Source organism: Durio zibethinus, chromosome 5 (genome assembly GCF_047325235.1).
Source record: "Durio zibethinus cultivar Kanyao isolate XHJ-2024 chromosome 5, ASM4732523v1, whole genome shotgun sequence".
NCBI classification, from domain to species: domain Eukaryota; kingdom Viridiplantae; phylum Streptophyta; class Magnoliopsida; order Malvales; family Malvaceae; genus Durio; species Durio zibethinus.
In genome coordinates this window covers 31595909-31666306 of record NC_143166.1, presented here as the reverse complement: position 1 = coordinate 31666306, position 70398 = coordinate 31595909, and the positions used below count along the sequence as shown (strand labels likewise).

General features: G+C 32.3%; 6 protein-coding genes, 1 long non-coding RNA gene and 5 pseudogenes across 11 annotated transcripts; 6 read left to right on the top strand and 6 right to left on the bottom strand.

Annotated features, from left to right (window-relative positions):
• Window positions 1-5867: 5867 nt before the first annotated feature.
• On the bottom strand, window positions 5868-6721 carry LOC111281651 (uncharacterized; annotated as a pseudogene).
• A 4649-nt stretch (window positions 6722-11370) lies between these two features.
• LOC111282544 (transcription factor bHLH113-like) lies at window positions 11371-15922 on the bottom strand. Its single transcript, XM_022870659.2, has 5 exons — window positions 12845-15922; window positions 12588-12716; window positions 12398-12463; window positions 12177-12275; window positions 11371-12077 (listed from the first exon to the last, which is right to left on the bottom strand). The coding sequence occupies exons 1-5, from the start codon at window positions 13184-13186 to the stop codon at window positions 11925-11927; spliced, it is 789 nt and encodes a 262-aa protein (XP_022726394.2). The 5' UTR covers window positions 13187-15922; the 3' UTR covers window positions 11371-11924.
• Window positions 15923-16009: 87 nt separating this feature from the next.
• LOC111282260 (complex 1 protein, LYR family protein) lies at window positions 16010-16735 on the bottom strand. Its single transcript, XM_022870267.2, has 2 exons — window positions 16454-16735; window positions 16010-16359 (listed from the first exon to the last, which is right to left on the bottom strand). The coding sequence occupies exons 1-2, from the start codon at window positions 16646-16648 to the stop codon at window positions 16303-16305; spliced, it is 252 nt and encodes an 83-aa protein (XP_022726002.1). The 5' UTR covers window positions 16649-16735; the 3' UTR covers window positions 16010-16302.
• A 1434-nt stretch (window positions 16736-18169) lies between these two features.
• LOC149518911 (uncharacterized) lies at window positions 18170-19816 on the top strand (annotated as a pseudogene).
• A 2018-nt stretch (window positions 19817-21834) lies between these two features.
• On the top strand, window positions 21835-27314 carry LOC111281787 (alpha-L-fucosidase 2-like). Of its 3 annotated transcripts, none has more exons than XM_022869458.2 (10): window positions 21835-22406; window positions 22680-22825; window positions 23008-23861; window positions 24034-24166; window positions 24573-24731; window positions 25051-25275; window positions 25359-25460; window positions 25588-25723; window positions 26280-26475; window positions 26849-27314. In XM_022869458.2, exons 1-10 carry the CDS (start codon window positions 22184-22186, stop codon window positions 27153-27155), a joined length of 2481 nt encoding a protein of 826 aa, XP_022725193.2. In that variant the 5' UTR covers window positions 21835-22183; the 3' UTR covers window positions 27156-27314. The 3 variants fall into 3 exon arrangements, with proteins under 3 accessions (XP_022725193.2, XP_089617251.1, XP_089617250.1); XM_089761125.1 differs by having other exon boundaries at window positions 26844-27314; XM_089761124.1 differs by lacking the exon at window positions 21835-22406 and having other exon boundaries at window positions 22707-22825; window positions 22910-23861.
• A 55-nt stretch (window positions 27315-27369) lies between these two features.
• Window positions 27370-27976, bottom strand: LOC111281790 (uncharacterized). The gene is made up of 2 exons (XR_016342328.1): window positions 27845-27976; window positions 27370-27739 (listed from the first exon to the last, which is right to left on the bottom strand). It is a non-coding gene; the product is annotated as an uncharacterized LOC111281790 (long non-coding RNA).
• A 6000-nt stretch (window positions 27977-33976) lies between these two features.
• On the top strand, window positions 33977-36249 carry LOC111281650 (uncharacterized; annotated as a pseudogene).
• Window positions 36250-37187: 938 nt separating this feature from the next.
• Window positions 37188-45139, top strand: LOC111281788 (alpha-L-fucosidase 2-like). 2 transcript variants are annotated; one of them, XM_022869459.2, is made up of 11 exons: window positions 37188-37506; window positions 37780-37925; window positions 38107-38960; window positions 39135-39267; window positions 39676-39834; window positions 40150-40374; window positions 40458-40559; window positions 40687-40822; window positions 41377-41572; window positions 41948-42157; window positions 44862-45139. In XM_022869459.2, the coding sequence occupies exons 1-11, from the start codon at window positions 37284-37286 to the stop codon at window positions 44908-44910; spliced, it is 2433 nt and encodes an 810-aa protein (XP_022725194.2). In that variant the 5' UTR covers window positions 37188-37283; the 3' UTR covers window positions 44911-45139. The 2 variants fall into 2 exon arrangements, with proteins under 2 accessions (XP_022725194.2, XP_089617249.1); XM_089761123.1 differs by lacking the exon at window positions 44862-45139 and having other exon boundaries at window positions 41948-42417.
• Window positions 42641-45139, top strand: LOC111282477 (uncharacterized). The gene is made up of 3 exons (XM_022870570.2): window positions 42641-42809; window positions 43271-43431; window positions 44862-45139. The coding sequence occupies exons 1-2, from the start codon at window positions 42661-42663 to the stop codon at window positions 43419-43421; spliced, it is 300 nt and encodes a 99-aa protein (XP_022726305.2). The 5' UTR covers window positions 42641-42660; the 3' UTR covers window positions 43422-43431; window positions 44862-45139.
• A 2518-nt stretch (window positions 45140-47657) lies between these two features.
• Window positions 47658-49288, top strand: LOC111283085 (zinc finger protein 7-like). The gene has a single exon (XM_022871479.2). It carries the CDS (start codon window positions 48380-48382, stop codon window positions 48959-48961), a length of 582 nt encoding a protein of 193 aa, XP_022727214.1. The 5' UTR covers window positions 47658-48379; the 3' UTR covers window positions 48962-49288.
• Window positions 49289-50478: 1190 nt separating this feature from the next.
• Window positions 50479-52833, bottom strand: LOC111282082 (TIP41-like protein; annotated as a pseudogene). Its single transcript, XR_016342327.1, has 7 exons — window positions 52453-52833; window positions 52225-52315; window positions 51887-51997; window positions 51715-51774; window positions 51567-51608; window positions 51194-51322; window positions 50479-50748 (listed from the first exon to the last, which is right to left on the bottom strand). The product of XR_016342327.1 is annotated as a TIP41-like protein (transcript).
• Window positions 52834-53689: 856 nt separating this feature from the next.
• Window positions 53690-57604, bottom strand: LOC111281649 (uncharacterized; annotated as a pseudogene).
• Window positions 57605-70398: the final 12794 nt, after the last annotated feature.

Here is a 70398-nt window from a genome sequence, read left to right as displayed (position 1 = left end):
AGATCGATTAATATGTAAAAATAAATTCGATTTTTATATTCGATAAAATTTTGATTATTTATATTCGAATTCAAATTTGAATTTAAGATATTTTATTAATTAAATAATAAAATTATATTTAAATATAAAAATTAGATTAAATTTGTAAGTTATTCGAATCGAATATAAAAATATTCAAATTTGATTAAATCGATGAGTAAAATTATTCGAGTTTAAACATAAATTTAATTTGATAATAATCGAATTAAATTTAAATTTTATTCGAATCGAACTCGAATAATTTATAAATATTAATATATCATTTACATATTTAATTAAATATATTAAAATAATCGATGATGTTTATAAAAAATTAAAAAAAATAAAAAATAATTGGTGATGACCTGACAGCTGTTTTTATGGACTTATAGAAACAAAAATCTTTTAGCAAAATACAATTCGGTCACCCTTTTATCTTTTTAAATACATGTTGAAAAAAATTTTTTAACTCTGTGACGGTGGGAAGTCTACTTTCTAAAATGCAAACTAGTCAAAATTGGAGGGGAATAAAGAAAAGAAGAGAGATGGCCAAGTATAATTAAAACCTGTCTGATGTAAACAAGAATACAAAATCCTGAAATATTGACTTTGACTGTCACCAAAACCGACATAATATGTTACAAATTCTGTGCCGAAATAAAGAGGCCTCCCCCCCATATGTCCTTCTAGAATAAAGGTTACCTCAACGAAGAAAAATCCCTAGTTAACTCTATTGCCAAATTAACAAAGACAAAAGAAAAGAAAATTAAGATCAGAAATACTAACTTAGATCAAGGAACAAAGCCCCCGTAGTAATCCAATAGGCTACATCTTTTGTGACAGTTTGTAATTTCACATTGAAAAAATGTATGAATATAATATGATATATAAAGATATTTAAATTTAAATTTATAAAATATTTTTTATATGATAAAATTATAAAGTTTTTAAATTACAATTGATAAAATTTTATAAATTGAGTATAAGTTTTTATAAATAATATTAAAATGATAATCAATCAACGAAAACTTACGAGTCTTTATAAATGATATTAGAATGATCATCAATCAATGAGAATTAAATGTTACATAATAAAAACATACTTCTTATGTGATAAAATTATAAAAATTTTAAGTCAAAATAAATAATATTTCATAAATTAAAAATAAATTTTTATAAATATATTATATTATATCTACATATTCTCTTAATATAAAATTTGGAGCATCACTCCTTTAGCAATAAAATTAAGTTAATGGTTAAGTTTGGATCAAATTAATGCGTATAGCTTAAGTTGTTTTGCATAGAAATTAAATTTACTAATTGATTATTTTCAATCTTTGTAAAAAGTATTTTAAAAATAAAATTTTAAATATATAAAAAAACATGTCTTTAAAATTATTCGAAAAGAGCTTAAACTTAAACGAAACTTAAAAATACTATGCTATTATTATAAAAAATATATATAAATTGGTTATTTTATTTTAATTGTTGAAAAGTAAAATGAGCAACAAAGAGAACAACAAGGGGAAACAAACAGCAATTCACCAAACCAATTGAGATTAGAAAAATCTACGACCAAGACAAAGCATCACATAACATTATAGTCCAAGTAATTTCATAGGCGCAAATTAAGGGGCCTAACTCTTTGTCATGTATGTTTATTTTTAGAGAACCTGCCAAATAACTACACAACGGAAAAACCAACCAGCCACGCTAGCTACTATATTATCTAGAAGCGGACTTTGTGGGAGAGTCTCAGCTGCCCATATTTAATAAATTCTCTTTTATGCCCTTTTTTTTTTTTTTTTTGGAGTTACACGAACTTCATTGTTGCTAACATATGGGATCGCAAGCCAGTTCAGGATCAGCACGTTCTTTTTATTTTTGATAGTGCGAGATCATAGTATCGAGCGCAAAAAATATATAAATATTAATATTTAAAATTTAAACTTGTTAAATAATTTTTTTACAAAATAATTATACAAATTAATTAAATTAAAGTTTAAGTTAATTTTTGATAATATTTTAATTTGTGAAAAAATCTAACTCGTAGTTAATAAAAATGTATTAGAGGTAATTTTAGATCCAAATGACATTTTGATCATTTTTATTCATTGGAGATTTTTAATAAATAATTAGAGATATTTTAAATTTTTATGTTGATTTAACATGTTAAATCGATCTACTATATTAGTGTCACGTTAATTCGATTTCATCATCACTCATGCCTTAAATCAATTATTTTTTATCTATAAATAAAATCCTTCAAATACTATAAGATATCTTACTTTTATTTTATTTTATTTTTAATTTTTTTTAGTTTGATCTCCGATATTGCAACGTACAATTACAACTTCTTTTTTTAACTTAACTTTTTTTATTTTGACTTTCATCTTTTAGCTTAGTGATTAAGATATCAATTAAAAATTATATAAAACGTGAATTCTACTTGTCATCCTCTTTCTCCCCTTGTAAGGATATTAACTGTTTTTTATAATAAAAAAAAAACTTTTTTATTTTGATTTTTGATCTTGCAATGTACAATCACAATTTTTTTTTCTTTAACTGTTCACTTATTTTCTCTATTTATTTGAAAATTTTATCTCTCAATTCAAAATTCGATATAAACATTACGTCGTAAGGCCCAGGCTCGGACCCGAAGATTTATATTTTATGTTCAATGTGCATTTTTTAGGTTTCTAATCTTAATTGAAAATGGAGTAATTGATCAATCCGATGGAGGAATGATTAATAAATTGTGAAAAGTCAATCAAACTCGGTTGAAAATCATCGCCAATAAGCTCTGACGGACGTCGGCATCACCGTGGATTGACTTTGACTTGGGCAACTGGGCTCTTTGTCTTTTTCCTAGTTGTTGCCAGACGGATATTGACGCATTCACTCTGACTGTTGCATTCTTCGGTATTGTATGGTTGAACGGATCACATGCGGGGGTCTAGCCAGGAAAAATTTTTAAGTGATCATATTTTAATTTCTATTATATAAATATGGTATTATATATTATATTATTTAAAAATATGTTAAATCTGAAAGTTTTAAGCTTATAAAATTATAAAGTAAACTTTTTTAATTAAAAAGTTATTTTTTGTCTCAAATTAATTGACTTATTGATTTTTAAAATTTAAGAAATTTTTTTTATTTTAATGTATTAATATTAAAATTTTAAATTATTTGTCAAATCAAATTTTCATAATTTTTAATATCAAAAAAGAAAAAAATCATAAAAATAATTTTAAAATATAAAAGAAAGATTTTTAAATATTAAATAAAATATGATTTTAGGACATTCCAAAAGAAAATAAATAAATAAATAAAATGTGACAAAAAAAAGTAATATAAAGACAATGATATATTATTTCAAGTTTATGATTGGATCATTTTTGAACTTAACAAATTAAGTTGGATTTCATTTCATTTTTATTCTGTTATTACTTATCTTTTTTTTTTCTTAAAAAGACAAATGATGGCTTTAGATATAAGACTAAATAATTCTTTATGAAATTATATGTATTTAAAGAAATTAAAATCATAATTAAATATTTTTTAATATACCTCAAGAAGAAAAACCAATAAATTAACCAAATTAATAACCAATAAATCAATTTTTTTTAAGAAACCAACAAATCAATAATTAATTTTGAACAAAACTCACATTTGATGAAATTTAAGCTTGGAAACTTGAAGGTTTAAAGATTTTCATTAGCATGTAAATAATATATTCCAATAAATAAAATTTAAAAATTAATTTATTTTATAATATATTTAAAAATATATCACATTTCATATTTTAATAAATTATTTTTATTAGAGATCAAATTGTATAAAATAAAAAATTTATAATCATATATATAATATAATATAAATATTTTAAGAAAAATTTTATCTTTTTTAATTTTTTAAATTTTAGTGGTTCAATATAAGTAAATTACAAAAAAAATTTATTAGAACATCTATACTAAATTAAAATTTTTAAGAATTGAATGGGACGATTGACTTACATGTCTCGTAAATGTTGACTAATATAAATTAATAAGTCGTTGCTTTTAAAATGCTTACATTTTATATAATAATGAAAATATTTTTGTTAATTTAATTGTTTATGATAGTTGATGTCAAGTCAATATCATATCATAAACTATTCGTGATCATAAATTGTTTTAATGGCAAGGAGATCTTGATATCTTTCAAGTCCCAATTACGTTATCGAGATAAGACTTTCCATGATCCAATCAGCGAAACTAGTTTACATATTCAATCTTAATAGTTAAAAAAAAAAATCACAAGAAATATTCGTCCACCTAAAAAAGTCGCCACCCAAATTGTTAATGGGAAAATCTAAGTATGCATCTTTTTTTTCTCTAAATTTTTTTTTTCAAATTTTTTATAAGTGAAATCATTTTAATACTTTTTTCACAATTATTCAAGTATTCATATTCGATAGATTTTATGAATTTTTAAAAATAAAAATTATAACATTTCTCTAAAATACATACATAAAAATAAAAATATTAAAAATTTGTGAGAACTTACAAAAAAGATATAATTTTATTAAAATTTTTATGAATTAGTGGAATGAAAAGAGTTATTATTAAAAATAATAAAATTTAAAATTAATAAAAAATTATTTTTATTACTTTGATCTTAAAAAAATAAAATCTTATAAGATCTTAATTAAATATTTCATTCTTTGATGTCATGAAAGATGATGAAAAAACTGTCAGGTCTGATAAATATACGAAAACTAAAATGCTTCAAATTGTATAAGTAATATTATTGAATATTATATAATTTTGTTAAAATTTAATATGCTAATTGAAAAAACCCATCATGATGAGCAGATAAAAAGATTTTTCCATGGAGTTTAGTTTAGTCAGATCTATTATAAAATTTTAATAATTAATAACAAATATTTATCAAAAAATAATAAATCTTAAATTTATACAAAATTATATTTACTATTTTATCTTTAATTTAATTAATGTTTCATAATATTTTATTCTTTCTCTAAAATCAAAATAAAAAAATAAATTTTTTATTATTTGAAATTTTATGTTTTTTTTTAATAATAACTTTTTTCCTTATACTAATTCATAAAAATTTTAACAAAATTTTTTTAATAATTTTTAATAAAATGTTATAACTTTTAAGACACATATTTTCAAAAAGTATTATAGCTTCCCAAAATGAATTTTGAAAAAGTTATAATATTTTTCAAAAATTTATTTTCGAAAAATCAAAATTTAACAAATATAAATATCCAAACATTTGTAAAAAAAATATTTAAATAATTTTACTTCTAAAAAATTTACCAAAAATTGGATATAGAGAGAAAAAAATTAAGGTATATTTAGTTGCTCTCTTTATTAACAAGACTGAGAACTTTAAAAGAACGATAGAACCAACCCATTGGATTCAAGACACATATAGCCAATTACTATTAGTAGTCAGACTAATAAATTCCAATTTTTTCTGGGTTATTTCTGATAATGTAGATCTACCAAGGCATGATTGACACAAATAGTAACGAGAATGTGTTTTTTTTTTGTTGTTTGAGTTCATTATAAAATCATAAAATAAATTCGTTAAAATTTGATATAAATAAATTTATTTATATTATCTAAGAAACAGATATATAGGATGAAATTTAAAAATCCATTACCACTTTAAAAAAATTAACGGAAATCTGAAACAGTGAAGAGAATTAAGGGAGATAAAGAAAGCTAGCCAGAAAAACACTGCTGCAGTGCATTCCTGCCAAAGAAGTCATTTGAAGTAATATTATTAATTCCTTAATAATATGAATTACAATATGATAATGATTCATTTTAATTGCCATATTTAGTCTTGTAATCACTCCAGAGCTGATCAAAAGTTTTTCCCAACAGCTCAACTAAATAATCATCACTGTAACTAGTTTTCATTTTTTTGTTTAGCTCTGCGACAAATCCATTTCTGAGACTATTGCAATAGTCCAAAAACCTTGCTGTAACATCATAGCCTTGGTCCCACCTTTTGCCCTGCCCTGGCTGCACCCGGTGACTAGGAATATAATTAGCCTTTAGCCTCACAAATCAGCTATTCCTTCAATTAATCCTCCAGGAGTGTGGAAGTTCCCGTGCCATTGCCAGTTATGAGTCGTCTCATGATAAAGCACCTCAGTGAATTCCCATTTTACATCACCTGAATAGTTTCCTAGATAATTTGCGTCAACATGAATTTCATTATTATCAGGCTCAGCGAAGGCAACCCGTCCCCGTTTTCAATGAACAAGGTTACTTTTTGCACATATTTTCTGTCAGCTGGGTTTTTTGTTGGAAGATTTTCCAGATAAAATCTATGGCGCTACTCAGAGTTCGTAGGCTGTAATCGACCCCGATCTTGTTTCTGAAACGAACACCGCCACCACTGTTCCAGTGGTGTCATTGACAGCATACTCGACGGCATGGGTGCGTTGCATGGCTGCAAGAGATAATATTAGCAGAGAGAAGAAAAACAAGGTGACAGCCATGGTAGCTTAACTTAATTATAAATTGCTTCTCTGTTTCCTTTTAGGAGTTTTTTTTTTTTTTTTGGCAAGAAATATCTTCTTCTCTATTGTTTATACAAGAGTTTGATGGCAGTGGCTAGGACTTTGGGTTTCTAAATTAATGATATCGTTTCAAAAGTTTTGGTCTATCCAATTAACCATAATACAAGAGAAAAGACAATACTTCATACACATAAATTGTTCACATATACATTTTTCTTAATTTAATCTATATGTTATCAAATTTTTACGTATATGCACGAAACTTTGTTATATGCATATAACATTAACGTTAAGAGAAATATAGATTAGTTCCTAACCTTGTTTTTGTACATCCAAAGTAATGGTGATAAAGCTGCTGATTTCATGAATTTTTTAGTTTTAACACAATCATTTTAGACGTTAAGGAATACAAAGGATAACAAAGGGAAACAAACAACAATTCACACCAAACCAATTGGGACGAGAAATTAAAATATACGACCAAGACAAGGATACTATAGTTGGAGCAAATTAAGGGGCCTAATGTTTTTGTACGTTTGTTTAATTAATTCAGTAGGTAGATAATATATTGTAGATTAAAAGAAATCATAAGCAGAAAAAGGAAAGAGTAAGAGGAAAACAAATGGGAACCTGCCAAATAAATCCATACAACGAAAACCAACCACCCAAGCTAACATATTCAAAGACATATTTAAACATGGTATATTTGAAGCATGGGTGAAAGAGATAATATTAACAGAGAGAGGAAATACAAGGTGTGAGCCATGGTAGTAAACCTGACCATGGGCTGGATGGATCAGGCTCTGAAATCCATGATGCAGATTAAAGCAATCAAAGATTGAATTCCTGCCAGAGATCCACTAATATATACATGCACATGAATAATAGTTAAATAGAGAGGGCATGAACTTGCAAAGCTAAGTACAATGGCATTCCTGAAAGGCTTGTTTTCAAAGGCTTCAGTGCATGGCATGTGAGAACCAAGAAAACTGCAACAGCTCATAAGAATCATCAAACCAAATCACTCATGATCTAGGTGCAAACTAATCAGTCAGAATCTGTTGTTACCTCAATAATCACTAGAAGCTTATAAGAAAATCATAAAAAATTTAGGAAAGTTCAGATCAAACAAGTTACCTTTTGTGGCACTTTTTGTATATAATCAAAATGGCTCCGAGGAAAAATTCTGCAGTCCATTATCTCACCAAGTTCAAAAGATGGTGCTCAGTTTCAACTGCCCAACTCACACAAAAGGAATAGTGGGGAAAAAAATGGGAAAGCTACTATTTAATTGCATACAGACAGTATAAGAACAGATATAGTATAAGAGCAGAGATAGTTTAAGTTATTATGGTTAGACCATGTGTATCAAAGGTATCATAAGCCAATGCGTAGAGATGAGATAATGAAAAACGATAAGGAAATGCTTATGATTTAGCAGAATATATGTTCTTGGCACAGACGAATAACAGAATGGTTCTACGTTGAGGATCAAGCACAAGATAATTTGATGAGGCTTTACCAAACGTAGTTTTATAACACGAACAAAGCATGCGAAGAAAACCAGAAAACGGTCAATGAAGAAACTAGAGAAGACTGCAGGTCAATGACACATCACGTTGATAGGTTATCTATAAGAGAAAAATCACCTGTAGATATGGATGAGACTGGCTGAATGAATGGAAAAGCCACTGGAATGATGTTCAATCAGCTCAAACCTATTGAACAAGACATTTATATCAACAAGGCTAGCCAGACAGAAAATACTAGAGTGAAAATGTGATATGGATGCAAAATGCAAGGACTGTTAGAAAGCTATGTATTTTTAAGTTACTGATAACAGAATATAACCTTCTGGCCCCAAAAAAATCGGAATTTTAGCTTACCTATAAATCATGGAATCACAATCCACTATAGCAATGCAGTGATTAATTTCTTTCATGATTTGCTAAATGTGCAACAGCTGAATGAAGGATCCATGTTGACATCTAAAGAATCCCATGGACAGTGGCATTACTTGCTTAGAGGAATATGTTTTCATCAAACGATGCCTAGAAAAAAAGATTTGAGGATACAAAAGCAAATAAAACATCAATTAGGAAACACCTTGAAAGTCAGTTTATAATACATGAAAAATATGAAATTGGGTAAAAACAAGAATGGTTTTATGTAAAGAAGTTAGAATTGAAAACTCCGGTGCTAAAAGTATATTTAATTTACCAAAGCACAAATCCTGGAAATGAAGAAGTTAGAAGTTAAGACAAGGGCTCATACAGAGCCAATGAAAAAATTAAGAAGCTGGAGATTTAGCATATATGGGAGAATTGCGCAGCATTCCAACTTGCCAAGCAAATGAGCTCAAATTTCTCCTGTCACCAAAGGGAATAAATCATTTAAATGACGTTGAAATGTACATGCCCAATCAGTTAATGTGTCAGAAACTTGTATCAACATCAGAATAAAACATTTCTCAGGTAGACAGGTATGTGTAACTCTGTAGAACAGACGTATGTTTATTTATTGCTTGTGTTGAGCTTTGAATATGCTATATAAGTTGAGATAACATGCGCACTTACGTAAAAGAAGTGAATGGTAAAAGGTGGAACCAAATTCTCTTTTGAAATTTGAATCCAAATGTGGATGCTGGCCAATGGCTAAACACTTGGGGACTAGCAAACAATGGCTGTTAAAGATCCAATTCAAGATTTTGGGCCTTTTGGCTAATAATATTTGATTAAATTTAGACTTATCCTCCCCTAATTATTATTAACTTTTTTTAAACCCCAAATTATTATTAACTTAACCAACCATTAAGCACTCACTAATTTTTTCCATTACTAAAAGAAAATTGTCAATCTCCGTAAATAAGGTCACCAATCATAGCCACCAGCCACTAACTAAAACCTGAGAACTGTGGTTTCTTCATGAAAAATATAAAAATTTTATGGAAAAAATATTTTTTGAATTTTTTAAAATAAAATTTTAACATAAGAATAGATTTTTTCTTAAAATTTTAACAATATTAAAATAAAAATTTATGGATTTTCCTCTTTTTAACAATATTAAAATATAAAATTTTATGAAAAATTAAAATTTTTTTCTAAAATAATATTTTAACATAAAAATAGATTTTTTATATTAAAAAATTTTATTTTACTTTTTTTTGAAAAAAAATCAGCAAAAAATTTGTTTTTTAATACAAATACTTTTAGCTTTTTATCTTCAAATTTTAAGAAAGAATATTTCTTTATTTTTTCAAAAAATTTTAAAATTTTAGATTTTTTAATTTATGAAAAGAATTAATCTCTTTCAAGATTTTGTTTTCTTTTTGTTATGATTTTTTTAATTTTTAATTTTTTAAAAAATAAAAAAATTTGTTAAAAACTTAAAAAATGTAATAAAAAGTTAAAGACTTATATAAAATAGTTATGTTTAATCTTTTTTCAGTTAAAATAAACATGTCATCAATCATCATGGACATCATTTTATATATCATCTTATATGTAAAACATCATCTTTGCAATACAAACTATCGTTTATCTCATTTAATGAAATTAGAATTTTTACATAATTTTAAAACTTTATGATTTTATTTACATGTAAAAAATCAAGAGTTTATATATCCATATTATACAAAAAAATTAAAAATATTGGATATTACCCAATGAATTTTATCAATGATAAATTAAAAAATATGGTGCTTAGTCTTCAAACGAGGGTTCAAAGTTCAAACTCTCGCTATTCGTTATGTCCAATTGCCTACTTCAGTGAGGATGTAAATGGAGAGGGTATAAAAAAGTAAAGTATTTTTTTATCTTTATATTTAGATTTTTATATTATAGTCATCTCTGTATACATATTCAAGAGATATTTTAAATTTATCTATATTTTAATTCCTGTAAATATTTAATGGATATTACTAATTCTTATACGCATAATTTAAAAAATAATAATAAATAAAATTTATTTGTTTAATTTTTTATATTTTTATCTTGTATATTTAAATTTTTTTTATAAATATATATTAATATATGTTTTTTAATAAAATTATATTAATTTTAATTAATCTAAAATAAAAATTTATATTATGTTATAAAAATTTTATTCACTAAATAAATATATATATATATATATATACACACACACATATATAAGAGGTATGAGTACAAAATGGATACTATATTGTTTATCATCATTCTTGTATCAAATAAAAATTTAAAATTATACCCATCTCTAACCCTATACCCACAATATAATACCTATCCTCATATCCATTATGATAAAAAAAATCCAGTTCTTCATTGAATATAAATAAAATTGACATATTTAATTGAGAATTTTGATAAACTCTCATTTTATTTAAAAAAATTAAAATTAAAAATGAAAAAAATCGAAAGTATTTATAATTTGATTTTAATCGAATTAATCATTTGATCCGATTAATCGATCAATCACTAAATTAATTTAAATCAGTTAATAAAAATGATTTTTTTAAAAAATTTATTTTTAATTAATTCAATTCAAAAATTGAATTAACCAAAATTTTAAGTAAAATATAATATAATTCAAATATAAAATAAAAATAAATAAAAATAATTATTTTTTATAAATTATTAAATTTTTTAATATAATACTTTAATATTTAAATATTTTGTTGAATAATTGTATTTAATTTGTTTAAAATATAAAAAATTAAAAATTAAAAACATAATATAATTTAAATGTATTTATTATTCAATTAACTGAAAAATTAATTAAAAATAATCAATTAAAATATAAAATTAATATATTCAATTCAATTAATAAAAATAATTTAATTTTACATAATTTAATTTAAAATTAATCGAATAATGAATACTTTAAAAACTACCCTAAAGAAAACCGCTGGGAACAAAAAGCCCTTTTCTCAAATTTGCATTGGTAATTGATTAAAAGCCTTGAAGATTTTACAAGTTGAACCCATGCCAATGCCAACCCAAGCCCTAGAACCCACATGGTGCTTCCAAAAAGCAAAAAGAAAAAGAAACCCTTTGCTTTTGCCCATTCTCTTTCTCCATCCCATTTTTTTCTACTATTCCATTCGTTCAGTCAATTCTATAAAACCAAAAAAGGACTCACTTTTTTATAATAGTTATATAATATACATCCATGAATCCCCGTATCTCTGACTCAGGAGTTGCCTTTCCCATGTTCCTGTTTTTTCAACTCCTTTTTACCCCTTTGATGATTCTTTTCAAGATGAGCTGTCAAAATCTCTTCAGACAACAATTTGAGAAGGCACTGCTTAGCTCCTAGGCCTTAGCAAAGTAGCAACCATGTGCAAAAGTATACTTCGAAACTAGCTGGAAATGATTTACTGCTTTATTACATTGTTTCCCATAGCTGGCGACCAGAAATCAGCACCGTTGGTATTCGCCACATGTGCAGTGCAGGCAACTGGGACCAGGCATAGCCCCCTGCTCTTCAGGTCCTTCCTTGATTCTTCACCTCCGCTCTCTCCACCGTTCTAACAACACAGTGAAAAAAGACCCTTAAGTCCTTTTTTTAACCTTTCGTAAAAAAAACTAGACTAACATACTTTAAAGAACTGGGGTCTTTTACTTACCGGTAGGTGTTGCAGGTAAGGAGAGCACAGGACTTGAACCTGGTCGTGCAGGAACCTGATATAACCCATCGCTTCATGGAGCACTGATGCCGTATCTGTCTGCAAAAGTGTCACACACCATTCATTTTCGAGTCAAATCAAATTTCATTACGGTTGATTACTTTCTCCAAAGTCATTGAATCAAATTAATCATAAGTTAAACTCTGAACGTAATTTCGCACCTTGCCAAAAGGTGAAACTAGCTGCTGCAATGCTGTGATTCTATCCCCTAGCTTCTCTTTCCTCACCTGTCATTAATTAGAGAAGGACATCATCTGGTGAACTGATCTTTATAAGCTGGAAGTTTCAAAACAGACCAACATGTAAAACATACAATTATTAGTTAAGCTAGAAATGCAAGTTATATGCAACCTTTGCATGGCCGGTCGAAGAGGCGGGGTTCTCGACCTTGGACCTTTTATTGGCTCTTTGGCTTGCCGGTTGAGCTGTATCAATGGCACCCGTGCCCTGCATCTTTTCTCGATCGCCATTCCTCTTTCTCTTCCAAAGAGTAAACAAAAGTGGTCTTAAAATAGTCAGCTTTCTTTGCACTTTCTAAAAAAGAAAAAACAAAAACCAAAAGCCAAAGGTTAACACAGGCTATGCACTTAATAACTTATCACACTCACAGTAGATTTGGCCGGAGCCTTGACAGATTTGCTGTTGTTACCGGAAGAAGCTGAGGAAGAATCACTGCACGTGACCCCGGATCTTTGAGGAGTGGTAGCAATTTTTGTAGTATTAATGCAAGATTCGGAAAACACTATTTCAGCATGAGTATGATGGCCCCCGAAGCAAAGCATTTTGGGAGTCTTCTCATGAGCAGGAAAAGAAGAGAAAGTGTAGTTAAAACTCTGGTCCAGATCAAGACCCACAAAATCATCATCACCACCAAATAATAACTGAGAAAAACTAGTAGTTGTTGCAGTCCCCCGGTCCCCCTCAAAACCCTGATCAGTCTCAGCCATCATAAAAACACTTTTTAAAAAAGTAAAAACCCAAAAAACCAAACCCCAAAAGATTAAATTGCTTAACTTTCAATCTCTTTTTCTATCTCTTTATTCTTTTGTTTGTATAGTTGGAGAGCAGCAGCCATAACAATAGAGAGAGGATTAGTAGACTAGTGCAAGTGAAAATGGGTGGTCTAAAGTGGTGGGCTGTTTCCAAGATTGGCTTTGGTTTTCGGCCAGTGGCAGTCAAACCCACCTAGCCCGAGAAAACCGTGGTTTATTTGCCCAAAGCATTGGTTTGTAAATTTTGCCTTGGCTGAGCTTATATATGACCCGTTTTCTGCTAATCTCTTTTATTTTCGGCCTTGAAACTCAGAAAAACCTGATCAGTGTTCTGTCACCACCGACTCACTGAGTTGACTTGACGTACAAAAATGAGAAAATGCACCCCTAAGCAAACCTTAAGAGGCTTTGACCCACCCAATGATCACTCTTTCATTTTTGTAAAATATTAAGCTTAACAAAAAACAAAGGTTGGCGAGTAAAAGGACAAGGTTGAACAGTTGAACCTTTGTTTGAGGATATACGTATATTTGCTAAAAGTTTTCACTTTGAATTTCAGTTTCACAAAACAAACGTATACAGCAAGTACCTGCTGTGAATGATATGGTTGGCCCCCTCTAAGACTACCTACAGACAGAGATCAAATAAGCTGAAAACTGCGGGTCCCAAACCCCATGTAGATAGCTCCATCTGACCATATGACCAAATCTGAGTTTCCAATCAGGTGCACAGCCCTCAATTTAAATCTTTCTGACCCGAAATGCCTCTCAGGGACTGCCTTTGCCCATCCAAACCATCACCCCATCACCATTTTTCATTTTTCAACTTAAGTTTATTCAATTTGCCCATTGTAATTAATGAGATCATTAAATAAAAAATGAGTTCAATTCGAAAGCTTTTTATGTCCCATAAATCCAAGCCACAAGTGTCATTATTTTAATTACCTACCTTTACAATGGTACTACTAGAATAGAAGTAGAAGTAGAAAAATTGAATGCAGTGTCTGCATGTTGGCGGACGCCGCGAGATTTGAAAAGGAAACCGAGACACGTGGTGAAACAGCAAACCACGGATGAGTTCGGTGAGAAGGCACGGCAGTCAAGATCGACCCGACATTTGCTTCATCGCATGCTGCGTTTTCCCACACCTCGTTGGTCGTTGGCTTCGTTCCTGTGCATGTCTCTCTCCCTTCGCTTTGTTCGATGTTTCATTAACAAGGTCCATTTATTAACAAAACTGCCCCCCTTGCACTTACAAAAGCTAGCTTTACTTCACCAGTCATCAGTTAAAATACTTTGTCTTGAATTCGAAGGCTTAAACATGATCACAGGTTCACAAGTTTTGAAACTATGGGCTTAAACATGATGATAAGTTCGGAAATAAAACGTGGTGGGTAGAGGTAGAGCCTAAAAGGAGACAAGTAAAACAGTCACATTATACCAACTCGATTCATCTCGTGGTTATGGACCTTAAAAATACTGAAAAAAAGAAAAAGCATTCTGGGAATAAAGCAACACCGGAGTGCAAGTGTCAAACACCAGATCAAACTCTAATAAACACGAGAAAGATATGCAGGTCTGAAGATTTTCTTACAAGACGTGGAGCAGCGAAAGCCATCATTGATGACTTCCTCCATTTCCTGTATGGTGGAATGAAAATACTAGTTTTGGTCAGACTTGATCAACTATAAGTCTCTAACGAAGATTCAATTCATAATGAGATTCTATTCAAGAAAACTATGTAAAGAGATTTATCACAATCACATACCAGAAAAGCTTCACTAGTATCATACTTATGTTGTTCAAGTTTAGTTCAAGCTATATATTTCATCTATATGAAGGTCATTTACTAAAAGGGAAACTACCAAAATCTAGACATACCAGCCTGTTAAACATTGTCACAAACATGCATGTAGTTCGTATGATGTAAGAATCAGTTACAATCACTGGTTCAATCAAACCAATGCAGTGATGAAGACAGTGCCATGTTCTGAACTAGATTGGGTGAAAGCTCAGCCTAAAAGAACATTTTTAAATTGATTTTGACGTAACCTTCGGGTCATAATCCAAAAATATAGAACCTTGAATTACATTGGGTCTTTTTTTTTCTGTCTGGACCTTCCGGTAGTCACTTTGGGGTAGTCACTTTGGGCACCGACTAATCAAGAATCGTGTTAGATCGGATCTCATAAGGGGGGCAAGTTCTCCCAAATCTTTTTTTTTTCATTCACAAGACTCGAAACCGAAACCTTGTTTAAGGAAAACTGAACTCCTTGTCACTTAGACCAACCAACAGGCATTGATACATTAGGTCTTCTATAACATGGAAAATTCCTCCCTTAGCAATTTTCAGAGTAATGTCCCTGGTCAAGGTTCCAATGAACCAGATAAAAAAGCAGCCATTTTCATTCTATACCCAGCAATTTTCACATATAAAAGTTCCATTCACCACGATTTTGGTGTCCTAATCTAGGTTCAGTACAGCATTTGTTTTGTAGGAAGTGCTCAGTTGTGCAAAAGCCACCACAGAGAAGTAGCCCTTCAGTTCAAAGACATGAAACATCATAAGGATTTAACAGTGAACTGCCACTGCACCCAAACTGTGTGCATTGTGCTTGTCAAAAAGAAGATGACAACTCAGCCAACAACTATATCACTCATCCATACAGCAAAATTCTGTGAACAATTTCCAAAGCATATGCAACTATGCAAGTGATAAGTAAAATGATACGGCTGCCTATACATGTTGACCAAATCTGAATTATTACTAGAAACTAGAAAAGAAGGAAGTAAAGAAAAGCAAACCCGTTAATAAATAATTAGTCTCCGAATATTCAACATCAAAACTGAAATCTAAGAGATTACATAGGATAGAAAACAGATTTTATAACCAAAATTGCTGTATATATTCAACACTATCTCGAGACGGGCAATGATATTGATATCAAAGAAACATTGCCTAGATTACACAAAGGAAACTAGAATTTGCATTTAAAATGATTAATAAAAAAAAAAAAAAGCCCACCCGAATCCCATTTTGAGCATTATAACAAACACCTAGTTGACATTACGCGTTCATCCATCGAAGCAAATCTCCTTCAGCTTCTGGGCCGCTAATTCATCCACCGAGTACTGCAATCACGAGAAGACTCAGTGAATTCAACATTTTTATATGAAAAATATATGCACAAAGGTTAATATACGTGAATTTAGAGTTTAGAAGCACCTTGTTAAGGACCCAAAGAGAGTGGTTATAGGCGCGGTGGAAGAGCTCGTCGAGGGCTTGGGAGTCGGAGGCGTCGAAGTCCCTATAATTAACGAAGTTCTCGCGGGCGTATTTAGCGTAGTAAGGCCTCGAGTCTTTTGGTAAGCGCCTCACCAACCGTAGCATCTGAGCGTAAACTCTCAACGCTTTCTTCATCTTCTCTTTGAAAAACTACTGCCGCTTCGATGCTCCACTTCTGAGGCGTTCTTGCTTCCTTGAACTACTAATCGGCCCATTAGGACACGACTAAAACTGATTTTTTTTTATTACAAAATGACTCCAGTTTGTGTCAGGCCGGCCTGTAAATATTTACTCAATGGGCCAGATTTGTGGGTTTAGGCTGGCCAGTCAGCCCATAAACTGACTACAAATTTTATTTTACTTTCTCACATATTAACTTTCACCAATTTAAAAAAATATATTATTTTAATGCATTTACTATTAAATTTAAAATTTTTTTTAATAAAATTAAAGTTTCAAAATATAAAAAATAAAAATTTAGATGTTCAAACATAAGTTTGAGACATTAAAAAAAAATAGACAAAAAGATTATTGTTTTAATCAATTTTTTCAGATCGAATGAGATTTTTAGAAAAGAAAAAAAAAACAGTAGGTTACTGTTATTGAAAATTTGATGTTGCACTATATTTGATTTTTTTTTTACAACCATCCCAGCCCACTAGTCCAAAAGATATTAGCAATAGTATTTTACAAGTAAAATTATTAGTATTAAACAATTTTAGTTTTTACGAGTAAAATTTTAATGATAAAAATTTAAATTTTAAGTATTAAAAAAAAATTCTAATCCTACGTTTGTGATTATATAAAAAGCATAATTTATCTAAAAAGAAGTATAACATATCTTGCATGTGATAATTGCCAGTAATTAAGCATATTAGTAAAATATATGATCCATACAAATTCTTAAGCTAATAATCTCCATCCCTATCTCAGTTTATGTAAATACAAAAAATTATATATTTATATCATATTTTATATAAAATTTATATATATTATAATTTTTATTAATATATAAATATAAAATATATATTTTTTATTTTATTAGATTTATATATAATAATTATTATAATTTTAAATCATATTATATTTTTACATTATATTGCTATATTTAAGTACGTCTTCAAACAATGGACTAATTGAAATTTACAAAACTTGGGATTTCCAAGATACTCACAAGGAGGCATTGAGAGCAGAGATTAAAGGACTCGGGTTTTTTTTTTTTTAACATGATTCAAATTCAGACATGTAAATTGTCCTGTTTAGCATCTTTATTCTGACGTGACACGTGTAGGCCGCTACCTCCATAAAGCGTCAAACTAACACGTCTCGGCTTTGCGACATAGTCCATGGAAAATACCATCGCTTTCGTTATCAGGTAATGAAACCAGAAAATGAAAGAATTTGCTGCAGTAAATAAATATAGATTAATAAATAATTAAACCACTTAGCACCACTAGTTCAATTCCAGGCAGTTCTTCCAGGCAGTTCTTTCATTCGTTCATGGCTTATGTTACTTGCAAGTTGGCGAATCTACCATCACTCGTTCTTTCCTTAAATTACTAACTACGGCAAGAATCTTTCTCTCCGCAGTCCACTGAACTTTTTCCATCTCCCTAGTACTCCAAACTACACATCCCTGCCATCCACCAAGCAAAAATGATGGACATTTGGTCTTTGGATATGTGAGCTTCCTGACTCTGAAGAGTGGGCCGAATCTGACTCACCACTAATAATTACACTCGCGAGTGCTGGAAAGAAGCAAGGCGACTCGAGTCGTTCAATCCAACCCAGAGCTGAGCGTAACTCCGAGTCTAATTCAGAGGCGTTTCTGACCTTCAAATTTTGCTTCGAAGGTTTTCAACTTTCCGACAATGAAAAGCCTATTTGGCTTTCTGACGCGTGTCCTCTGTCTTCAGAGCAACCTTTCCTCCCTCTGGTACTCCAGCTTCTCCATGAAACCGTCAACCGTTCACCTGCGGTGCCTGACAGCACCTGCCCAAGGTCCCAGCTCCAGAAACTCAAACCCGAACCAATTTCTTGGATCATGGAGTCTCACTCACCTGACTCATTTTCAAGTTTCTTTAATTTGGTCTTTCTCACGCGCTTTGTTTTGGTTGTGTGCTTGTGATGCTCCTAGCGAATTTGGGTCTTTGTATTTTCAATCTTTGCTAGGTCCAAACATCGAAACCTTAACATGTAAACAAGCGCCAGTGCTGCGGACCTTTCCGGTTCCGTTTGGTGTAGACACTGGGCTATGTTTCATGCGAACCCTGGGGTACATTTTGGCAAAATGGATGATTTTAAGGGAAGTTAGCGTTGGATTACAAACTCTAACGCCTTTGCCAAGGCAGCACTTTGTAATTTCATATGCAACTGAGGCTTATGGATTTTGGACCTTGAAGGGATATGCGCCGGTTAACGCCATGAAACTGATGCATTCCAGTGATCAAAGAAGTAAATTTCCTGCCATTGGAGCCAAGGAGTCACTGTTAAGATATGCCCTTGCACACCAACAGCTTAAGGCAGTCATTCACTTGAAATACTCGGTTCGAATTTACGACGGTCACATTCAGGAAGTGCACGTGTTGACAATTTACGCCTCCACGTGGCTAAACTAAGATTTAGGAAACAAGAGGTTGCCATGCGTTATTATTTCGATGAAAGACACTTTCAATCGAGGATCCGAGTTTGGATTGGGCCTGAAGTTGGGTCAAGTTATGTGTCCCGGTTAAGCCTGGGTCGCTCCACAAACAATGGAGAAAGAGAAATAGAAACGCAAAGAATCGTTAAAGAGGGTTTCGGAAAATCAAGGACTCCAGGAATTAAAGCCAAAGCAAGAGTGTCCATGAGGAACAAGACGAAGAACTGGAGGTGGGATCAAGACGCAGAAGGGAATACCGCGGTGTTTAATGCAGTTTTAAGTGACAATGTGACAGGCCATGAAATTGCCACATGGAAGTCGTTCGATAATGGTAACAGTAGCAACGGCAACAATAGTTTTCACAATAGGTATTATGGGGTTAACAGGCCATTTACGAAAGCTGGTGGGTTGGTTTTTGCTGGAGATGATTATGGGGAACGAGTGGGGTGGAGATTAAGCAAAGAAATGGAAGGACATGTTTTGAAGTGGAGAATTGGAGGGGAAGTCCGGTTAAGTTATTGGCCTAACAACATCAGAAATTCTTATGTCTAGACAAGGTGTGTCGAATGGTGTGATGAAGTTGATTTGCCATTGATTCCTGCAAAATAGAATATTAGAGATTTTGAGCTTGTAGACAACCAATACATAGTGCAAACCATTTTATAGTAGAGGACCTCCTAGGCCTTACTTTGAACAATCGCATTGGATTATAGTCCTTTTGTAGATAAAATTTTTTTAAAATCAATAGTATTAATAAAATCTGGCTTTTTGCTAGTCTTTATGTTCTTGTAACTGAATATTTTCTCCTAACTGACAGATATAAATGGATGCTAATTGTTATGGTTTTTTAGAATGTGTAAGTACTATTTTGATTAAGTATATTTCTTTTTATCCATTGTCTTGTACCACAAGTTTATGATCCATCTCAACAGACTCACATCTCAAATGAAATATATTATTTACACTCCAACTTCTTATCAATACATTCAAAAAATTTAATTTTTGATGAAATTATTAAAATATTCATTAATTAATTAATTTTTTATTTTTTACACTTTTTTTTTTTTGAAATTTATGTCTGAAAACTTTTAAAAATTTTTGAAAATTTATTTTTAAAAATTTTTTAATTGCACTCAAATATTTCGACATAAAATCTTAATCTTATGAAACTAAATACGAAATTAAACAAAAAAGTAAAAAGAATAAACAATGTCTTTAATTTTATGTTTTTTAACTTCAATGGTTGAAATTTTCTTCGAATTTGGTTAGATTGGAGTTTAAAATCCTTTATATTTTAGGTTGGGAACAGAGTAAAAATGGATTGTGAGTGGATGGGTTGTTTGGATTTTTTATAAATTTGTATTTTAAATTGGGATTATATTGAGTGAAAAATTAAGTATTAACAATAGTGAGGTATGAAGAGAGGAAATTGGAATGCAATCAATATCATTAAAAAAAAAAAACAATCTTATCTTGGGTTCCATCATTACGCAAAAAACAAAAGAAAAAAACGAAAAGAAGTAACCCACATTGGTAACAATTTAAAGGAATGACGTTGAGCAATGACTAAAAAAAGGAGTGTTGTGATTTGCACTCAACATTTTTATTAATATAGTGAAAAAATTTAATCGTTAATGAAATTATTTAAATATTCATTAATTAATTATCTTTTTATTTTTTACATTTTTTTTTTAAAATTCATGTCCAAAAATTTTTAAAAATTTATGAAAATCTATTTTAAAAATTTTTTAATTACACCCAAATATTTGGACATAAAATATTAATCTTATGAAATTAAACACAAAGTCAAACAAAAAAATAAAAAAGAATAAATAATTTATCTTTAATTTTATGTTTTTTTAACTTAAATGGTTAAAATTTCTTTGAATTTGATTAGATTGAGGTTTAAAATCCTTTAGATTTTAGGTTGGGAATAGGGAAAAGATGAAATGTGGGGAGATGGATTGTTTGAAATTTGGTAAATTTGTATTTTAAATTGGGATTATGTCGAGCAAAAAATTAAATATTAACAGTAATAAGGTACGAAGAGAGGAACTTGGAATGCAATCACTATCGTTAAAAACAAAAACAATCGTTTTCTTGGTACCATCATTATGCAAAAAAACAAAAGAAAAAAAACGAAAAGAAGGAACCCACACTAGTGAAAATTTGAAGGAATGACGCTGAGCAATGATTAAAAAAAAAGTATTGTTATTTTCACTTCAACCTCTTATCAATACATTCAAAAAATTTAATTTTTAATAAAATTATTTAAATACTTATTAATTAATTAATTTATTATTTTTTATATTTTCTTTTAAAAATTCTTGTTAAAAAATTTTTAAGAACGTTTGAAAATTTATTTTAAAAAGTTTTTAATTACATCTAAATATTTTGATATGAAATTTTAATATTATAAAATTAAATACGAAATCAAATAAAAAAATAAAAAAAAGATTTATCTTTAATTTTATGTTTTTTAACTTAAATGGTTGAAATTTTCTTTGAATTTGACTAGATTGGGGTTTAAAATCCATTAGGTTTTATGTTGGAAATAGAGAAAAGATGGATCGTAAGGAGGTGAGTTATTTAGATTTTTAATAAATTTGTATTTTAAATTAGAATTATATTAAGTAAAAAATTAAATATTAATAATAACGAGGTATGAAGAGAGGAAACTGAAATGCAATTAGTATTATTAAAAAAAAAAAAAACAATCTTTTCTTGGGTACCATCCATCATTATGCAAGAAAAAAAAAAAAGGGGGAAAGAAGGAACCCACATTCTGCGCTACTTCTTTTATGACAAAGTCAAAAGCGATCCAAATCCCCATATAGAGACCTCAAATCACCAGCCGCGACTATCAAACTAGAAAACACCAAGGCCAAATAAAAATATATATATTTGATTCCTAAGAAACCAAACAAAAAATTATAATATAAAAAAAACCTTCCGACAAAAGCCAGAAAGAAAGTATTGAAAGTGGATTAGTTGGTATTCTTACAATTTCTAGTTCTAATTTTCCGATAATGGGAGATGAAGAGTGGATTATGGTGCGGCGATCCACAGTGTCAGACCTCTGGAATCCAAGCTCAATGGGCTGCTCCCACTCCCACTGTTCAACTTCAAGGCCACTGAAAGTCATTTTCAAGGAACCCGCCAAGTACTGGACCGACGCCCTTCCCATTGGCAATGGTCGTCTTGGTGCCATGGTTTGGGGTGGCGTCGCTTCCGAACTTATCCAGCTCAACGGTAAACTAAAATTACAATTTTCCTTTTCCTTTTCCTGTTTTAGAAATTTTATCAAATTATGTTTAAGCACTTTTTTATGTTTCTGAATTTCCTTTCCCCTCATGTTTAAGTCATTTCCTATTCCTAGCTTCAACCATGAAAACGAAGAAGAGAATGAAAAGACAATTACAAAAAGTATACATTACATTACATGTGGGAATAATACTTGTTTCTGTCTACAAATTATGGGTAAAATTATTTGAAAATGACCGTATATTATGAATTATGCTGTAGAGGACACACTTTGGACTGGGGTTCCTGGAAATTACACAAACCCCAATGCGCCAAATGCACTATCAGAGGTCAGAAAGCTTGTTGATAGTGGTGAATATGCTGAAGCTACTTCAGCAGCAGCCAAGTTGGTTGGAAATCCTGCAGATGTATGTTGCTTCATATCCTTAATGTATGTTTTTAACTTAAAAAAAGGCATGTAAACATATAGAATTTCCAAACTCTTCCTGTAGTTCAAGTCATGGATGACATGTCAGTTGCAGTGATTCTACGGGGAAAATTGAAATTGTTTTATGAAGTTTATCCGGGTGGTTGTCTTTTTATGATGAAGGTTTATCAACTACTTGGTGATATCAAGCTGGAATTTGATGATTCTCATCTGAATTATGCTAAAGAAACGTATCAAAGAGAGCTGGACTTGGATACTGCAACTGTTCAAATAAAATATACTGTGGGTGACGTAGAATTTTCCAGAGAGCATTTCACCTCTAATCCCAACCAAGTTATGGTAACAAAGATTTCTGGAAGCAAACCTGGGTCTCTATCCTTTACTGTATCTCTGGACAGCAAGTTAGATCACCATTGCCAGATAAATGGCAAAAGTCAGATTATAATGGAAGGCCATTGCCCTGAAAAAAGAATCCCACCACAAGTGTATGCAAATGACAATCCAAAGGGTATTCAGTTTTCTGCTGTTCTTGACTTACAGATTAGTAAGGGAAATGGCATGACATCTACTCTAGATGACAACAAGTTGAGGGTTGAAGGTTCAGATTGGGCAATTTTGCTTCTGGTGGCATCATCTTCATTCGATGGGCCATTCACTAAGCCTTCAGATTCTAAAAGGGATCCTACTTCAAATTCTCTCACTGTGTTGAAATCAATCATAAATCTCTCATATGCTGATCTTTATGCACATCATATAGATGACTATCAGAATCTTTTTCACCGCGTCTCACTTCAGCTTTCAAAAAGCTCTACATGTAATTTGTGTCTCAAGCAAAATCAAGATGATAGAGTTCCAACGGCAGAGAGAATTAAATCTTTTCAAATGGATGAAGATCCGTATTTGGTGGAGCTTCTGTTCCAATTTGGTCGATATTTGCTTATTTCTTCTTCACGACCTGGAACTCAAGTGGCAAACTTGCAAGGAATATGGAACAAAGATCTTGAGCCGAAATGGGAGTATGTCTATATTCTGTTTCTCTTATTTTCTCATTTTCTTTCTTACTCTCTTCAATTTGAGCACATGCATGTGTGATTTTGTCATGTCAAACCTTGTAATTATATCTATTGGTTTCATTTCTATCAAGGTATCATCTGGACTGTGACTGACTCTGTAATCTCTGTTCCTCAGTTCTGCGCCTCATTTGAACATCAATCTTGAAATGAATTATTGGCCTTCCTTGCCTTGCAACCTTAGTGAATGCCAGGAGCCCTTATTTGATTTCCTCACTTCTCTATCAGTCAATGGATGTAAAACTGCAAAAGTAAGAAGAGTTTTCTCTTTACCGTAAAACCCCTCTAAACTGATTTACTCTCATATCTATAACTTGTTTGTACCTGCTAGATTACATGGGTTCAAGTATTCAGATTCTTGCAATTACTTGAAAATCATTGGTCCTGCATTTAGCATCAGAGTTGTATGCTACAAAGAGCTAGGATGTTTTAGATATGTACTCGTGTATAATCTATATGCAGATATCTTACTTAGTAGGGTTTTGCCTAACTGGACTAACATAGTGCCTATTCTGCTTTTCCCACCAAGAAACCATAACTTTACAACAGTAGAGCTGGAAAATATTAATATATTATTGCTTATGATTCATATTTTCCTCCTTTTCCCATTCTGCATTTCTTCATATGAAATTCTTTCTAATTCGCGTAATGTAACAGGTCAACTATGAAGCAAGTGGTTGGGTTGTACATCATGTATCTGACATATGGGCAAAATCATCACCGGATGCTGGTAACGTTCATTGGGCATTGTGGCCCATGGGTGGGTCCTGGCTTTGTGTCCATCTATGGGAGCACTACACATATACCATGGACAATGTGAGATCCCAATATTTTTGTAACTTTTTGCCCATTACCCGGAAAAACATCATCCCAAAAATTAGTTCCTTGTTTGAGGAATGCCATTAGTTCTCTTATCTCAGAAATTTTTTCTTGCTGTTGTACATTAAGCATGCACTATGACGTGCCTTCATGACCGAAAGCACAGTTTTATTGATTTCCTTCATTAACTGAGAAGAATTTACTTATTTTAATCTAGCAGCATGGTACTGCTGATACTTTCATTTTCTTATCACATATTACATTAAAAGAATGAGTTTTAAATATTAATGTGCTTCTAGTTCTTCTATTTGATTAGGATTTTCTTAAAGACAAGGCATATCCTTTGTTGGAAGGATGTGGGCTATTTCTGTTAGATTGGTTGATCGAAGGACAAGGAGGTTATCTTGAAACTAACCCATCAACCTCTCCTGAACATGACTTTATTGCTCCAGATGGTAGCCGTGCTAGTGTGAGCTATTCATCAACCATGGACATGGCAATCATAAAAGAAGTCTTCTCTGTGATTGTTGCAGCTGCTGAGGTAAATCCTTTATTCTATAGTTAACAAGAAGAATCCTAGTTCTCCATTTCTCTAAATTCTTTTTATTTTAAGAAATGGTACAGGTTTTGGATAAAAATGAGGATGATCTAGTAAAAAGAGTGCGTAAGGCTCAATCGAGGCTTTATCCAACCAAAATTGCTAAAGATGGTTCCATCATGGAATGGGTATGTTAGTAGTTTGACAAAACTTGAAGTAATTTTTCAAGATCTTGATGTTGAGTCATAAGTTCTGCTGTCCGCAAAATCTGTTGACACTTTTTCCTGGTTAAGAATTTTCCTGTTTGATAGACAGGCACAAGATTTTCAGGACCCAGACGTGCATCACCGGCATCTTTCACACTTGTTTGGCCTGTTTCCTGGACACACAGTAACAATTGAAAGTACACCTGACCTTTGCAAAGCTGCAGAGATTACACTTCATAAACGAGGTTGGTCTTTGTTTGCAATCTGGATTGTTTATATTAACCTTTCAGCACCCTTCTACTTTATTGGTCTTCAGCATCCACCCTCTGCTGTTTGTGTGCTGTGCTTTTTTGGTTTTTAACTAATTGGTTTTCTATGGTGAAAAAGTGTATAATTGAGATGATACTAATCCTCTAGAGTAAAGGCATCCTTGACTAAGACAATACAAAACATATAAATAAAGAATATATGTCAATATTAATTGTCAAAATATGAGATTATATTATTTATTGCATGTGAAAGATGTTTATTCAATGGGATGAAGGACTGTGTTTATGTTGATGGAATCAAGTGATTTGGTTTAGGCTTAGTTGAGTTTGTTGACTATCAGTCTATGAACAACTTGCGGATCCTACCTAAAATAGCACATAGCTTGAGAATTCAATTCTCTATTCTAACAACATTTTTGTGTATTCCATTCGATTAAATTATACTGTAGAAATAATTTTAGGTTTCAAGCTGATTATTTCTAAGAGTGACAGTCAGGCAGCATTTTCTCTTATATTTTCATCATTTTACCAGGAGAGAAGGGACCAGGATGGTCAACCACATGGAAAGCTGCTTTGTGGGCACGCCTTCATAACAGTGAGCACTCTTATCAGATGGTCAAGCATTTAATAAACTTTGTGGACCCGGAACATGAGATAGCTTTTGAAGGTGGACTGTACAGTAATTTATTTGCAGCGCACCCTCCTTTTCAGATTGATGCCAACTTTGGGTAAGCTACACTTCTGTTTTTGCCATCAATTACGAATGTCATTTGGTTCAAACTGTCCTAGTTTGATTCAAGCATGATGCCAGGTATTTGTTTACAAAATTTGGAAGTAAAAGAATATTGTTATGTTGAGACCCGTGCCTCTCTCTTATTTGTTATATCCAGTGATGAACTTCTATGCCTCAGTTTTCATTTCCGTTTATGCGGATTTCTTCCTTAAGCCATAGATTGTATTTGAATTATTCCACTTAAAGATCATCAAAAGAAATCTATTCAGTTGGCTTTTTGAACCTAATTGTTTTTTGCTACCACTGCTTTCAGACATTAAAAACATATACTATTGACCAAGTTGTTATTTTTGCAAATTTTAGTGCAGTCTTATAGCAGCAATTGCAGAAATGCTAGTTCAAAGTACCTTGGAAGACCTTTACTTGCTTCCTGCACTTCCCCTGGATAAATGGGCAAATGGATGTGTGAAAGGATTGATGGCACGAGGGGGAGTGACTGTCAACATATGCTGGAAAGAAGGAAATCTTCAGGAAGTTGGTCTTTGGTTGAAAAACCAGAATTCTTTGAAAAGATTAAGGTATAGAGAAACTATGGTACCTGTAAATCTAACCTGTGAAAGAATCTACACATACAATGGGCAGTTAGAATGCGTGAGTACTTGCTCCCTCATTTAATCAGAAGGATCGGATGCGGATCCTTGTGGATGGTGGACACTCCATAAATTTGAGGAACTTTGGTTCCAATTTCGTCTGTTCTATGTTACGCCAGTAGTTTTGCTTTCTGATCGATACTTGTGGAGGAAATAAAGATTTGCTGCTTTCTTGTTTTGTTGTTTCAGTACATTGCAATGAAATCTGTATTATTGTACCTTGAGCAAGGGCCACAAAATTGTAACAAACCAAGATCAGCGGTTTTTATGGGTCATGTTTGGAACAAAGGCCCAGAAAGTCCGACCAACTTAAAACAGTCGAAAGGCCCATAAAGTCCGTAATTGGAAAAATACCCAAACGCCCCCTTCTTAAACCCTAACCAAAACAGCAACCTCTATCACGATTACAATCTCACGCGTAACGCTTCGCTGGTAAAATGGCCTGGCGGTGTGCAGGATCCTTCTCTCGCTCTGTCATGTCTGCCGCCAGAGCTCCTTAGCTTTGCAACCCTCCGCCGCTGGCCCTCCTTCGTCCGCCGACTTCCTCTGCTCCCCGCCTCCTCTCCTTCGCCCCTTCCAGGTCCTTACTTTAAACAGCTCTTTTGGCTCCTTTTTGGATAAAAAAGAAGAAAAAGAAACGGAAAATTGCTAATTTTTCAGTTAACATTGAATTTTTTTATCATAAATGTATTAGAAATGACAGTCGAGATTTACCGGCCTCCGAATCAATTCCCTACAATTAACGAAGTTCTCGTGGGCGTATTTAGCGTAGTAAGGCCTCGAGTCTATTGGTAAGCGCCTCACCAACCTTAGCATCTGAGCGTAAACACTCAACTCTTTCTTCATCTTCCCTTTGAAAAACTACTGCCGCTTTGATGCTCCACTTCTGAGGCGTTCTTGCTTCCTTGAACTACTAATCGGCCCATTAGGGCACGACTAAAACTGAAATTTGGCTATTACAAAATGACTCCAATTTATGTCAGGCCGGCCTGTAAATCTTTACCCAATGGGCCAGATTTGTGGGTTTAGGCTGGCCAGTCAGCCCATAAACTGACTACACAATTTTTTTTTTTACTCTCTCAGTTTTGCATTATTTGTTATGTATTGACTTTCACGAAAATTAAAAAAATTAATTATTTTAATACATTTAATATTAAAGTTTCACGATTTTTAATATCAAAAAATAAAAAAATTAAATATAAAAAAGTAAAAATTTTAGATGTTTAAAAAATAAAATAAGATATAATTTTGGAACATTTAAAAAAAAGACAAAACATAGAGGAGTATTATTTTAATCAATTTTTCAGATGGAATGAGATTTTTAGAAAAGAAAAAAAAAACCGTCGGCTACTATAATGAAAATTTGATGTTGCACGATATTTGATTTTTTGTACCACCATCCTAGCCCACTAGTCCAAAAGATATTAGCAATAATATTTTAGAAGAAAAATTTTTCGTGTTAAACAATTGTAGTATTTACAAGAAAAATTTTAATGATAAAAATTTAAATTTTAACAATTTTAAAGTATTAAAAAAAATTCTAATCCTACATTTGTGATTATATAAAAAGTATAATTTATCTAAAAAGAAGTATAACATATCTTGTGTGTGATAATTGCAAGTAATTAAGCATATTAGTAGTAAATATCACTAAAAAAAATAAAAAATTAATAATAATTTTTTAGCGACGTTTTATTTTAAAATATAATTAACTTTTGTATTTTTAAAAGCTCGCGATATTTATTATCAAAATATTATTAAATATTTGATTAGTTGTATTTGTATTTATAAACGTCATTAAATACAAAAATTAATGATGTTTAGCTATTAAAACATCACAAAAAAAAAAAATAAAAGTTAAGTAAATTTAAATATAATTTTTTTAGTGGCGTTTTTAAAATAAACATCGTTAAAAAAAAGTTAGTGGTGATTTTTATACAAACACTGTAAAAAAAAAAAGGAATTAGTGGCGTTTACTAAATAAATGTCATTAATTTTTCCTTAAAATTGAAACCCATCCCGTTTTGTTTTCTGTGCGTAATTTTTTTTACTTTCCCAAGCTATTTTGTTTCTTTGCAAACCCGGGCCATTTCTTTTTTTCAATTTGCCATTCTTTTCAAACTCAAGCTGTCATTTATTTGTCGCCTTTCAGCTCCATTTTCCTTTCATGCTTTGTTCAAGTTATTGTTTATTTGCAGTTCAAGATTCGTTTTCTGTTCAAAGTTCTCTATATTTCCATTCCTCCAAGTACTTTTGAAGATTTCACCTGTTCAAAACTCTTTTTTCCTTTCGATTTTTGGTTTGAAAAATTTCTTCGAAACCCATGTTTCTCGAAAACTCATTTGGAACCCATTTTCCCTTTCTTTTCCTTTTCTTCTCCAGTTGACCACTTATGGCCAGCCTGTTGTTTGAAGTTCAATAGCTTTAGAACCTATTTGGAATGTATTTGCTTCTTTTGTTGTATTGGCTAAATGCAATATGCTTAGGTAGTTTGATGTTGTGGAGGTTGTTTAGATGGTCAGAAATTGTGGGAAAATAATGGAAAAAATGATGTTAGGGTTATGCAGCTTGGGTGAAATTATACGATTTTGTTTGATTGAGTTAAATGAGTTAAGTGAGTTTGCGATGTATATCATTTCTAGAGACAAATTAATGAAAATTTATATATGGTAGAATAATATGTGGTGTCAAAGGTAACCGCATCACCAAATACTATATATGCACCAAGAAAATCTACATATGACCATGAAATATTGTCAAGCTTACTATTTTCATTTGTAGTCGTTGGTAATTTTGAATGTGGTGTATCCCACATTGAGTAGAAAGATCACTTATATATGGTTTAAAAGAAATTACTTATGTTATTTAAGTAATTGACTTAAGTATTGGAGTGGGTCAAGTCATTTGGGCTTACTAAGAGTTTTTCTAGTGGGTCAGACAATTTTAAAAGTCAAAGATGGACACTTGAGCTTGTTTAGCAAATAGATTTAATTTTTTAAATCTTTTATTATTATTATTTATTTATTTCGAAATATTAATGATTCTAAATAAACATGTTTGAACAGTGAAAAAATATGATGATATGAATAAACATATCTGAATAAGAAAACATGACTGTTTAAATAAAGTTTATTTAACCAATAAAACATGACTATATAGAATGTCATGCTTTTTTGAATTGGCTTGATTGGTGACTATTCATTTATTATAAATAGATCTTTCTGCTTGATCAATTTCAGTATTTTTGATTTAAAAAGTTTTAAAGCTTTATTGTATCTTATAAACATAATTACCTTTAAGATAATGTTATTTACACCTTAAAGCCATATTTTTTACTTTTTTACTATTTCTGTTTTTCTTAAATTTACTAATAGTAGTATAATCATAAACAAAATTGGCATTTGCAATCTAGGTAGATTACATGATTGAAAGTGTCAGCAATCAAAATCTATTATTGAGTTTTTTTGTTTGAATATTTGCATTGTATTTTCTTTGATATTTTGTTATTGGTGAAATTTGATTCATGAATTTTTGTGTTTTCATAATCTACGAATGGTTTAGTATTGTTTGGATGGTGGGATTTGTAGATATGGTGAGGGATGATCCAACAAACAATGTTTTAGATACAATTTTTTCAAAACTAGGAATGCAGCTCCATAGAAGGAATAACCACCCTCTTGGGATTTTGAAGAAAGGAATATATGACTATTTCAATACTAATGACCCCAACATGTTCGATAAGTTTGATAATCTTTGCCCAATTTTTTTTGTACAATCAATTTTATGCTTTGTTTTAGAATAATTGGTCTATGATATTTGAAAAATTAAAAAAAAAAAGTATATAAATTTTGTATTTGTATCGGTTTGTGTTGATCGCCAAAGGTTGTGTTTAACTTAGGATTACATATATTACTATGGAAGCTTGAACCCCTGTGTGTGATTGTATGTGGGTTAGTGAGTGTAAAGGAAATAATAGTTTTGCTAAAATGTTGAGTTTATAGACATTACTAAAATATGCTCTGAATAGGCTTTTATAGACATTGCTCTCTCCTTGTGTGTGATTGGAATCACTACTCTTAGTTATCTACTTCTCAATTATTATCTTCTACGGATCACCATTTAGTTTTGAGTATGTTTATACTTCTAAAAGCAAATTATTCTATATTCAAAGTATTTATTTAAACTAAATTGAGAGTTTTCCTATTCATGGTTGTAGCATCTTGTGCTTTACGTTTTAAATTTTAGCTTGATGATTTTTTCATTCTTTATTTTATTTTTTTTATCAATTTTTATGTGCATGTGATTTATGGGGCTTTTGCCATTGAATGAAGGATTAAGCCAATGGGATATAAAAGAAGGTGGAAAACCAGAAGTCTAATAAAGGAAGAAATTAGGATGCATTATTGACGGCTTGCTTGTATATTACTTGCCGACAAAAGGACAAGCTATGCACTGTCAAAGGTACAACCTAAGATTCTTTTAACATCTAGATGCTTCATGATTTATCTTTCCTAATGGGTATGAGCTTCCCTGAACCCATGGATTTCAAATAGAAATTTGCTTTGTCGCTAATGAAGCCACAAATAAAGAAATTGGCCGAGCAAAAAAATACATAGTGAAACAACTAGGACTGGAGACTTATCAGTCTGTGGAGATAGGAACCATACATGCTGGTGACTTTATAATAAGTTCTCTTTTTTTCTTAAAAAACTTATCTATAGTAGTGTTTTCTGTAAACAACTGTGTTATTGTTTGCCATATGCTTGGAAGGTTGCACTTTCATTATTGAATATTGTATTGTACATTTGTGCTTACCATTTATGGTTGCCATTGACATTAATTTCTTTAATTATCAGATTGTTTAATAAAATTTCAAATTTATAACATTTTTGCATTTAATTTCAATTGAATTCATGTGTTCTTCAAATCTGTTTTGAAATTCATGGTTTTGACCTCTTTGTAGTTTTTGGATTAGTTTTTAATGAATTCTATCTTGTATTGAGCCAAAAAAATTTTGTTAGATTTCTAACTTATAGAGCTTTAATTATGAAAAACATTAGCTTCAAATTCCATCCACAAAAGTACAAAATTTCTCCAAAATCACGCGTGAACTCGGTTGACAAATTAGTTCTTTGCATAAGTAATAGCATAACAAGGATCTACTCTCCTTCATGGCATTTGGTTTGCTTTTTTTTTTCACTACATACTCTTAGATTTACATGTTTACTTATTGGTTTTCAATTTATTGCATTTATTTTCATGAATTTTCCTACTATTTGGTTAGATTTCTTTGAACATGCTTAGTTTTTTCTAGATTTGTGTATTGTTTGAGTTGTTAGTTCAATGAGCTAGATTTCTTGTTATTTGATGTGATTTCTTTGTTGATTTTTATGGTAAACTTGTTGATGAATCTTACCTTAGCTCAGTTCCAATTCATTTTCCTTATAAGTTTCTATATTTAGCTTTTTCTCTTTGTGAATTAGTAAAATTCTTATGCAACTTAGTTTCTGTTTTTATTTGTTTTAGTAATTTCTTATGATCTTCTTCAGTTTTTTATCTTCAAATCAGTTTCTATTGTAGTTCCTTACAAGCTCTTTTAATTTTTAACTCATGCTCTATTAATTTTGCATCATTTAAACTTATATCAGTAGCTTCAAATTCAATTTCTAGATTTTCTTTTCACTTTCAGTTTCAACTTGCACTTTAAGTTTTTGCATTTTTTCTTCACATTTGAAGTTCAAATTTGTTCTTACTTTAGTTTGTTTATTATTAAATGTAAAAACTTATTTTACTTTATTCATTAGGTTCTTCAACATATTAGCAATCGTAGTGAAAAAATCCTTCATTAAATGACATTACTCTAAGCAGTCATCAATTTTATATATTTTAAAATTTTAATTAATGTATTGAAATAATTTGAATGTTATTGTATTAAATTTTGTATTACATACATATTAGAATAAAATTATGTATTTAGATATTTAAATATTTATAATCTTCAGTTTATGAATTTAAAAATATTTATCTATTTTTTATTCAATTATAATAGTGAATATTAAAATAAATAAAAAAAGTAAAATTTATATTTTAACAGCATTTGCAATGAAAAATAGTGTTAAATTTAACGGCGTTTATGTCTAGAAATACCATTAAATGAAGAAATTTAGCAACATTTTTTTAACAAAATAGTTGCTAAATTTAGTGGTATTTTGCAACACAAACACTATTAAATGAGGAATTTTAGCAACATTTATTCATAAATGCTGCTAAATTTAGAGGCAATTTTTGACACACAAACGTCAATAAGTTAGCGACGCTTTAGAAAAAAACACTTATTTTTTTCAACACAAGTTTAGTCAACGTTCTTAGCAATATTTTTAGCAAACTCGCGAATCGTTTAATGATATTTTTGAAAGTCATTAAATGTAAAAAAAAAAAAAAGCTACTAAAAATCTATTCTAATGTAGTATATGATCCATAAAAATTCTTATGCTAGTAATCTTTATCTCTATCTCAATTTATGTAAATATAAAGATTCGTGTATTCATATTATATTTTATATAAAATTTATATATTATAATTTATATTGATGTAAAAATATAAAATATATTTTTATTTTATTAAATTTATATATAATAATTATTATAATTTTAAATTATATCATATTTTATTTTTATATTATATTATTATATTATATTATAGATTATCATATTTAAGTAGTGTCCTTCTCATTATAACCATTCAATTTAATTAATTACAACTGAAAATGAAAAAAATAAAAAATCTGTACGTGTTCGACCAATGGACTAATTGAAAATTACAAAACTTGGGATTCCAAAGATATTTACGGGGCATTGAGAACAGAGATTAAAGGACTCGGGGCTTCTTTTTTTTTTTTATATATATATATATGATTCAAATTCAGACATGTAAATTGTCCAGTTTAGCATCTTTATTCTGACGTGACACGTCTAGGCCGCTGCATCCATAAAACGTCAAACTAACACGTCTCGGCTTTGCGACAGAGTACATGCAAAATACCATCGCTTTCGTTATCAGGTCATGAAACCAGAAAATGAAAGAAACAAGTGTAGTAAATAAATATAGATTAATTAATAATTAAACCACTTAGCACCACTAGTTCAATTCCAGGGAGTTCTTTCATTCGTTCATGGCTTATGTTACTTGCAAGTTGGCGAATCAACCATCACTCGTTCGTTCCTTAAATTCCTAACTACGTCAAGAATCCTTCTCTCCACAACCAAGTGAACTTTTTCCATCTCCCTAGTACTCCAAACCACACAGCCCTGCCATCCACCAAGCAAAAATGATGGACATTTGGTCTTGGATATGTGAGCTTCCTAACTCTGGAGAGTGGGCCGAATCTGACTTACTACTAATATTTACACTCGCGAGTGCTGGAAAGAAGCAAGGCGACTCGAGTCGTTCAATCCAACTCAGAGTTGAGCGTACCTCCGAGTCTAATTCAGAGGCCTTTCTGATCTTCAAAATATGCTTCGAAGGGTTTCAACCTTCCGACGATGAAAAGCCTATTTGGCTTTCTGACGCGTGTCCTCTATCTTCAGAGCAACCTTTCCTCCCTCTGGTGCTCCAGCTTCTCCAAGAAACCGTCAACCGTTCACCTGCGGTTCCTGACAGCACCTGCCCAAGGTCCCAGCTCCAGAAACTCAAGCCCGAGCCAATTTCTTGGATCATGGAGTCTCACTCACCCGACTCATTTTCAAGTTTCTTTAACTTGGTCTTCCTTACGCGCTTGTTTTGGTTGTGTGCTTGTGATGCTCCTAGCGAAATTGGGTCTTTCTATTATCAATCTTTGCTAGGTCCAAACATCGAAACCTTAACATGTAAACAAGCGCCAGTGCTGCGGACCTTTTTGTTTCCGTTTGGTGTAGACACCGGGCTATGTTTCATGCGAACCCTGGTGTACATTTTGGCAAAATGGATGATTTTAAGGGAAGTTAGCGTTGGATTACAAAATCTAACTCCTTTGCCAAGGCAGCACTTTGGAATTTCATATGCAACTGAGGCTCATGGATTTTGGACCTTCAAGGGATATGCGCCGGTTAACGCCATGAAACTGATGCATTCCAGTGATCAAAGAAGTAAATTTCCTGCCATTGGAGCCAAGGAGTCATTGTTAAGATATGCCCTTGCACACCAGCAGCTTGAGGCAGTCATTCATTTGGAATACTCTGTTGGATTCTAGGACGGTTATATTCAGGTAAGAGCACGTGTTGACAAACGCCTCCACGTGGCTAAACTAGGATTTAGGAAAAAAGAGAATGCCATGGATTATTATTTCGATGAAAGACACTTTCCATCGAGGATCCGAGTTTGGGTTGGGCCGGAAGTTGGGTCAACATATGTGTCCGGGTTAAGCCTGGGTCGCTCAACAAACAATGGTGGAAGAGAAGTAGAAACGCAAAGAATCGTTAAAGAGAGTTTCGGCAAATCGAAGACTTCAGGAATTAAAGCCAAAGCAAGAGTGTCCATGAGGAACAAGACGAAGAACTGGAGTTGGGATCAAGACGCAGAAGGGAATACTGCGGTGTTTGATGCAGTTTTAAGTGACAGTGTGACAGGCCATGAAATTGCCACGTGGAAGTCGTTCGATAATGGTAACAGTCTCAAATGCAACAATAGTTTTCAGAATAGGTATTATGGGGTTAACAGGCCATTTACGAAAGCTGGTGGGTTGGTTTTTGCTGGAGATGATTATGGGGAACGAGTGGGATGGAGATTAAGCAAAGAAATGGAAGGAAGTGTTTTGAAGTGGAGAATTGGAGGGGAAGTCCGGTTAAGTTATTGGCCTAACAACATCAGAAATTCTTATGTCGAGACAATGTGTGTGGAAATGGTGTGATGAAGTTGATTTGCCATTGATTCCCGCAAAATAGAATATTAGAGATTTTGAGCTTGTAGACAACCAATATATAGTGCAAACTATTTTATAGTAGAGGACCTCCTAGGCCTTACTTTGAACAATCGCATTGGATCATAATCCTTTTTTAGATAATTTTTTTTTAAAAAAAATCAATAGTATTAATAAAATCTGGCTTTTTTGCTAGTCTTTATGTACTTGTAACTGAATATTGTATCCTGACTGACAGATAGAAATGGATGCCAATTGTCATGGTCTTTTAGAACGTGTAAGTACTATTTTGATTAAGTTTGTTTCTTTTGATCCCTTGTGTTGTATCACAAGTTTATAATCCATCTCGATAGACTCACATTTCAAATGAGTAGTACTAGTAAAAATTTAAAGGAATGACGCTGAGCAATGACTTAAAAAAAAAAAAGAAGAAGAAAGAATGTTGTTATTTGCATCTTAACTTATTAATACATTCAAAAAATTTAACATTTAATGAAATTATTTAAATAATCGTTAATTATTTATTTTTTACATTTTTTAAAAAATTTATATCTAAAAACTTTTAAAATTTTTTGAAAATATATTTTAAAAAGTTTTTAATTACACTCAAATATTTCGACATAAAATCTTAATTTTATGAAACTAAATATAAAATTAAACAAAAAAATAATAATAAAAAATTATCTTTAATTTTATGTTTTTTTTTAACTTAAATGTTTAAAATTTTCTTTGAATTTGATTAGATTGGGGTTTAAAATCCTTTAGGTTTTAAATTGAGAAGAAAGAAAAAATGGATTATGAGGAGATGAAGTGTTTGAATTTTTGGAAAATTTATATTTTAAATTTAGATTATGTTGAGTAAAAAATTAAGCATTAATAACAATGAGGCAGGAAAAGCGGAAGTCGGAATGCAATGACTGTCACTAAAAAAAAAAAAAAACAATACTTTATTGGGTACATCATTATGCAAAAAAGCAAAAGAAAAAAAAAAAGAAGGGAAAAGAAAGAACCCACATTCTTATATACTTCTTTAATCACAAGTCCAAAGTTGATCCAAATGCCCATATAGATGCCTCAAATAACCAGCCTACTACCAAAACTAGAAAACACCACGGCCCAAGCAAAAAATATATATTTGTTTCCTAACAAACCAAACAAAAAATTATAACTAAAAAAAAAACTTCCGACAAAAGCCAGAAAGAAAGTATCGAAGGTGGATTAGTTGGTATTCTTACAATTTCTAGTTCTAATTTTCCGGTAATGGGAGATGAACAGTGGGTTATGGTGCGGCGACCCACAGTGTCAGACCTCTGGAATCCAAACTCGATGGGCTGCTCCCACTTCCACTGTTCAACTTCAAGGCCACTGAAAGTCATTTTCAAGGAACCCGCCAAGTACTGGACCGACGCCCTTCCCATTGGCAATGGTCGTCTTGGTGCCATGGTTTGGGGTGGCGTCGCTTCCGAACTTATCCAGCTAAACGGTAAACTAAAATTACAATTTTCCTTTTCCTTTTCCTTTTTTAGAAATTTTATCAAATTATGTTTAAGCACTTGTTTATGTTTCTGAATTTCCTTTACCCTCATGTTTAAGTCATTTCCTATTCCTAGCTTCAACCATGAAAACAAAGAAGAGAATGAAAAGACCATTACAAAATGTATACATTACATTACATGTGGGTATAACACTTGTTTCTGTCTACAAATTATGGGTAAAATTAGTTGAAAATGACCGTATATTATGAATTATGCTGTAGAGGACACACTTTGGACTGGGGTTCCTGGAAATTACACAAACCCCAATGCGCCAAATGCACTATCAGAGGTTAGAAAGCTTGTTGATAGTGGAGAATATGCTGAAGCTACTTCAGCAGCAGCCAAGTTGGTTGGAAATCCTGCAGATGTATGTTGCTTCATATCCTTTATGTATTTTTTAACTTGAAAAAAGGCATGTAAATATATAGAATTTCCAAACTCTTCCTGTAGTTTAAGTCATGAATTAGATGTCAGTTGCAGTGATTCTACGGGAAAAATTGAAATTGTTTTAAGAAGTTTATCCGGGTGGTTGTCTTTTTATGATGAAGGTTTATCAACTACTTGGTGATATCAAGCTGGAATTTGATGATTCTCATCTGAATTATGCTAAAGAAACGTATCAAAGAGAGCTGGACTTGGATACTGCAACTGTTCAAATAAAATATACTGTGGGTGACGTAGAATTTTCCAGAGAGCATTTCACCTCTAATCCCAACCAAGTTATGGTAACAAAGATTGCTGGAAGCAAACCTGGGTCTTTATCCTTTACTGTATCACTGGACAGCAAGTTAGATCACCATTGCCAGATGAACGGCAAAAGTCAGATTATAATGGAAGGCCATTGCCCTGAAAAAAGAATCCCACCACAAGTGTATGCAAATGACAATCCAAAGGGTATTCAGTTTTCTTCTGTTCTTGATTTACAGATTAGTAAGGGAAATGGCATGATCTCTATTCGAGATGACAACAAGTTGAGGGTTGAAGGTTCAGATTGGGCAATTTTGCTTCTGGTGGCATCATCTTCATTTGATGGGCCATTCACTAAGCCTTCAGATTCTAAAAGGGATCCTACTTCAAATTCTCTCACTGTGTTGAAATCAATCATAAATCTCTCATATGCTGGTCTTTATGCTCATCATATTGATGACTATCAGAATCTTTTTCACCGCGTCTCACTTCAGCTTTCAAAAAGCTCTACATGTAATTTGTGTCTCAAGCAAAATCAAGATGATAGAGTTCCAACAGCAGAGAGAATTAAATCTTTTCAAATGGATGAAGATCCGTATTTGGTGGAGCTTCTGTTCCAATTTGGTCGATATTTGCTTATTTCTTCTTCACGACCTGGAACTCAAGTGGCAAACTTGCAAGGAATATGGAACAAAGATCTTGAGCCAGAATGGGAGTATGTCTACATTCTGTTTCTCTTATTTTTCTCATTTTCTTTCTTACTTTCTTCAATTTGAGCACATGCAATTGTGATTTTTGTCATGTCAAACCTTATAATTATATCTATTGGTTTCATTTCTATCAAGGTGTCATCTGGACTGTGACTGACTCTGTAATCTCTGTTCCTCAGTTCTGCGCCTCATTTGAACATCAATCTTGAAATGAATTATTGGCCTTCCTTGCCTTGCAACCTTAGTGAATGCCAGGAGCCCTTATTTGATTTCCTCACTTCTCTATCAGTCAATGGATGTAAAACTGCAAAAGTAAGAAGAGTTTTCTCTTTACCCTAAAACCCCTCTAAACTGATTTACTCTCATATCTATAACTTGTTTATACCTGCTAAATTACATGGGTTCAAGTATTCCGATTCTTGCAATTACTTGAAAATCATTGGTCCTGCATTTAGCATCGGAGTTGTATGCTACAAAGAGTTAGGATGTTTTACATATTTACTCATGTATAATCTATATGCAGATATCTTACTTAGTAGTGTTTTGCCTAACTAGACTAATATAGTGCCTATTCTCCTTTTCCCACCAAGAAACCATAACTTTACAACAATAGAGCTGGAAAATATTAATATATTATGGCTTGTGGTTCATATTTTCCTCCTTTTTCCATTCTGCATTTCTTCATATGAAAATTTCTTTCTAATTTGCGTAATGTAACAGGTCAACTATGAAGCAAGTGGTTGGGTTGTACATCATAAATCTGACATATGGGCAAAATCATCAGTGGATGCTGGTAACGTTGATTGGGCATTGTGGCCCATGGGTGGGTCCTGGCTTTGTGTCCATCTATGGGAGCACTACATATATACCATGGACAATGTGAGATCCCAATATTTTTGTGACTTTTTGCCCATTACCTGGAAAAACATTATTACAAAAATTAGTTGTTTGAGGAATGCCATTATTTCTCTTATCTCAGAAATTTTTTCTTGCTGTTGTACATTAAGCATGCACTATGAAGTGCCTTCATGACCGAAAGCACAGTTTTATTGATTTCCTTCATTAACTGAGAAGAATTTACTTATTTTAATCTAGTGGCATGTTACTGCTGATACTTTCATTTTCTTATCACATATTACATTAAAAGAATGAGTTTTAAATATTAATGTGCTTCTAGTTCTTCTATTTGATTAGGATTTTCTTAAAGACAAGGCATATCCTTTGTTGGAAGGATGTGGGCTATTTCTGTTAGATTGGTTGATCGAAGGACAAGGAGGTTATCTTGAAACTAACCCATCAACCTCTCCTGAACATGACTTTATTGCTCCAGATGGTAACCGTGCTAGTGTGAGCTATTCATCAACCATGGACATGGCAATCATAAAAGAAGTCTTCTCTGTGATTGTTGCAGCTGCTGAGGTAAATCCTTTATTCTATAGTTAACAAGAAGAATCCTAGTTCTCCATTTCTCTAAATTCTTTTTATTTTAAGAAATGGTACAGGTTTTGGATAAAAATGAGGATGTTCTAGTAAAAAGAGTGCGTAAGGCTCAATCGAGGCTTTATCCAACCAAAATTGCTAAAGATGGTTCCATCATGGAATGGGTATGTTAGTAGTTTGACAAAACTTGAAGTAATTTTTCAAGATCTTGATGTTGAGTCATAAGTTCTTCTGTCTGCAAAATCTGTTGGCACTTTTTCTTGGTTAAGAATTTTCCTGCTTGATAGACAGGCACAAGATTTTCATGACCCAGATGTGCATCACCGACATCTTTCACACTTGTTTGGCCTGTTTCCTGGACACACAGTAACAATTGAAAGTACACCAGACCTTTGCAAAGCTGCAGAGATTACACTTCATAAACGAGGTTGGTCTTTGTTTGCAATCTGGATTGTTTATGTTAACCTTTCAGCACCCTTCTACTTTATTGGTCTTCAGCATCCACCCTCTGCTGTTAGCGTCCTGTGCTTTTTTGGTTTTTAACTAGTTGGTTTTCTATGGTGAAAAAGTGTATAATTGAGATGAGACTAATCCTCTAGAGTAAGGGTATCCTTGACTAAGACAATATAAAACATAAATAAAGAATATATGTCAATATTAATTGTCAAAATATGAGATTATATTATTTATTGCATGTGAAAGATGTTTATTCAATGGGATGAAGGACTGTGTTTATGTTGATGGAATCAACTGATTTGGTTTAGGCTTAGCTTAGTTTGTTGACTATCAGTCTATAAACAATTTGCGGATCCTACCTAAAATAGCACATAGCTTGAGAATACAATTCTCTATTCTAACAACTGTTTTGTGTATTCCATCGGATTAAATTATACTGTAGAAATAATTTTAGGTTTCAAGCTGATTATTTCTAAGAGTAACAGTCAGGCAGCATTTTCTCTTATATTTTCATCATTTTACCAGGAGAGGAGGGACCGGGATGGTCAACCACATGGAAAGCTGCTTTGTGGGCACGCCTTCATAACAGTGAGAACTCTTATCGGATGGTCAAGCATTTAATAAACTTTGTGGATCCGGAACATGAGGTAGCTTTTGAAGGTGGACTATACAGTAATTTATTTGCAGCGCACCCTCCTTTTCAGATTGATGCCAACTTTGGGTAAGCTAAACTTCTGCTTTTGCCATCAATTACGTGTGGCATTTGGTTCAAACTGCCCTAGTTTGATTCAAGCATGATGCCAGGTATTTGTTTACAAAATTTGGAAGTAAAAGAATATTGTTACGTTGAAGACCCGTGCCTCTCTCTTGTTTATTATATCCAGTGATGAACTTCTATGCCTCAGTTTTCATTCCTTATATGCGGATTCCTTCCTTAAGCCATAGATTGTATTTGAATTATTCCACTTAAAGATCATCAAAAAAAATTTTATTCAGTTGGCTTTTTGAACCTAGTTGTTTTTTGCTACCACTGCTTTCAGACGTTAGAAACATATAAAATTGACCAAGTTGTTATTTTTGCAAATTTTGGTGTCAGCCTTACAGCAGCAATTACAGAAATGCTAGTTCAAAGTACCTTGGAAGACCTTTACTTGCTCCCTGCACTTCCCCGGGATAAATGGGCAAATGGATGTGTGAAAGGATTGATGGCACGAGGGGGAGTGACTGTCAACATATGCTGGAAAGAAGGAAATCTTCAGGAAGTTGGTCTTTGGTTGAAAAACCAGAATTCTTTGAAAAGACTAAGGTATAGAGAAACTATGGTACCTGTAAATCTATCCTGTGAAAAAATCTACACATACAATGGGCAGTTAGAATGTGTGAGTACTTGCTCCCTCCTGTAATCAGAAGGATCGGATGCGGATCCTTGTGGATGGTGGACACTCCATAAATTTGAGGAACTTTGGTTCCAATTTCGTCTGTTCTATGTTACGCCATTAGTTTTGCTTTCTGATCGATACTTGTAGAGGAAATAAAGATTTGCTCCTTTCTTGTTTTGTTGTTTCAGTACATTGCATTGAAATCTGTATTATTGTACTTTGAGTAAAGCCCACAAAATTCTAACAACCCAAGATCAGCGGTTTTTATGGGTCATGTTTGGGACAAAGGCAGAGAAAGTCTGACCAACTTAAAACGGTCGAATGGCCCATAAAGTCCTTAATTGGGAAAATACCCAAACACCCCCTTCTTAAACCCTAACCAAAACCTCTATCACGAGTACAATCTCACGCATAACGCTTCGCTGGTAAAATGGCCTGGCGTGGTGCAGGATCCTTCTCTCGCTATTCTGCCGCCAGAGCTTCTTCGCTCCGCAACCCTCAGCCGCTGCCTCGCCTCCGTCCCCCGACTTCCTCTTCTACCCGCTTCCAGTCCCGCCGCTTCTCCTTCGCCCCTTCCAGGTCCTTACTTTAAACACCCCTTTTGGCTCCTTATTGGGTAAAAAAAGAAGAAAAAGAAACGGAAAATTGCTAATTTTTTAGTTAACATTGAATTTTTTTTATTATAAATGTATTAGAAATGACAGTTAGTCGAGATTTATTGGCCTCCGAATCAATTCGAGGTCCAAGTCCTGTCGTGTTTTTGAAATTATTTACTATCTTTTACTATTCGTTTATTGATGGCAAAAGGTAGCTGTAAAATAAATGTTTAGTCAAGATTTTGAGTCTTATTCGAGTTAGATGGTTCTTTCAATTTAGGGAAAGTACTAATTTTCTTTTCCGTAAATTTCCTAAGATCATATGGTTCAGTGGGAATCACAAGGGACACTTTTATATGAAAGTTATAGTCTGCTGACATTTTTCTAGTGTCAAAAGAAAGCTTGAATCTCTGCAGACATTTTGGTTTTCTTGTAATGTTTCAGGAATTCTGGAGTATTGGGATGTGTCCAATCATTCTTGCCTCTGCATAGCGTGGTTCCCACAGCCCGTCTCACGTCCCACCTGACCGTTAACGCCCGTGCTTGTTGCGAGCTGTCTCATGGTACCTTTCGCCGTACTTGTCCGGATCGCTAGTGATCTCTTTGTGAGTCTTACTATTTCTAGGATACATGGAAAACCGGAGTTTTTCTGGACTTTTGTTATTCACATCTCTTGAGACTTGAATAACTTCAAATTTGCAAAGTAGATATTTAGTGTTTTTATAATTGCTTTATAATTTGTGTTAATTTACCTAAATAGACATAAATTAGATGGATTTGTTAGTTGTTTAAATTCAGTTAATGAGAAGGAATTGGGATTGGGATTTATGGGGAGGAATGGAAAAGATGGGCGATGCATGAGGACTTTCAATCAGCTAAAGGGGAGACAATGATACAACATTGTAGGTTTCTCTTTTTTTGTTATTATTAACTTACTTTTTATTATGAAAGTATAGACAATCATACTTAATCAACAATTTGTAACTAAAGCCTTGGAATATAAACTAAGAAACATTGGATTTAACTGCTTCTGTGGTTGACATGTTTTAGCCTTTTTTCTCTTATTGTTATAAATAAATACTTTCAGGGATCTAGCTCTTTAATATGTTGGTCATTCAGTGTTGCCACTGTCATAGGCAATTTGACAAAAGGAATGGGTGAAAAGACCTAACATTTCCTTGTTAAATCAGTATAAAATTTCATTACCTAATTATGGTCCAGCAACCCAAGAGCAGTGATCTAGCTTTGGTCCTATCGCTTTTAATACTCCTCACAAAGTGACTATTCTCAGATTTTAATTTATATTTTCTTGATTATCAGTACTAGATTTTTTACTTTTGCACCACACTTTTTCCTTATGTTACGCTATAATAAAAAAGGAATTTAACTGTCTTTACCTGTTTAACTTCAGCTTTTCAAATATTTGATCCTTAGTGTTTTGTAGAACATTCATGCTGGTGATTTAGTACTTTGTACCCTATTGGAAAGGGTTGGAAGGTTTCTCAACTGAATGTAATGTTTGTGTTACATACTGTCATTGGTATTTAGTGCCACTGTCTGACTTGGTGGTTAACCACAAATATTAGATTTCCAAAGTGCATTGCACCATGCTTCTAACTAAACTGTTCTCTAATTTAAAAAAATGACATGTTAGGGTGACGGTGTTTCTCACATTTTTGCTTTTGATGATCACTTAAAGCATTTTGCTAAAAGTTTTGCAACTATTGGGAATTCTTGTTACCCCTTATATTTGTAGGCCTCTAGACTCTTATAATTTTGTTACTTTGATTGTGGGTATTCTTCTCAAACTTGGGTTTATAAGGGTTGTGCTTTGTCTTTGTGGGTGAAGAATTCTCTCTTTGACTAGCACGCTTTGCATGTAAGTAAAAATCAATTTCATTAATGATTTGTTGGTTGAATTATATTTGTTATACAACAAATAAATTTGATACAGCTTGAGGTTAACCGTACTTTAACAGCTTATCCTAAGTGATTGAGAACCTTATGTGGATAAATTTTTGCACTTCCATTGCAGGTACTTGAAAGGCCATGGATTAGCACAGCTGAGTGCAACTACCGATTGAGGGAGTCAGAGGTTAGTTTGTCCTGTGGGGAGTCAGAGGCTAGATTTTCTGATTTGGAAATTCCAATAGAAACATGTTTTCTTTTATGCTACTGCCGGGAAGAAACCTGTAATTTTCTTATACGATCACCCTGTAGGCACTTTAGTTGCTCCTATTGATCAATTACTTGTGTTTGTGGTTAGTTTTTGTGATGTATGTTGTTGAAAGCTTTAACATAACTTCTGTTTAATACTTTTGTAGTGTATGATTTCACATTTCTCATGCACATAACAAATTTACTGTGATTGCCTGAATTAGCGCACAAGTTATCGAGCATATTGTGCCTGTAGAGTTTTGATACTTTGCTCAGCACCAATGAGCACATGGGGTGCCTCTAATGAGCACACGCAGTTCGTGCTGTCAGTCCATGCAGCATGACCCACTTGACTGACATGTTTGCGGAGCAATTGAAGCTCCAATTTTGACATTCGGTGGATTGCCCAAAACAATTGGTCATCTAGTGGGAGATGGCCCATGTGCTTCCAGAGCAAATCAATCCCATGGTTGCCTATTTCCACTAAATTGAGCTTCCTCCATTACTGATTTTTCTGTCTAGAACGTTTTGACTGTGGTTCTTTTTGACGGTTTAGTTTATGAACCCTAGTTTCTTATGTCATCTACCTAAGATTGCCAGTTTATCGATGGATTGCCTTTATTATCAATTCAGGAAGAATTCTTTTTCTTTTCTAGAAAAGAAAAGTAACAGAATTGATTATTTTTAACCCTTTATTATCAATTCACAAACTCTTTGCTATTAATCATCTAACTGAAAATTTCCCCAACAGCCCAAAAGAAAATTTTCCAGAAAACGAGAAAAAGAAAACGACCCTGGGAAAGGAAAAAAAAAAAAAAAAAAGAAGCTACTACTTTGTATTGCAAAAATTACATAGAGGAAAACGAGGCAAAATCCAAGTAAAATTGTAAAGTGATGCTTCCCCGTGACTTATTATTTCAGGTTTTTTTTTTTGCTTTATCTCTCGCCACTCGGAATAAAAAAGGGTGGCTTCAAATTCTCATATCACCATCAGAAAAGCAGCCAACCAGTTGGGTATGGAGATTCTTAGGTGTAGAGCAAGTGCTTTTAAAACCAAGTTCATAAAAGTTCAGTGAATTCCAAAAAGTGATAACAATTGAACATATGCCTACGAATCATCACTGTTATCACTAATCACCCTCAGCACCCATTGATCTGATTCGTCTCTTTAGATCTCTCACTTATTTTGGAGAATCCATTACAAAGCAATGCATACGTTGACAAATAATGTTCACAAAGTGTTGATATTCTTTACCCTTTTATCAGCTATCACCGGCCAACAAATGCGCGAATTATAGGTAGAATGTTGAATTTTTTGTTTTAATGTTTAAATAATGATAACTTTAAATTAAAAAAAAAAAAAAACTATTAACCTTTTTCAGATTTCAATGTCAAACAAATTGAAACTAATCCCTTGCATATTTTTTTAACAGGAACCTGCCTCCTTCATCACAAGTAATGCTTGCCTAGAAATCCAACAATAGAGTACTTGACTTATTAATAATTGTATGTATCCTTACTTCAATAATTACTTTCAAATCTTCTTTGTTCACAAATGAAATTGAAATGTTCTTTCTGATCAATAGAAAGGCATGTCAATAATGTGCAAACGATCCACAGGAAATTGATGCTGGTACCAAGTCTTTTGCTAAAACATGAGCTAGTTACTACAGTTCACATGAAATATTTACTACTCCCACCAACCAACCGTTCTTCGGATCCTTTGTAATTGCAACTTGCAATTCTGATAGTCTCGAGGTTAGACCAACTTCACTGCTTTGAGATTCGTTGTTCTTCCGGAGTTCATGTGATTGATGCACGAGGCGCACGTGTCCATTTTTTTTCCTTCACTTACCAAATAAATATAAATCAAACTGTTTCCAGCCATGCTTTTTCATTTTTTTTATCAAATTCCGTACTTGGGAAGAACTCGTAAGCAGTACTATTACATGTTTTTTTGCACACCAGGGAGTAACGGGAACTCGAAATCTAGGGTCTTATGAAACACATTTTTTAGTCTTTTGGTAAACGCCAAGGGCAAGTTGCAAAATGGGCATGAACCTTTACTTGACTTCTTTGTCTTTGATTATCGTCCATTAATTACTCCTAGTCGAAATAGGCTTAATATCTTAATGTCGAAACTAAAAAGGTTGTTTCCTCTAGAAGGAGTACTGTAAGGATCAGATAATCTATGTCACCAAATCCAAAGAAGTTACTGTGTACGGTCTGATCGTCCATTTCTATCAGTGGGATGACAAATAGAGGAGGAGAATTAGTAAGTCATTCAACAGGGCAATTGGGTAGATTTTTAGAATTTTAAAACAGATAAAATATGAAAATGATATGGAACGATAGATTTTAAAATTTTAATAAAAATTATATATAAATTTAATAAAATTAAAAAAAATACATTAAGTGTTGGATATATAAATTTAACATAATAATTTTTATATTTTATATGTATTTGATATAAATAAATATTATATTAATATAAAAATAGTTGTATTTAGGCAAATATATATATATATTTATATGAATGCTAGCACGTCCACTAACGGAGAGAAAGAAGTTGCTAAGAAAGCTGAGACCCAAGTTTTTATAACAAAAAGGGACTTAAGTACAAGTGGGCTCTTAATGCACTTCTCCCTGCTGTTCATATGCTTTGCCTGCTACCTGTTTTGAAGGAAAGCCAAGAAGTCTCAACATGAAGACACCTGCATAGATATTCTTGTCCAAGAAAAACAACTTATTAAGGTACCATCCTATCTTATTTCTTGCTTTACCACCATTATTTCGATTGGCCATTCTCTGGGTCCCATTACTCATCTGCCAGAGTACTTACCTTTTATTCTGTGAATTTATGCTTAAAACACTCATAATCAGCTTGGGGGAAAGTCACCAAAGCTATGATTGTATGGAAAATTAATTTGCTTAAGTGCTTTGGTGAATGGTACAAAAACAAATGGCTAGCGGGAAGCAGTACAAATACTTTGGCGGATTGTGATGATTTTGACCATGAATGCAACTTTGTGTTGGGTTGTCAACCCTGAATTTCTTACTAACTCCTAAAGGAATCATGTAAAGGCGTTCTCATTTGAGGAAAGAACAGAAGCAGAAAGATGAAAGTTGGGAATCCTAAGCTTGATAAGACAACACTAAAGATGACATAAGCATTGTCCCATGGAAAAACCAAAGCATCTCAGGGTGGGGTCTATGAATTGAAATGTGATGAAATTAAAAAATTAAAAAAAAAAGACTAACATCAAACCTCATAGTCTCCATTTGTTTCTCCTCTCCCAGTTTGATCCAACTCTTCAAACTATACCAAATTTCACAAAGACCTTTGTGTTCTTTCGACTTCTTTTGTCGCCCTACCTGATTCTGAATTACGGAGAAATGATTTTCCAAAGAGAAGAAGCGGCTGAAACTGAAAGTATATCTACCAAACAACAAAGTGAGCTAAGAATTAATGATGAAAGCAATGACGCAATTGAAGAGGAGAACCCAGCAGAGTGGTTGAACCTGACCCTCGGGGGGAATTCACTTTCAACAGCTGGAGACTCTGACCCCCACTCAAGGCCAGTTTCTACTAAGGTTTTCTCTTGTAACTTTTGCATGAGGAAGTTTTACAGTTCACAAGCCTTGGGTGGCCACCAGAACGCCCACAAGCGGGAGAGAGGTGCAGCCAGAAGATACCACTCCCAGAGGATGATGTCAATGATGGGTTTGCCAATGAGTACACAAATGGTTAGATCACTTGGCGTCCGACCACATTCCCTTGTGCACAAATCAAGCAGAGATGGAGCTGCAAGTGTAGCAAGATTTAATGATACTTGCACTGGTTTTGGAATGACAGGAATGCACTTTACAGTTGATGATGCGATGGTTTTCATGTGGCCAGGCAGCTTCCGCTTGGATCCTCAACTACCCAAACCACCATCAGACCCATCCAAACTTGACTTGAATCTTCGACTCTAGCTTATCCAGCTATTCTCCTGTCTAAGTTTGGAAGTCTCTTTTATCTCTTATCTTGGAACAGTTCTTGATTTGTTCATCCATGAATTACAGATACTCAGGTTGGAGCCTGACGCCTAGTAACTAGAAGAAACGCCAAGAATATCCTTTCAATGTGCATTGGTATTTAGTTATTAGTATGTCTATTCCTTTTTCTGCTTCCAGCTTCTTCAAAATGCAAGAATCAAGATCACCCCAAGAGATTGTGGGGTGTTTTTTTTTTTTTTTTTTGGTATCAATTGGATCTCTTGACAATAACCATAGAATTGAAATATCCCTTTAATTTTAGTCCTTTCTAGTTTCTTCATGCCTAAATAAATCCAGATGTGTCATGCTGAAATCTAATTTAAGTTTTGAAGAATTCCATCAATTTGTAAGTCGAAAACAGTGAAAATTGTTTGTTCCACCCTCGAGAAGTGGCTGTAATGAATCTCCGATAATATCTTATGTCAAGAGATAAAGAAGGTATTCCACGCATCAAAAGAGAGACTTGGTTATACGCTATACGAAAGTTATGGTTTGTAGACCACGGCCAGCTGACCAGGGTCAGAGTTATAATTCCAATGAAGCAACGTTCAAGAGCTGTACAAACACACTACTAAATTTATCTGCAAAAGCGTGGTGGGGAAACAGTACCAAGAAAGGAAAACATAAACCAATCTCTTCCTTCCATTTTCCATCATAATTTTCCCCTTCCTATACTAATCCCATTGGTCTAAATTGTCCTTGAACAAAAATCTTATCCAGAATCTATAAACCAAAAAAGAAAAGAAATGGGAGTGCATTAAAATTGACCCACCCTATTTGATTGTAAGTCACCAAAAAAAGTACAGGACAAGATAAAGGCTAGTTGACAGTAGTTAGCCAAAGAACCATTGTTGTGAATTGTTAGCAGCAACTGGGCCGTTTCACCCATTAATTCTTTGTATCTCGTAAATCATGTCTTCTACCGGAGTCCTAAACCTTAGCGCCCCTTTTCTTCTTTTACTAGACGGCCGGCTGCACTTGGTTTGAGATCTTGCCAGTATGCCAGGCATATTTGTTGGACTTGGAGTCTTCCCATTTGCAAGTCTATAGCCATTTGGCAGGTCTAAAGTTTAGGATTTGGCAATTTTACTGGTACGGATTGGTTGCAGTGGCAGTGGAAGATTACCTCAGCACATAAAAGCTTAATTTCACAATTGCAAATTAGTCTTTTTGCATGTGTCTTCAGCTAGGCTTTAGTCAAAGCCACTTGAATCCCAGTTCCGCACAGCAATTAATCCATCTAGTAAGTATTTCAAAGACATTTCCAAGAGCTTTAAATTTCAATACTGCAAGTTGCGCTATGTTTAGCAGCTCACTTGAAGCAATGATCTTCTGCACTAATCTTCCAATCAGATCACCATTTCCAAAAGTTCCTTTGCTTAATTTATCTTCAATCTTTGTATTTGTCATGGTTACTGTTAGAAAAGATGAAACTATGACACCTTAAACAAATATTAGATGGAGAATTCTTACTCTTGTAGAATTAGCTTGCTAATGGTACATGAAATGCATGAACAATGATTTTTTTCTTAAGGAATCCACCTAAATGGATCAAAATTCACAATGACCACATCATACAAATAATTTGAATCTGTTGTGCAAGGCAATTTACAGTCTACAAGTTAAGGGACTATAAGCTTTTGGGTCTGATGCATGATGACAGGAAGCCTTAGGCTGATGATGCTTGGATCACTATATGAAGCAGAATCAGTCGGATATCCTTTCTGCACCATAGTTAGAATAGCATCAAGAAGCAAAACAACATCACTGTCACAAGATTAAGCAAGAAAAGCTGCGATTGTTCATTATATATCTAAATAAGGTTCAATGTGCAAATTTTGGCGCATTACTTGATAGACAACATGGCAAGCTGAGAAGGAAAAGGTAGCTACTTGAAATAGTACATTTTTAAAGTTTTCTAACCTCCTGTGACATAAAGAAATCCATTAAATGAGTTCTCATTTGCCACTGGTTTCGAGAAATGAAAAAAAAAAAAAACTTAAAGTTGCAGCAACAAGGAAATAAGCTTGTCACTTGAACTTACAAGGAAAGGCCACAAGTTTCATAGATAACATTCCCTAGTACATATGTGCAAATAAATGCATGTGAGTGTGGCATAGGCACATGCAAACAAGCAGAGAGAAAGTGAATGAATGATCATATACTTACAGCAGACAAAGCTTGAAATGTGCCTTCCCTCCAACATCTTTCTCGAAGAATAACAGGATGTGCACTCCCATCAAAAACACAATGCATACGGGTGTCCCTTAATCTCATTAGCACTCCATCAACCCGAAGCTGTTAGAAAAACTGAGTAAGTGGCTGAAAGGGGAAATGAATTCAGAGAAATAGAAAGTATAAGTGCATCAGCTTATATCTTAAGAGTTTTTCAGGCAACCATCTGAACCAGAGCTTAGCATTTCTTGCAGGACAAATAGATTAAAAAAAAAAAAGAGGAGATGGGGCGAATAAAAGATTGCTAAGAAAATGCCAATTACATAGATTTGCCTAATCAAAAGCATTATGGTAGTCTCCCACTTACCCAAAATCGTAAGAGAAGAAACCAAGAACTTGGCATGACTCTCTAGAAAGAAAGAAAGAAAATAACGTAATCAGTTGTCTTCCATTCTAATTTTGTAAAAATTACAAGCCATTGTAAAAAACAAAACTTGTCTAAATTCAACATTTACCACTTTCACGGTAAGAAGTGACACCCCATTATCAGCCAATTCATCTTCATATAAAACTACCTGCTTAACAAACATGAATACATCTGTAACTGCAAACATAAGAATGTCAAGAAGAGCACATCAAATGCAATGTGTCATCTTTCAGACTATGTTAATAGTTTAAGAAGCTGACCTCATCCTAGAAAAGAATAGGTTCTTTTAATGTGAGTGCAGTCACATCAAGATGCTCTTTGCAATCCTCCCAATGGAAGCCCGACAGCCCCCCTGAAATTTCGCTTTCATGCTGATCACAATTTACAATGACAACAAAAGGAGCATCATCATTATTCTAAAAATCAAAGTAACTCTAGGAAACAAAGTTTGACCATTGGAAAAATTCCCAATTTCTCAATTCTCGAACAAAAATATTGTTAATGCCTGACATAGTCATGGCACAATTATATACATAAGAACAAAACCCTAATTCAAAAAACAGATTAAAAGTATGTTACATTAAAATAAAACCCAGACCTTGTCTGAATCAAGCGCAACCATTTCACTTCCACAGTAAGGAGTCGTAAACGTATAGTCATAATCCAATATCACCCGCTGGGAGGGTTTACTGCAACATCCAAGCAATCAATTTTACTTCACTTTTAGTTTGATATTAAAAAAAAAATTAAAAATCAAACTAAATGATCATAAACTCGAATGTAAATTAAATAAAAAGGCTAAAAAAAAAGAATTCAACAATTTTACCTTCTGAATTTCCATTGAGCAGCTGCGGGAACTTCAACAGGTGGCAAACCTTCCTGTTTCCAAACGGCCCAAGCATCGAATGCATTAAAATGAATTTTGGTGCCGCTGGCGACATGTTTAAGAACCAAAAAGCTTTCACCAAAAATCATTTCGGGTAAGTGAGAAGTTTGGAGGTTTTGTTCCCATTTTTGGAGAGCCGAGGAGTTGAGAATAGAGCGTTTACTAGACTCGATCTCCCATCCATGGATAAGTAAACCTCGCCACCCATCTTTCAAAAGTTCGGCTCCCGCCGATTTTAGGTCTTTCTCGTCTACTTCCACTTCCATATGCGCCGATGTTACCAACTTCACGGCTTCTTTTTCCAACAATGAAGTTCCCTTCGGGTTATTCTCCGCTTATATAGTCCACCGGGTCGGATCTGTTTTTGGCACCAAGGCCCAATATTAATTTCGGAAAAGCCCAATTGATCCAGGCATTTTAAAACCTCCGTTTTTTCTTTTTTTTTTTTTAATTATTATTATTATTATTATTATTATTCAAGTAGACTATCGCTGGTTTCCTATGATAATCTTTAATCAAATACATATTATAAATCAAGTCTTTATTAGTAAATTACAAAATACAGATAACAAATGCTTTTTTAATGTTTGGATGTCACGACGGTCTCTGCATAAGCTAATTGTGCATTTCATGGCAAATGCTAACTTTGTTAATTCCGGATTTTTTTTTTTTGTTTGGTCTGGATCTCTTGATTTTCGATAGTTATTTTGATTTTTGATTAATTTAAAATAGAATCTAGTCGAATCTCATAAAAAAAAAGTAAATTCTTTTAAATTTATTTAATTTTATTTAAAAAATTCGAAATTATGACTCTACTTAAACTAACAAACGTTGATATTGCGTGATTTTTTTGTTCTAGTTATAGGTGCTTGTCTGGTTAGAATTATCTACAAAATTCATTATCTCAATTAAAAAATTCCTTGTCTGGATTCTGCCTCCTATGTGCATTAATTCAAAGCATAGGAGCTTTTGCTTCTCAATCAAGATTTTGAATCTAAATCAGCTGCCTGAATCCCCCATTTCACCATTCCATTACTCTTTCTTCATCTCCCTCTTTCTATTTTTGTTTGGAAGAGCCGAGGTAATGTCACTTTCTTCTACTCTTTTGGCTGTGGTTTCGTGAATGGATGATGAATTGTTGAAACTCCAGCGAGGATTTTCAAACCATTTGCTAACACGAGGAACTTGTGATCAGAAACCAAAAAAAAAAAGGGAATTATGCTGATGAAAATTTTCAAAAGTGAAGCAGTTGAGAAAAGATGACATTTAACGGCCGGCTGGAAAGTCATTTCAAAAGCTTGATTATACTGAAGTTTTTACTCTTGTTCCTGATTTATCAAAGTCACATTCCTGCTTTCACCATATTTACCTGCTTTACAGCTTTCCGAGTCTTCTATATGTTGATGAACCCAACTTTCTATCACTTGAACCAGATGCAGAAGCGCCTCCCTGTAATTCAGCAGGTGATAAATCTGTATCCTTATAATTTGACTTCTGCCGAGTTTTTCTCCTATGTTTATGCTCAGTCTCTTCTGGATTCTGCTTTAAACAATTGGAAACTGACACACTCCTACTTATAGCAGCATTTCCATTTGTTGGTTCTGAAGCTGCTTCTGCGTTACATTTCTTCCTTTTTCTTGGGGCAGTGATATCACTCCAATCTTCATCATCACTGGTACTAGAAGGAACATTGGCATATGTCTCCTGTATACACCCAAAAGAAAGATAAGCAGATCACCAAGGAAATGACTAAAACTTTTAATGACTGAACTGACAAAATGACGCCAAACAGACGCCATTTAGGACCGACTCCTTCATGCAAAAAGTTATATGAACTATGATAGCAATGAAACTTGGCAAGTTCTCTAAATGGGGAAAAAGAAAGACCAGAAATGATATTTATGACAGGAGAGAGAACCTTTCCTTACTTGGTTTCTTAGAAACAGCAGCACCATCTTGTCCAGAAGCTGATTCCATTATTGTTAATAGCACAACATTCAAAGACTTCTTCTTTCCACCAAGTTTAGGTTTTTGTCTCTTTGAATCTCTGGAAGCACTGGTAGACATAGAGCCTACATCTTTTTGAGAAGAAATATTATCTTCTAACGTAGCACCAAGATCCTCAGAATCAGACGTAAAATCTGAACTTGAACTTTCCGGCTTAGCCACATTATCATGATCTGGACCATCAGGATCATAATCACCATCCTCCGAGTCATCAGATGGAAGCCCCAAATAAGGATCGACATTATGATCGACATAATCACCAACTGTCAGTGAGAGAAAAACTTGTTCCTTGAGATTCATTAACCAATTCAATTCAATCAACTTTGCAATCACATCCTGGGCATAACCAACCCTCATCATCGGGGGGAACTGTATCAACAGGGGAAGGGGTGGAAAAAGAAAAGTATTATTGACATTAAACAATTCGAAACCACTATACCAATTTACTACTATCAAGCAGGCAATGGAGAGTATTACTGTCTTCTTTTAACAAAGTCGGTTGCAAGCAATATTGATGGAATCCACAGTCACAAGCACCATCACCGAGTATGATATCATTGTCGGCAGACAGGTCCTTGGACCAACATTTTGCGCAGAATATCTGCAATAAAAGGATTTCATGTCTAAGCATTTCAACTTCCAAGACAAATTATTGTCATCAATAAGAAAATAGCAACTAAGATATATTAACAATGCTTATAACTATGATCTCCTACATCCTCACTGTCAATTTGCCCTTCAGAATCAAATAAAGATTCTGCAAGCGTTCCTTCAGCACATAATGAATCGATACATAGAAATAAATCTCTAATTTTCAATTTGCATAGAAGAATTTCAGATGTAGCACGTTGAAGCTCCTCTGGCTTTAACTTTTCAAGGCTGCAGATCACACAAACAATCCAAAGCAACAAACAGATACAATCAGAGTACTCTGGTGACAGTTACACAGATGTAAAGGATCAACTTCAGTTCCAAAAGGTAACAACTTTGCAATTGATCCAATCTTTCAACTTTGTTCTTCTTGAAAGTGTTTCCACAAAATGTATTCTCAACAGATTTACGCTGAATTTATCCTTAAAATCTCAACAGTCAATACGTAAAGGAAGATTAACAAGTTATAAATCTGTAATAACTGATTGTGGATTATAAATCTATAATATCTGATTATGGAATCAATCTAAAATTGAGTTAATTTTTAACACTATAATCGTGTAAACAGTTCATTTCACTATTAAAATACACTTAATTTTCAAATACTTTCTTCCTATTGGATGAATACCGTCTCTGGGAAATTGCAAAGTACATAAGGATCTTTGTAAGTTAAAACCTCTTTAATAAATAATAGCATAGATAAACCCATGGAAAGGAAATACATACTGAATCAATTACACTGATGGTGAAAACAACAACAGATGAAAATGGCAAAATGAACAAGAGACTCGAGAGCAATAATAAGAAAGCATGCGGACAGCTAAATAAATATACAAGCCCTGATCCTTGAGACTAATCTCTTCACGATTCAATGCTAAGCTTTTATAGTCTTATAATTCCATCAACTTTGAAATTGGTATTACACAATATATTCTCAAAGAAATCCATGTTGATGGTAGGAAGCAAGCAGTGGACCATCAGACAGTGAAAATTACAAGGTATTTTTAGATGATTAACCTCACATTCTTTGCTTTGCCCTCCCTTTGGCAATTATATGTAATCTATAACATATCAGACTTGAGATCGAGACAAAAATATTTCGTGACATTGTCATGACAATTAGCTCCTACGCAACATTGTGGCAAAGAGATACAAGATAAAACAGTACAATAAACACACCTCAGTCCCTTCCAACCTTCTGTAGAATATGCAGCAATCAGGCTTCGCTCATAGTTTATTCGATTCAATAATGAATATTCATCAGCGACGTCTTTTTTTCCCTCCTCTTCCTCTTTCTCTTTTTTGCTGCTCTCTAGAGCCAGCATCGGCCAAATTATTGCTCGACTCACTAGCTTTAGATTTCTCTTGCGATTTTGAGCGCAAAACCCTATCACTGCTTGTCAAAGCTCTTAGAATATGCTTTTTCTTTATTGTTTCTGAAAATTTTCCACCCTGCGTTGGCCAGAATGCTTGAGTAAATTCTTAGGCATTTTTTCATGCTGTTCTGCACCAGAAGTTTTGGCAATGTCTTCACAAAGGAGCCTTAGTTGTTGAATGCTATGATTTCCTGAAACAAATTCTTGAGGCAATCCTAAAGGGTCAACAAGGGAGCTTTAACTAGTCTGAATAATATTGCTCGCAACTTCAGAAGGTGATTGAGTATGTTTGCCACAATTACTCTTGTTCTTATCTTCAGGATTCAATTGCAAGTCTTGATTAAAAACATTAGTAGATACTGCCGTAGTACTAGTACTTTTTTCCATAGCATTTGGTAAACTTTGAGAATCAAGCTGTTGTCACTGCTCTGGCGGTTCACCAAGTTCCTTACATATGTTACCAGAACCAAAGCCAACTGTTAGCTCTGCACTACCAAGTTGGGACATGAAAGTTTATCAGTCTGGATGTACTTGCTTGAATCTTCCGGCTGTGGCCCTAAACTTTCAATAGCATTCTTTGACAAATCATCAAAAAAATGCTTGCAAAATTTAGCAGGAAGGCCACAAACCCAAGTACAGGCTTCTTCAGGTTTATTTTGAAAATTTTCAGAACCAGGGTGATGCTTCTTTTCTGATGTTTCCTTGTGCACATATCCAGAACCATACTCGTGTGTTTTTCCCGATACAGTTTCTTGAGGGCAAAAACTTTGACCGGTATGATTATGCTCACTCACACCTTTAGGAAGCTATCCCAAATGTTCAGGGGAAGAATTCTTAGCCACATATTCAGAAGATTGTTCACGAATGCCAGGGCAAGACACACTGGTGGCAATTTCCGGTGATTCATTTTGTGTTATTGCATAGACAAAATGATGTTTATTTTCTCAAAGTTCAGTAAGTAAATATTCACTACCAAATTCATGGGCCTGCTCCGGTGTACTTTCTTCGGGGCAAAAATGGTTTCCCGTTTTACTCTTCGCTTGTGATGGAGAAACATATCAATTAGAAGGCTAACAATGACACATATCAGCAACCATATTACCACAATAAGTTGGGTATTTTTAATTTTAACAAATAAACAAATTAATAAAGTTTGACAGAGTAGATGGTAAAATTATTCAGATGACAGAATCCAAAGATCCAAACATTCAATTTAAAAACCAAAAAACTGTAATATACGTTTCATTTAAAATTAATGAAGAAAAGAACAAGTCTTACCAATCACAATTTGTAAGAAAGTTTTGTGTTGCTTTCCATCCCCCAGCAGCAGATCTACAATCAAATTTAGCTGATGAAACTCTGAAAGATGGAATCAACTATGAAAAGTCTAATGTTATAGCATGTGAACCACTCACAAGGAAACACAAAAAGGAAATAGCAATGAATATAATATGAAATCATAAGATATGCATTATGCTTCATTAGAAACCAAATTATTGCCAGTTTTATTACTTGGTTGTTGATAGGCTACTGATTGAAGTTCACTGAACAGCAATAAATACAACCATTTATTTCTCCAAGCTAGGCCCTAACAAAAGGTGCCCAATGCGACATACCTTTGAACATAGAAAACACTACCAAAAAAAAAAAAAAACCCTACCATGTCTACCAATGTAATACATAGTAATTATAATAAGAAATTTCAATAGATTTTTATTGTATTTTCTTTTTTTTTTTGTATGAAAAAGTTTAGAAATAAGGGCATCCTTTTATCATTTTTCTAAGATTTTTCAAACTTATAAATCGTCTATCTGTAGAGGTTCGAATCCGATTACTTTCAGCACTTGTGCCAACCTTTATTGGTCTTTTCATTTTATTGTATTTTCAACAACACTGGTGAATCAACTCCCTCTTACGCTAAATTTGAAGCTTGCTTGCCAAGAGAATTTCGAATTTCAAGAAACCATAGGGAAAAGGGAGACGGGGAGGGGTGATTTCACGAATCAGGAGCAGCAATGCATCACCCAACCAACCATGTACCACAAAACTTCTTTTTCCTTTTTGAGAAAAAACGAAGGAGGCTTGAAACATTCTAAGCACAAGCTAAAAGCGCTAATGGACCTCATCAAAGCTCCTTCTATATCAAACTATTATATTAATTACATAATTTTATTAGCTTGATATAGCAATCAATTTTTTTTTTATTGACATGGACAATCTTGACCAAAATGAAGCCATAATAAGTAAGCAAAAATAGTTTAAGAAATCAGCATGTCATATAAAACACCTGCTGTCAAAAAGATAACCTAAGAACAAATTGCTCGAAGCAAACAACGAAGGGAGCTACCTTAAAACAACGACTTTCTCCTCGACAACAAGGTCATTGCATGCCCTAACTTAACTTTCCATTTATAACTCATCACCATTCATGCAATTTAGATTATGTGTTTTCATATGTACATATATTTAAGTCACTGTCATTAACCTATACTAGATATTAATATAACTGAACAGAAATCAATCTTTTCAGCATTTAACAAAGAAAATTTGAATAATCATTTTCTAAAAGAAACCCTAGTTGGTAACATCATTCAGTTCCATTTAACAAAGAAATTGCTCATCATCAGTTTAAATGGTTAACCTTACACCAAATACGAAACTTAAGAGAACTTACGTAAATAAAACCTAAACTGAGCCCACAATAGTAACCTAAGATAAGATTATCAACTTCGTAAAGAAAAAATGAAAAAAAGTTTGAAAACTTCCGCGTCCTTTTTTTTTTTTTAACCAGGATTTTCTCACCAACCAAACAAAGATAGACAGAGAAAAATGAAAAAGAACAAAGAAGAAAAGAAATCGGAAAGCTTAAAAAAGATGGCATTGTGAATATTTTGTAGAACAATTGAGAGCAGCAAAGCATTAGATTCGAAATAATAGCGCTCCAACTTTATGTGCAGGTCTGCTTCTTTGGGCTTAAGTATCTTCTTTTCTAAATTAAACCGTTAAATCAGAGGCTTCGTTCCAATCTGCTCATGTGAGTCATGTCCTCCCCTTTGGGGTTGACCTTGCGGGCTAAGGTTTAAATTTTGACGACCCTGCTTAGGGGTTTCTTTAGAGCATTAATGGCGGCGATTTTCATCGCGAGTTACAATTACCTTTTACATCGAATTCTCATAAAATAACACTACATTGTCAAAGGAAACCTTAAACTTGAGCATTATCTCCTATTATCATAATAAAAGAAAAAAAAATGTGTTTGTTTGATAGGAAATATCAAATACTAGAATAAGACCAATAATTTATACAAATTAAAATGTTTTAGTATATAATATTAAAGCAGAATAAACAGTTTACTTCTATTTAAACAGAAATTTGTAAGAGCTAATATTCAAAAGCTAGATTGTGACACAACAAAAAAACATTTGGCAATATTGTGACCCTAACCAATTCGAGACAAAATGTTAGGGTGATTGTTGTTTCTTGATGCCTTGCCACAAGAAAACACACATCTATCATTCTTTCATGCAAAACTGTTCGTTTTGTTTTGACCATTGGGCCACAGCTTGTACTGGGCTCTTTTGTCATCACTCAAAATTTTAATAGACATGTCAATGGGTAAAGTATGAGAAACGTAGAGTATTTTTTATTTTTATTTTCAAATTTTTATAATCATATACAATGAATATTTAAATGTATTCTCATCTTCACAAGTATTTAATAGGTATAGTTAATCCCCATACTCTTAACTTTTTTTGAAAAGTAAAAATTAAAAAATATTTTTTTTATCTTTTTTTATTTTTATCTTGTATATTTAGGTAAATTTTTATAAATATATATATTAATATATTTGTTAATAAAAATATATTAATTTTAATTAATTTACAATAATAATATTTATATTATTTAATAAAAAATCTACTTATTAAATATATAAATATATATAGGGTACAGATGCAGACATATGCTATATTATCTATCTTTATCCTCATACTCAATAAAAATTTAATATCATATCCAACCACATCCCTATCCTTATCCCCATACCTATTATGTAATACCCATATCTATCTTTATTAAAGTAAAAAGTCAGATTTTTTATTGAATATGGATAAAATTAACATTTCTAACCTTGAATAAGTTCACTACAAGGGTTTTTGTTTTTAACGACATTTTTTTTACCGTTTAGTGGCGTTTATTAATGCTACTATAAGGTTGCGACATTTGCGAAAAAATATCATGCAGAGTGCCACTTATTCACGCGTCGCGGTAAATAGCGACGTTTTCAAAAAAATACCTCAATATTAGTGACGTTTATATCAGAAGCGCCGTCATTTTAGCGACGTTTATATCTTTGAGACGTTGCTACTTTAAAAACGTTTGAATTTGAAAATGGCTCAATATTAGCGACGTTTGTATCTTTTAATCACTACTATTTCAGTTGCGTTTTTATGAGAAAAACACCATTGCACTAACGATGTTTGTAACAGAAAACGTCGCTACTTTAGAGGCATTTGAATATGAAAATGCCTCATTATTTACGACGTTTGTATCTTTTAGGCACCGTTAATTTAGTTGCGTTGTTATGAGAAAAATGTTGTTGCTTTAGTGGTGTTTCTATAAAAAATGTCACTTAACTAGCGGCGTTTGCTAGAAATAGCGTCGCTACTAATAATGGTGTTTTATGCTACAAACGCCACTAAATTATTCATTTAGCGGCATTACCCAATGCAAACGCCATCATTATGTAAATATATATTTTTAGTTTCTTATAAAACAATTTTATTTTCAGTAAAGAGCTTAAATTCAGAAACTGAAATTAATATTAACTTCATTCACATTTAAATATACATCTAATTAATACAAAGTTTAATAACTAATATAATAACACTCAAATATGATAATTACATTAACCAAATAAAAAATTAAAATGTATGAAATAGATGACTACATACATTTTGCTGGCTGCCAATTGATGAAGAAAATTTTTTACCTTGGTCACTAGCATGCTTAACAACCTACTGAATAATACCATATAATTTTTAACACTTCATTGTGTGCTTATTTTTTATTTAAAAATTTTAATATTTACTAAATATAATATCTGAGTTGATGGAGCACCAAGATCATTTTCTGAAAATTATTGTTGCATAAAATTCATAAGATGATCGAATCGATCATGCAATTACTAAAATTTTGCATGTTCTACCTCCAGTCTAGCACGTTCTTCTTCAATTTTGGCACGCTCATATTTTTTTTCTTCTTCCATTTGCTAAAAACGTTGTTGCATAGTTTACAACTCCCCTCTCAATATTGAAATGTATTGTGAAGATTGACTTGCTGAGAGTTTAAATTACGGAGAGTTATGTCTATAGTAGGTAGATGGTGTTGGACCCAATCCAAGGCCTCAGACCCGTTCATGCCTTTCTTTTTCGGTAACTTTTATGAATATCCGATTTTTCATTTTTTGTATGTTGAGAGAACCTTCAGATGCTACTTCAATCTTAGTAGCCATTTTCTCTTTTGCTTTCTCTTATGAATTTGTCATATACAACTATCAAGTTTAATGATTAATTGATTATATGTTAAAAAGATTTAATTTTTACTTTATGTTAAAATAGATGATACAAATTACCATAATTTCTTGTGTTTCGACATTCATATAAGATCCGTCTTTTTTTTTGTGTTACGCGAAAAAGTTTTACACGTCCAATTGTACTGCCTATCTCATTCTCCTATACAAAAATATATGTTATTTGATAGGATACATATCAACCGCAACTTATTTATGCATATCAATCTTGTCAATCAAGTATTAAAATTTCGAATAACTTTAATCTCTTTTATTTATATTTTGGCCTTGTAACAACACAATAGTCTTAAATATACACAAAGAATAAAAGCATTTTGAGCTTTCACACATATCGATCATGGAAACCAAATTCAATTATTTTCTTTCGATTTAATATAAAGGATTGAAGCCATTCAATATGTTGAAAGGCATCCAAAATTTATTTGTATATTTATCTTTTATATGCAAAAATATTCTCAAACAGACATAACTGACAACTTTTTCTCCCATATCAACCATAAAAACCAAGTTCAATCAATCGGACAAGCTTAATATCAAGTATTGAAGCAATCAAAAGTGTTAAAATACAACAATAACAACAACCAGATAATAAAGGCATAAATATACGTAAATAATAACTTTTCATATATATCATCTGTGTAACTAAGTTTAAAACTTTCGATAAGTTTAATATCATGTATTGAAATAATCAAATATATTAAAACATAACAATAAATGTTAATTTTCATATTTACCTTTTAACGGCATAAAAAGTTCATTGATTGGAATAAGTTAATTATCATAAATTTACGATTTCTTTTTGCTTTATTGCAAAACTTTTTGATCCACTTGCGTGGCTATATTTCTGTTGCTTCCTGCTATCAATCTCAATGTGTTCTCTTTCTTATCATAAAAAATAATAGCATATATGGTAGAAATATAAATATTATCAACTGAAACCATCAAACACTTTCATCATTTAATTCTATTATACAAAGTAATAAATTAGTACCTCTCATTTTTTTGAGAACCAAAATCTAACCAGTTCATATTATCACTTAATCACATTACGGGGTAGATTTTGCATCATCGCCTCTACAATAGTATTTCAATCGAAATACTTATTCTTCAAACTATGCTTATAATCTTTTCATTTTTTTTCCAATGACTTAAACACAAATGAAGTTGGTATTTGAAGTACAAATCTTGACTGTAATAATACAATAAAAAAGTTTCAATAAGTAAACAAAATGTAAAATAAAAATTTTGAATAAATCTAATTAATTATACTAATACTTCAATAAAGTTTAATGCATCGTCCTTAACTTTTTCTGGAATATTATGCCATGTTTCATAATGAATAGACAATTTCATTCCATTACGGGCGAACATGCTTAGAAATTCAGCCAATAGTTAAGCCTCTTCACCAGTTGATTGCTTATCAGAGTTTGCAGACATTACAATACGTTCGTTAAGAGGTAATGCAAACAATTATTTCAAAGTTGTCCGACCTTTGGTCCTCCGTTGACCATTGTTATCAACTGCAACAAATATAAAATATATTTGTAAAATTGTAATACTTTTATCATTTTACTCAAATTCTAAAATTAGAGTATATTATACCTGCATTCAAATTTAAAGCATAATCAATTGATGGGGTACTATCTAAACCTGGACCTTTCATATTGTTAGATCCAATATCAGTTAAAGGGTTAAAAGTGATGGAGTTAGATCCAACAGTACGTTCATTTACCTCTAAAAGATTCAGTCCATAGCCAATATCTACAGGCGTCGCAAACGATTCTGAACTAATATCTCTGATATGTTTTTCTTTCAACCTACTTCTTCGGATTGTAGCTTACCTACATCATAAAAATGAATATAAAAAAAATATTAGTTCGGAAGATATATAAAGACATAAACAATTTAAGAAATCAAAACCTACGATATATAAAAAAACATTTTGATTTAATTAAATCAAAATATAATGTATGATTTAGAAGATAATAATTATACAATAGCAAATGCGACATTATTTACATACTATTATTTACTACATTATGTCTTAAACACTCGAATTATAGGTGCACAGAATCATAGTTCGTAAATGTCTTCAGTAACATCTTCACGGACCCACTGAGCATAGGTACTGAAGATATTCTCATCCAAGTTTTGTTCAGCAAAAAGATAACATTTAGTTTCATGTTCAATATCATCTTTGGTATCTAATCCTATATCAAATAAGTCTCTAGGTGTGTTTCGCATAACAACAAACCAACCCAATTCTTTTGGATCTTCATAGTAAAATACTTGTTTGACTTGAGATGAAAATACATAAGGTTCATCGATGAGTTGTTGTCCAGTGTGAATTAATAAAAAAAAATTCACAAATGTAAATCCGTACTAATCTTTCTTAAAGCCCCTCGCACTATTCACATCTGTCCAATCACACCGAAATAAGATAACTTTCTACTTGCCCTAATAATCTAACTCAATGATGTCATTAATCATGCCATAATAGTCAACATTTCCCTTTAAAAGGTTTATGTCCCTAGCACTAGCATAGCTAGTAGTTGATGAAGTTATAATAATTCCTGAATTTTGTGTACTTCTAAATCTCTCATGGGATTTTGTGTGAAATATAAATCCATTGATGACAACAAAACTTGGATGGGATGGTTGAAGGCATTTTAAGCTCCAAACGCCTTTAATATTTCCAACGATAAATTTTAATTGTCAAATTATTGAAGGCGGCTATATCCAAAAATACCTTCATAAACATTTTGTTGGGATTATTGAATGCGTTACCCATAGGAAAACGTCATTCATAATCCATTCAACTAATTTTTAGTTGGTATTATTGAAGGCGTTTTTTACCCAAAATGCCTTTAATATTCCAAACAATAATTTCATAGGAGGATTATTGAAGGCGATTTTGGTAAAAAATGCATTTAATATTTTCTGTTAGGGGTGATTGAAGGTGTTTTCTTGCTAAAAATACCTTCATTAATTGCATCAAAAAAATAGAATTGATACTTTATATGTGAGTCAGTTGTAGGATTATGTCTAGAAAAATATTTGCTGTCAGTTATATATTTATGCCCAGAAAACATTTGGTTTATATATCTGATACTATGAATTATATTTTGGAATTTTCATAATGAACATTGTTGTATTTCAAAAAATTGACCACACATTCGGAATTAAAACTGATAACGTTACCATATTAATATATTTTTATGAAATAATCGTACTCAGTAATTTAATAAGTACACATAGTGTATTCATATTAAGTATAACAATAATATTAAACCAATACCCCTAATGTACAAACTTAAAGTTTTCATTCAACATGGCATGTTAAAAACATTATAACAAATTGTTCCATAATATTTACATTCAACAAACAATGTCTAACTTGAAAGTTTATCAACATTGATAAATGACAATACATAATCACACTATTCTTTACGGACGTTATCCAGCTCCTCTTCCGTGAAGCTTTCTTTACCCTTCCATTAAAAAAAAATATCATAAGTAAATGTTAAGAAATGAGAACATAACTTACCATTTTATTTTTTTGAATATATAATGAGTTTATGAAATTTATACTAACTTTGAATGGTGTGGTCATAAAATCATGTAACACTATCTCCCGCATAAAACAAAGGACATAATATCCATATTCAGTATTACTGGGTTGATGAGGTACTTAAAAATTAAATTAAGTCGATTTAAAAAATATTTATCTATACAAACTCAGCATTAAAAGAATAAATTTGACATTTACCAATAATGACACCCATTTCGATTTATTTATCTTCTTATTGAATGCAGATATTACTCTAAATTGAAAAGAAAAAAAATTAGTGAGAAAATAAATAAAATTTCTTATGAAGAAATAAAACATATATAATATAATAAAGTACTGTAATACCTCTTTATAAAATTTTGAATATCGGGGTTAGGCATCACCATTGGATTAACTGAATTAAGAAAATATGGCTTGAAGGATTTGGTGTCAATCACAACAAGCACTCAGTGACGACTACAAAATAATAACAATGATATACTCAGAATATGTATCAGATCATAGAATGGAGCAGGTTAGAGTAATTAAGGTTGGAATATAGCTTATTGCGCATTATACAAGAGCAAATAATAATCAACAGATCTTTTTATGCATAGGATTACATGATTAGCATGATACACGACTGTGTCACTCTGCTCACTAATGAAGTTGAGGTCAATGAATCTAAATCTATTCGTCAATTGTCTCTATTTCAGCTCTCTATACAGAAAGCTATACGATAACAATCAACACTGCTGGTTAGTATTACACCCTAATACTAACTTACTACATATTGAATGTGCATATTTGTATTTATAAGCTAACCTCATATAAGTAACGATTTTAACAGTTGATAATTCATCCATTTCACAAAATTCTTTCACCTCATCCACACCAATGAAAAAAAATAATTGTTTATCAAATAGGTCTTCCTTAAACTCAATGGATATGAAGTTTTTGTTGGTACAATTCTCTAGCAAATATTTTATTAACTCATCCATGAAGGCCTGGACAAGGGTCAAATTTTGAGTCTGAACGTCCTCCTACAATATTTAAAGAAATATAAGTATTAAAACCAAATCAATCAATATAATAAACAAATTAATATTCAAATTATAAACAATATCATACTTCTTGGGTGGTAGCAAATGATTGGACGGCTTTTTTACTTGCAATGAAAGCTTCTCGTACCGGAACGATGCTATCAGGCTGGGGTACTGAGATAACCTGCTACATTGTTGCCAACATGGACTCCAAAACAGCGAGTCTTTACTGTTGGTCATTGAGGCGTTGCTCCTGATCATTAATTTGTTGATGTTGTTGCTCAATTATTGTTTCATACTATGCATTTCTCATTCATGGGGTTTTTGGTTGTTTACCAAAATACGTTGATGGTAAGACAAATTTATCAACCTCACGATCCCAATCAGGCCTTTTTTTAGAGACTAATGCTAAAGATAAAGGATCTTCGTCATACTGGGTTGCCAATTCATCAGATTTTACTTTGGTAGCATAATCATCCTGAAAGATAATAATAAGTTGGGCTATTAGAACAAATCTACACGAGCTAATATACACTCATGCATACAACCACAATGTCAATCATACATTATATAAAAAAAATAGTTATACATACAATTTTTTTTACCATTTCCTCGGTTGCTTCATCTATGACTGATCCATCATTCTGTAAACGTCCTTATTTCCAAACATCTCATATGGAAACTTCTATGTTTGAGTCACCGATTCCTATTAAATTAACGTAAAAAAAAAATCAAAATGTATGAAATGAATGTTCATAAATATTCATTAATGAATATAAAATAAGTGTGCGAATACCTACAAGCTCATACTTCACAGTTGCATATCTTTTTTTTGCTGTTCGATGGTGAAATTACTGTTTGACCCGAATGTCCCGATGTTGTTCTTTGATTTTCTATAAAATCAAGAAATTACATCAATCATATATTAAGATTAAAAGCTATATTGCATAAAGACTTATAAACTTGAACTAATTTAGTAATGGGTTTGCGTACCGAGAAATATTTTGAAAGTCGATGTTGAACAAAATTTGTTTAATCTTCAACACTTATGACATCTGTATATGCCGTAAGTGGAACAACCAAAACATCACCTTTACCAGCCAGCGGTAAAATATATTGGATTATCAATCTATTTTTAAAGTCTTTGAAAATTTTTCCAACAGATTGTAACACAATCCTTTTACACTCAATTGAGACGTTGAACTGTTCCTAAATAGGTTAACACAAATAATATAAACACATTGAATTTTAATTAAATGATCATATAACAAATTTTATGAAATAGTTGAATAAACATACCACAATGGACTATCATATCTCATCCTTTAAATCATCAGGAACTATTCGCCAATCGGTGTACGTAATTGAAATCCTCCGACGGACGATGGCTCCAATATGAGTAACCATTTTGGCAGCTTCTTTCGATATAGGCTGCCCACTTTGATTGAAGTCAACATGAATTTTTGTGTCAGTCACTTTGATTTATTTATTTGGGCTCCTTCTTTTTCTTTTTTGGCCTATACGTCTTTGTTCTGCATCTTCATTAAAAAGAAAATGATGTTGTTCGAAGTTCATATTACCTGTAATATTGATCATAATTATATGAGTTACATAATATGACCTTCTAAATTGATTATTGTACTTAATTTAATACAACCAATACCATACTATGTACAGAAACAACATTTAGCACACCATTCATCAATGTGCTCATACACACCCTTCAACAAACCACTCAAAAACACCATTCAGCCCCCATTCAAACCCATTCGATAAAATAATATCAGATAACAAGGTTTAGCAAACCATTTAGCATGAAATATTATTCAGACCTCCAATATCATACAATACCATTCGACAATACAATATCAGTCAACAAGGTTCAGCAAATCATAATATTTAATGTGTACTACATAAAAATAACATACTTACAATATGAATAGAATCTTGGACGACTATGTTGATGGTGATGTTAATGAAAATATATAAACGCATATGTTAATATTAAAGAACTGAAAAAATAAAAATTCTCTATTGAAGGTGTAAATAATACAGTAAACTAAAAAAAAAAGACTTACCAATTAAAACAAACGTTCGCAACGGTGATTTGTTGAAGGTTGGTGACAAAGAATGGGAGAAAGAAAGCAATGGTCTACTAGAAATCTGTTTAAGGGTTTGATTTATTTGGTTGAATAACGCAGCTTTTAATCATTATGTTCAAGACAGGAAAATAAATATAAAATTAATTATTAAAGGCATTTTCATGGAACAACGCCTACAATAATCAGCTGAAAATTTTATTGGAGATTATTAAAGGTATTTTTTACAAAAAAGATGCCTTTAATTATAAGCCTTTAAAATTGTCTAACTAACTTATTAAAGGCATTTCTTATAAAAAATTATCTTTTCTAATTCTTAAAAATTATAAAATTCATTCTCAATAAAAAATCACCTTCAATAATTATGAATTTCCAAAGTTTATAACAAATTATTGAAGGCGGTTTATAATAAAAGACGCCTTTAACAATCTAGGAAAATTTTTTTAGAAAAATTAATGAAGGCGTTATTTTCTACAACCTCCTTCAGTAATTATCTACAAACTGTGATAGAAATTATTGAAGGTGTCTTTCTTAGATATACACATTCAATAAGAATGTTAGAATTTGTGTGGCGATATATAAAAGGTATTTTATAGTAGAAGATACCTTTAATAATTTTTAAAGTTTTTAGTGAAAAAATTTTGTTGGAGATTATTGAAGGCGTTTTTTACAAAAAAAGACACCTTTAATTATAAGCCTTTAAAATTGTCCAACCAACTTATTAAAGGCGTATTTTATAAAAAAAAAAATGCCTTTTCTAATTCTAAAAAATTATAAAAGGCATTTTCACTAAAAAATTGCATTCAATAATTGGATTTTTAAAGTTTATAACAAATTATTGAAGGTGTTTTATAATTAAATATGCCTTTAATAATCAGGAAATTTTTTTTTGAGAAATTATTGAAGGCGTTATTATCTGCAACCGCTTTCAGTAATTATAAACAAATTGTGATAAGAATTATTAAAAGCGTTTATCTTAAATATACACCTTCAATAATAGTATTACAATTTGTGTGACGGTATATAAAAAGTATTTTACAGTAAAAGACGCCTTTAATAATTCTCAAAATATTTAGTAGAAAAATTTTGAAGGCGTCTGTTATTAACAAACGCCTTCAGTAATGGATTACAAAGTTTAAAGGTATATTGAAAGCGCATTTTCTAATAAACACATTCCATTACCATCATGGTATATTGAAGGTGTTTTATAATAAAAGACGCTTTTAATAATTCAAAAAATTTTTTTTAAAGAAATTATTGAAGGCGTTGTTTTCTAAAATCGCCTTCAGTATTTATATACAAACTGTGATAGGAATTATTAAAGGCATCGATCTTAAATATACGCCTTCAATAACAGTGTTACAATTTGTGTGACAATATATAGAAGGTATTTTACAGTAGAATATGCCTTTAATAATTTTTAAAATATTAAGTGAAAAAATTTTGAAGGCGTCTGTTATTAGCAAACGCCTTCAGTAATGGATTTTTAAGTTTAAAGATATATTGAAGGTGTCTTTTCTAATAAATTCCTTCCATTACTATCATAGTATATTAAAGGCGTCTTATAATA

Excerpts from the sequence above, each read along its gene's own strand:
- LOC111282544 (XM_022870659.2), bottom strand. The coding sequence starts at position 13,186 with ATGATGGCTGAGACTGATCAGGGTTTTGAGGGGGACCGGGGGACTGCA. Across the intron at positions 12,717-12,844 it reads AGGCTCCGGCCAAATCTACT|AGAAAGAGGAATGGCGATCG; the intron begins GTGAGTGTGATA and ends ACTCTTTGGAAG. Across the intron at positions 12,464-12,587 it reads CTTCGACCGGCCATGCAAAG|GTGAGGAAAGAGAAGCTAGG; the intron begins GTTGCATATAAC and ends AATTAATGACAG.
- LOC111282260 (XM_022870267.2), bottom strand. The coding sequence starts at position 16,648 with ATGAAGAAAGCGTTGAGAGTTTACGCTCAGATGCTACGGTTGGTGAGG. Across the intron at positions 16,360-16,453 it reads CTCTTTGGGTCCTTAACAAG|TACTCGGTGGATGAATTAGC; the intron begins GTGCTTCTAAAC and ends TCGTGATTGCAG.
- LOC111281787 (XM_022869458.2), top strand. The coding sequence starts at position 22,184 with ATGGGAGATGAAGAGTGGATTATGGTGCGGCGATCCACAGTGTCAGAC. Across the intron at positions 25,724-26,279 it reads GATTACACTTCATAAACGAG|GAGAGAAGGGACCAGGATGG; the intron begins GTTGGTCTTTGT and ends TCATTTTACCAG. Across the intron at positions 26,476-26,848 it reads CAGATTGATGCCAACTTTGG|TCTTATAGCAGCAATTGCAG; the intron begins GTAAGCTACACT and ends ATTTTAGTGCAG.
- LOC111281788 (XM_089761123.1), top strand. The coding sequence starts at position 37,284 with ATGGGAGATGAACAGTGGGTTATGGTGCGGCGACCCACAGTGTCAGAC. Across the intron at positions 40,375-40,457 it reads TGATTGTTGCAGCTGCTGAG|GTTTTGGATAAAAATGAGGA; the intron begins GTAAATCCTTTA and ends GAAATGGTACAG. Across the intron at positions 41,573-41,947 it reads CAGATTGATGCCAACTTTGG|CCTTACAGCAGCAATTACAG; the intron begins GTAAGCTAAACT and ends TTTTGGTGTCAG.
- LOC111282477 (XM_022870570.2), top strand. The coding sequence starts at position 42,661 with ATGGCCTGGCGTGGTGCAGGATCCTTCTCTCGCTATTCTGCCGCCAGA. Across the intron at positions 42,810-43,270 it reads TTCTCCTTCGCCCCTTCCAG|GAATTCTGGAGTATTGGGAT; the intron begins GTCCTTACTTTA and ends GTAATGTTTCAG.
- LOC111283085 (XM_022871479.2), top strand. The coding sequence starts at position 48,380 with ATGATTTTCCAAAGAGAAGAAGCGGCTGAAACTGAAAGTATATCTACC.